General features: G+C 43.7%; 1 protein-coding gene and 1 non-coding gene across 2 annotated transcripts; one reads left to right on the top strand and one right to left on the bottom strand.

The window, feature by feature from the left end:
- Positions 1–223: 223 nt before the first annotated feature.
- Positions 224–30570, bottom strand: NAGPA (N-acetylglucosamine-1-phosphodiester alpha-N-acetylglucosaminidase). The gene is made up of 9 exons (XM_063449912.1): positions 30421–30570; positions 27874–28359; positions 25313–25452; positions 23319–23427; positions 21126–21254; positions 18288–18493; positions 11922–11969; positions 3864–3948; positions 224–2729 (listed from the first exon to the last, which is right to left on the bottom strand). Exons 1-9 carry the CDS (start codon positions 30567–30569, stop codon positions 2492–2494), a joined length of 1590 nt encoding a protein of 529 aa, XP_063305982.1. The 5' UTR covers position 30570; the 3' UTR covers positions 224–2491.
- Positions 30571–57831: 27261 nt separating this feature from the next.
- On the top strand, positions 57832–57937 carry LOC134576568 (U6 spliceosomal RNA). Its single transcript, XR_010085854.1, has one exon. It is a non-coding gene; the product is annotated as a U6 spliceosomal RNA (small nuclear RNA).
- The last annotated feature ends 216 nt before the right edge of the window (positions 57938–58153 follow it).

Genomic DNA, 58153 nt, shown 5'->3' with positions numbered 1-58153 from the left:
AGAATATTTGTTCTACCAGGAATATCAAAAGAGCTGCTCTTGACATTAATATATTCAATGGCTGAACAGAAAAAGTGGAAATTTAAGATCTCAGGCAGTGTAAAACACTTTACATGTTGTGTACCCTGTAAAACGTTAAAGGGACACTATAGTCACCAGAACAACTACAGCTTAATGTAGTTGTTCTGGTGAGTATAATCGTTCCCTTCAGGCTTTTTTCATGCAAATATTACATTGCCTCTAAGGACACCTCCAAGTGGCAACTCCTGAGATTGCCACTGGAGGTGCTTCCTGGGTCAGTGCTGCCGAAATAGCAGCCCTGCCATTCAGCGTCCCCACGCTCTGCATGGAGACGCTGAATTTTCCCCATAGAGATGCATTGATTCAATGCATCTCTATGAGGAGGTCCTGATTGGCCAAAACAGCATTTGGCCCCACCCACATGCCGATTTTAGCCAATCCAATGCTTTCCCATAGGGATTGGCTAAAAATCGGCCATTTTGATGGTCACAAAGGGGACAGAACCAGCGCTGGCAGACCCGCACGTGCTGAAAATAAGGCGAGTTTTAAACATTTATAGGGGGGCAAGCCACCTAAATGGTCAGTTAAACACTATAGAGTCAGGAATACATGTTTGTGTTCCTGACACTATAGTGTTCCTTTAACATTCACCTTTATAAAAAATAAAAAAAAAGCCTCAAAGCAAAAAAAATAAACACAAAAAAATTGGCTACATAAAAATCCAGTGTTAATACAAAGCAAGAAAAACAAAAAAAATAATCCTTCATGAATCCTGTTAGACAGAAAGTGGACAGCTCCAAAAAGGTTTGGTTTCCTTGTGCTAAAGTTGCCACATCTGTGCTATCCATAAGAAATTCAATTATAGGTGAAATTATGCAGGACACTATGTACCTTAACGACAACAGCTCATTGTATTGGTTACAGTGCTCAATGAGCTATGGGTCGGGTCTCACCATCTCAGCATTTGCACGGATAAATCCAGAAATGACACGTCATGTGCATGATCAAATGCACATCTGTCCACTACAGGATAGCAATAATATTGTGAAAGCACTGGGCTAACCCAGATCTCAATGGAGAGGCTGAAATCAATGTCTGGATTTGCTCTAACTCGCAGTTCTGGATTGGCATGTGAGTGAGGTCTGTCTGATGTGCGGCTATACAGGTTATTGTCAATTAGTCAAAATCAGATGTGATAACTACTATTTACCCCCGGACTCAACAAATCCCAAGTGCCAGGTCATTAAGGCGACTAGAAATTTTGTCCTGGTGTCTGGGTTTTTGTCAGCCCAATAAGCGCGCACCCCAGCGTCGGCTGGCTGGTGAGGGAGTTGTAAGCTTCCTGCTCTGCTACCTTGCGCGGCCTGTAGTGATGCCGGGATATAATGTCACCCTGGCATCACTAAACGACGCACGAGGGAGCAAAGCAGGAAAGGATTGAAGACTTCAGCACAGCCCCACACTGGACCCCAGGGAAAGGATCCACTCCAGCTCTCCCAAAATGTGTGAGAGAATATGTGTCCATTAGTATCATTGTGTGTATCTGTCATTGTATCAAATCAGTGAGTGTGTGTGTGTATTTAGGTGAAAGGCCTCCCTCTGATCGAATCGGAAAGGTGTTTTTAACTCACCTTTTTTCCCCACTCCATGCCTCCATGAGTGAGATAATCAATCCTGATGATCTCAGCCAATTCAATGCTACCCATAGGAAATGGAAATGCATCATAGAGATGCATTAAATTCAGCGTCGAGCCGCTGAATATAGGTGCTTCACACTGTGCATCACTAGACTAAGAAGCACCTCTAGTGGCCATCTGAGTGACAACCACTAGAGGTGTTACTAGGCAGTAATGTAAACCCTGCCTTTTCTCTGAAAGGCAGTGTTTGCATAGAAAAGCCTGCAGGGACAGGCTATACACACCAGAACAACTATATTAATCTGTAGTGGTTCTGGTGACTAATGTGTCCATTTAAGAATTGTATTTTTGTCATTGAAAATAAAGCTTTGTTAGTTAAAAAAAAAAAAGCGGTTAGTAACTTTTTTTTAGCTGGCACCTAGATTCTAAGCAAATTTGTTGAGCCCTGATTTACCCTACAACAATGTTAACATTTTAAACAAAATATTTTATGCAGTTTAGCAGCATCTCAATAGAAAACGTATGTACCACTTAAACGGGACATTATCTTACTTGAAATTAGAAAAATAGCATTTATCTTACTGTAAAAGTCTGGACATTTTGCAGCATTCAAGGACTGAATATCCCAATCCCTGTTCAAGAAGACCTTACACCATTACCAATCTCCCGAATATTGCACATAGTAAAACAAAAACAAATGAGTGGCATTATACCAAGTCTTTACATTTCCTCCCCTAATAACAGGGTGGCATTAAGGCACTGGTTTGCTGCAGAATGCAGCTTGTATGGCAAAAAGTAAACTTTCATTTTAAGTATTTAAGCATAAACAATTCTCATCTCCCAGCTTCGGAACTGTGCATCTCCACATCATATTCTTTTAAGTCCCAGGGTTCATATATTTCAACAGCATCCATATCCCCATTAAGTTGCTGGTATGAGTACTTCCATTCTGTTCGCTTCTCTTTCCATTCTGTACATCTCTCTTTGCACCACGATGCCTGCTTGATATTGAATCCAACGCTGACCACAAGTAGAGCAGCGAGTATGCATGATAATATTGCAAATGCAATTCTGTAACAAGGATTGGGCAAGGAATTTAGAAACAGAAACATGTTGACATGTCTGTACGCATGTGAATAATGCGGTCTGTAATGTATTTTAATCCGCGAGTATAGTAAGTGTACGCACTGTGTAAATGCATGCAGGGTCGAATAATATTAGGAGCGGTTAGGGCAAAGGGAGGTTTAAGGTTTGAGAGGGGCTAACTTCAGAGTTATATCACATAGGCAATGAAGAAGATTAAAAGTTTGAGATGGGTTATAGTCGTGTTATAAGTTATTTTGGGTTAGAGTGGATTAACAGTTATTATTGGATACATAGGGTTTTTAGTTTTTAAGACGAGTTAAATCAAGGAATAAGGTAAAAAAAATTTAGGTTTAGACTTTTGAGTGCTTAAAATGTGGGAATGAGGACATGGGGTACTGGCCAAAGCTCCTACCTAGTGATCTCACAAACCCATTTCAAGGGACACTACACTATCCAAATACAAAAATTAATAAAAAAAAATAAAAAAAATCACTGTCAGGTAGATATACCCTCAATGAAAACATGCATGCATTTAATTACGCAATTTATTCCCTGGGGGTATATTTAAAAACAGCTTGCAAAAGGTGCAGATCTAATCTATTGCAATCCTTCCCCTTCTAACACAGCCAAGACTTTATTTGGATGTACAATAACAGACTTTCCAATGCAGCTTAATGAGAAGTTTTTGCAAGGCATGTGCCCTGAGCAATTCCCCTCCTCGTGAGTTTAGTTCACAAAGCTAAACAAACCAGGAAGTAAGTGGACCAGTTGTTTGACAGCCAGGGGGGCATAACAAGGTTCATTTCTAAAAGTGCCAATTTCTATTGAAATCTGCATGTTTTGTAAAATGAAAAAGGAGGACACACTCTGCACAGATAGCTTTAGGGATCTGGAGTGTCCCTTTCAGCTCCAAAAAGGTAAATTTCAAGTGCTGAAAACACATGCAGGGAAAGTTCTTGCCAAGGTGCAATCCACATGCAAATACAATCTTAAAATAATTGATACTGAAATGTTTATGTGTGAGAGAGAGAGATTATATATACATAAACAAGATTTTTTTTCATATTTAAGCTAGTAATATTGTTCCTTAAGTGTCAATTTGAAATGACATGGACTTACTCTGTAAAAACAAACTCTGCAGCAGGCGGGAAGACTTCTTTTTGAGTTGTATTCGTCACAGATTCAAAACCATGGTCAGCTGAAACTAGAAGAATTGAAAAAACAATTACCTATCTGTATGTGTAATAAAATTACAAACAATTATGAGAGCCACCCGGGTGGAAAACTTCATTCTTGATCTGCTGTCAGCCAGTTCTTCCAGCATGTGGTTGTTAAAGGGACACTCCACATACATAAAGCAATTCAGTTTGCCAAAGTACGTTATGCATAAGGAGCATCTCCTCTTAATTGCCATTTGTGAAGATGCGGATTACTATTTAAAAATTGGCACTTTTATTATCAATTTCAGAAACAACTCCCTGGTTGCCCCCACCTATTTCTGACAAGTAGGGATGTCAATTGGGCAGGCAGGAAATTTTAGCTGTCTTATATCAATTCCTGTTGGACATTTATCATATTTTGACAATCTTTGATGTATTGTGTGCACATCAAGTACAGGCAATAGAAATGGCTGTCTCTCTCATGGACCAGAATGTGGCATTCCAGTCTAGACAGCCAACAGAGGTGCGTTAACCCTGCAATGAAAACACTCCAGTTTATAAAAAAAACGTCAATGTTTTACATTGCAGGGTTAAATCTACAGGGCCACGGGGGGCGTGGCCGGCAGAGCACTGAACCAGACGTCTATCTGTGGAGCTCCGACAGGAATCCACAATAAAAGAGAAAAAAAGCCGTAAAAACAAAGCCTAATTCACAGAACAAGAACCACGAACCCCCAGAGAGCGAAATGGGCCGCAAGAACAGACAAAGACAACGTCCCGAGCCCCCTCATATGCCAGATATCAGGCTCTCATTTAGCAGGCCTGAACCGCGGCCGCAGCCCAAGATGGCGCCCGAGGCCCACACAGACCCAGAAGCCTCTGAAGACTCTCAGGAAGGAGAGGAATCGATTCCCTCCTCCGCACAAGGGGAGACCCCCCACACCTCGGAGTCGGAAGAAGACTCATCCCCATCCACTAAAGGGGACATCAAGAGGCTGCTAACGGACCTAAGGAAAGTCTGGAAGGCGGATTTGGCAGAGGCCCAAAATGAAATGGGGATTATACACCAAAAGGTGAGAGAGGTAGAGGAGAGAGAATCCGCTAGGGACAGCCACATACAAGGCAACAGCAGCCAAATAGCGGACCTTACCGCACAAGTACGCCAGATGCAGCGGGCAGTGACTTTACTCGAAACGAGACACAGACAAAGGAACATCCGCATTAGGGGTATCCCAGAGTCTGTAGAGGGGGAGCAACTGTTGGAGTTCGTCAGGAACATGATTGCAGCTTTGGGAATCAACAGCTGTGCAGACTCCCCCGCCATAAAAGCAGCATTCAGGGTGAAAAAGTCAGCTGCAGCACCCAGCGACGCCCCGAGAGATACAATTGCTCTCACAAGAGACATAGCGGTGCGAGCCGCAATCATGGCCAGATCCAGGGAACTACAAACCATACAATACGAAAACAACATACTGGCGATATACAGCGATCTCCCTTTCGCAGTGCTAGCAGAAAAGAGGAAGCTAGCACCCATAGCAAAGAGACTGAGAGACAATTCCGTGAAATACAGATGGGGAGCGGATGGATCACTCCTAGCATGGTCGGGAGAAGGACAAGTCACCCTCACCTCCTCTGAGGACCCAGAACCTTTCCTCCGAAGCCTCAACGCACTAGCAGACAGAAGACAGCAAACGCCACCAGAGCCTATACCCAAGAAACGAGCTGACCCCAAGGGGCACGACAAACCGACCCCAATGGCTCAGGGCTACACTGCACCACGATGGAGACTAGATTCCGCGGCTATTAAGACCATCCCGCTGCAAAAGCCACGGAGCTCGGGAAACACCACCTGAATTGATCCAGCAAGGATATATCTCATGAGGACGGCAAATCAAGCCCCCCATCAGAGCCAAGAGACCGCAGACACAACTAAAAGTCTAGAGACACTCTACTAGAACCTTAGATATTACGAGTTAAATTCTCAGAATCTACATAGCTCTCATGTATCATTAATGTTTATCATGTATCCTTAACGTTTCTCAGAGGTTAGAAAGAATTGAGATAAGGACCCATACACAGCATTATATGATGTTTATATTTTACTTTACTCTTTCCATATATTGGTCATGTTGTAAGATTTATATGCAAAAGCAAATAAAATGCAAATTAAAAAAAAAAAAAAAAAAAATCTACAGGGCCACTGCACTGAGGTGAAGTGGTCTGCGTGCATTAAGTGGTCCTTTAAGGCAAAAATATGGTACAGATCATATTCCATGATGCTTTGCCATATATACACTAACAGCCCCTGTTGTAAGGAATCATTGTGTTTTGCTGCCTAAAGTGATCACAGAACAATTTTTCACTAAAGTTAAAAAAAAAAAAAGATGTATATTTTTTTGCAGTTAAATAATCAGCAAAGCATGTCTGTTTGATTTATTTTATAAAGAGATGACTAAAAAATGTAATAAGGCAAACAACTGACAGGAAGAAGAAACCATTTGATGAAGCCTTGTTTAGTTTAGGCTCATGAGTAATACTGCAGTTTCTGTCACATGGTGACATTATGACTTGTTGGCACTCTGATCTAAATTCAAGAGGACACACTGCAAGAAAAATCAGAATAAAAACTAAAATGGAATATTATATTATAATACACACACACACACAAAATTACAATTTACGATTTTTCAGATCTATAAAGTAAGAATGGTCAGGAATCTGAAACAAATTTCAAAGTTAAGGCCAAAATAGCTACATTGGACAAATTTTCTAATTCAGCTATGCTTTCAGTTTAGCCATTTTGGTCTAAAATTTTAAATTGTGTTTGAATTCTCTTGCAATTCTTGACAATGCACACTTTAGTAAATAATCCTGTAAATATTTAGGAACACATAACGCAAAGCTGAAACAGCCAGGTTATCAATCCATATGACTTCGAAAAACACTGAGGACAATTGGCACAAGCACGTCAATTGCGGAGATCCACCAATCCAATGCTCATCATTAAGAAGCATTGAACACACACAGCGCCCTTTGTCAGTATATTTTGCATGCCGACACAGGATGTCAAATAGATTAGATTATACTGAATTTAATTGTTTCAGAAGCCCCTAGTTCTTCTCTGAATGACACTGCAAAACGTAAACAATGCGATTTCTCAGAAAACACACTTCATTTTCATGTGATTTTTTAAAAAAAAATAACATTTGCCAAATTAAAATGTATCTGCTATTTTAAACTCATTGTCCAACACTAGTGATGTCGCGAACATAACATTTTCCATTCGCGAATGGCGAACGCAAACTTCCGCAAATGTTTGCGAACGGGGCGAACCGCCATAGACTTCAATAGGCAGGCAATTATTATTATTTTTTTTTAATTCTTTATTTGTAATCGACATGAGTAATGCGTATACGGTCATCCAGGGTTACAAACGTGTTATGATACAGATAATAGGTTGTATACATTAGCAAAGAACAGTTTTTGTGTCAATCAACATGGTACCACTTGTCACCTGCGTCTGTTGAATCTACTGATCGGTAGGTTCAAGCTATCGGTGGTTCCCATGTTCATTTGTTTTCCTTGTGAACTGTTCCCAGCGATTATGCTCAGTGACCCCCCGTGGGGGCAGTTTGGGTGTGGTATCTTAGTGGATTTGTGTGGCGTGTGGATTGATCGCCCTGTGAGATCGTCCTAGGATATAGGCAGGCGAATTTTAAAACCCACAGGGACTCTTTCTGGCCACAATAGTGATGGAAAAGTTGTTTCAAGGGGACTAACACCTGGACTGTGGCATGCCGGAGGAGGATCCATGGCAAAACTCCCATGGAAAATTACACAGTTGATGCAGAGTCTGGTTTTAATCCATAAAGGGCATAAATCACCTAACATTCCTAAATTGTTTGGAATAACGTGCTTTAAAACATCAGGTATGATGTTGTATCGATCTGGTAATGTAAGGGTTACGCCCGCTTCACAGTGACAGACCAAACTCCCCGTTTAACGCACTGCAAACAACCGCAAACAGTCCATTTGCACAACCGCAAACTCCCCATTTGCACAAGGTTGGATACCAAGCTAGCCATGTCCCGTTCCTTGTCCTCACTAATGTCATTGAAGGTCTCTTCCTCCACCCAGCCACGTACAACACCAAGGGTCTCCAAAAGGTGACAACAAGCCCCCTGATGTTCAGACTGATGTTCTAGCCCTAAAAAGGGCTTTTTGGGGTGCTGTCCTTACAGCAGAGTTCAGATGAGTCCTTCAGGACTGTAGTGGACACTGAATACACTAGCCTAGCTATCGATTTCCCTATTAAATCAGCAGCAGCTACACTGTCCCTCCTCTCACTAAGAATGCAGCTTCCGGGGGGCGGGGCCTAGCTGTCATGGAGGAAAGACGCACTTCGTGTGAGCTCCCTCAATATCTCACTTTAAGCAGCTATCAACAAGCGAATTTCACCCCAGAAGGGGATGACCCAGCAATGTTGCTCCTACCTGACCGACCAGACATGCTTAATAGCGGTCAGCAACTCGACAGAGTCTTACTTACCTCCGCGTGGCAAGTGTGGCCTGGTGCTCACTGGGCGGGAGAGGCGGCCGATCTCCCGATCCTGGGATGCCCAGGAGCAGCTACTTCCCGGCAGGAGCTCCTTCTGCTGACTGTGAGGTACAGGGTCAAAGTTTACTCAATGATGACGAATAGGGGGCGGACCGAACATCGCATATGTTCGCTGTCCGCGGCGAACGCGAACAAGCTATGTTCGCCGGGAACTATTTGGGACATCTCTAGTCAGGATAGATGCCTCTGGAATGGGAGGTACGGGTTGAGATGGTACGCATACCAGTGTCTCAGGGGCCAAATAAGCATTTCTGGACAAAAATGTCTGATGGGCCTGGGCAGTCGGGTCTATACGGTGATCCTGTTCTTAAAATCTTGCCTCATAGGAGGCCATTTGCTGTCCTAAACCTGCAGGGCCCACGGTCCTATCATAATGTCATGATGTAATACCCCAACACGCAGAGTTTAGGATAGCAAGGGACAAGACTAGGATTTAACTTATTACCTGGACTTAGAATGGCCAGACTAAACGTCAGACAGAGATAAAGCGTAATCAGAAACGAGACGAGGTCATGGTAACAGAGAGACTACGAAAACGAGAACAAGCCAGAGTCAGGTAGATGGTAATCAGTCACACGGGCAAACAAGACAGGAAAGGGTTAAAGATAAATTCAGAGTCAAGAACAAAGCCATGGTCAATACCAAAATAAATCAAGAAACGCTCTAAAGGGTACTGACACAGAAACCACGATAGGACAAAGTGGATAGGGCTATGGAAGTTTAAATATCCTTTACATTTGATTGGCCCACGTCATGCCTATGCCCCCAAAACGTTCGTGTGTGGGGGTGCTGGAATGACGTGGGCCAATGAGAGCCTGAATCAACTTTTGGCTCCCACTGCCCCTTTAAGAGTGAGCTCGTGACTCGAGCCGTGCTCCTAGTGCCAGGCGGGCCACGTGACCGATCACTGAGGTCAGTGCACGCGGCTAAGTCAGAAGAGGAGATCAAGCCACATCCGGCTCGTGTGGAGGCAGGAGTGATCCAGCCACGCGCGGCTCAAGCTTAGGAGCCAGGTCGGTGCCAGGATAAAAGGTAAATACAGCCACAACCACTTATCCCAATCACACACCTTTCCTAACGTCCTATCCCATTAAAAGCATATTACCGCATATTTAATAAAACAGATAGACCCCCTACTTCATCCAGGTTACCGATCGATGGTTCGATATTCTGAGCCCTCTCTGATTTACTGTACACGACTATTTGATATTCCCACAAATTTTATATAGCATTTTATGATTGTTTGAGACCACCTTAAAAATATTGGATATCGCTAAAAATCATGATCACTATATACTTTCTCTACAAACCTCTAAAACGAACCAAACTACTCATCCATCCGCTATACCACTTTATCCCACCTAGAACTAGTGCCCAGTTAAAATACTTGACTCTTAATTACCCACACTCAGACATGCCACACACATTTCACCACTACTCTCACTGAATCCCTCTGACTACGGCTAAATTCATCTTCTACATCAGAACACTACTACTAAGATTGGGTTGTATCCATGTCTCGGGTCTTTCATTTAGAATAGGGGCAGCTTCGGTCTCCTTCAACACTGACACTCCAGTGCATATTATTAAAAGATTGGGCAGATGGAAATCCTCAGTCTACAACCGATATATTCCTCATCCCGAGAAAGAAATGAGGAAAGCTTTTAAAAGTTTGGCTTTGTAAATTTGATGCAATAAGTGTGTTTTTCTTTAATACCTTTTCACCCTCTTTGCATGAACCTGATTTACATATATTACTAATATGTTTCTGAACATATATATTATATTATATTATTCACTCACTCACTCTCTGGGCCAGCCTAAGACATCATGCTGCCTAGGTCCAATGATAAATGGGGGATAATGTATAATAAACACAGGTTACGGGCTATGGGAGGGATAATGTATAATAAACACAGGTTACTGGCTATGGGGGGATAATGTATAATAAACACAGGTTACTGGCTATGGGGGATACTGTATAATAAACACAGGTTACTGGCTGTGGAGGATAATGTAGAATAAACAAAAAAAATAAAATAATAAAAAAAAAAAGAATGCAGCTTCAGAATTAATCTAAATTGTATGCTGTCTAGGAGGTGGGAGGGTCTGCTGCTGATTTGCTGGAATGTGTCTGCTGACTGTGAGGTACAGGGTCAAAGTTTACTCAATGATGACGAATAGGGGGCGGACCGAACATCGCATATGTTCGCCGTCCGCGGCGAACAAGCTATGTTCGCCAGGAACTATTCGCCAGCGAACCGTTCGGGACATCACTGATAAGGTTGTAGATGCGTACACCAGTCAGCAAACCTAGGCATCTGTTAAGTTTTACCCACATCCTTATATAGGGCAGTTGGATCCTACATGAGCCAAGTGTTCCAGGTGACTGCGTAGCATTTAGCTGTATCTTACCCCCGCCCATATAAGAAACCCTAGCGTAAGATAATAGCTCGCAGCCAATTAAATGAGCACTTAGCTCAGGGAAACTAATGGAAGTACCCGCTTAATTACTCCTGTCTCTCTGTAATTAGAAGTAGAGGCCATGCGTGGGAGACCACAGGTACAATGTCACACAGTTAAAAAAATCATTTGAATACTAGCTATTGGGTGGGCACAAGGACCCTTCTGGTATCAAAACAGCTACAGGGAGCTGTAGTGGTTATGGTGCTTGAAGTGTTCCTTTAAATTGTTGATGCCCTGTCATACTAAGTTAGTATGGCATGGCAGCTATATGCACCATTCTAAAAACTTAAAAGTTAATAGCTGTATGGGGTTAAAATTCTAAATTGGATATTTTTAACATCTGTGGAAAAAATGTATATGATGCCAGCTAAGTGCAGTTACATGGAGTGGATTAATTGACTTGTCATTTAAAAACATTTCTCAATGCTTTCCTATGGAAGTTCTGGGTGCTCAATGCCTCTAGCGGCTGTCAAGAAGACAGCAACTAAAGGCTGGATTAACCCTGCAATGTAAACATAACAGTTTCTCTGAAACTACTATGTTTAACCCCTTAAGGACCAAACTTCTGGAATAAAAGGGAATCATGACATGTCATGTGTCCTTAAGGGGTTAAAGCTGCAGGGTTAAAACCTGGGGGACCTGGCACCCAGACCACTTCATTGAGCTGAAGTGGTCTGGGTGACTATAGTGGTCCTTTAAAGTCTTCAGTGTTGATCACTTCATCAAAAGTCAATCAGGATGTGCCAAGGAGACTGTTCTGGTGTTGGAATTAAAGTAAATTTCATAGTGATTTTTTGAATGTTTCAAAGGGGTTCAAAGTAGTAATCTAAGGGCAAATAGGAATGCATAGTTATTAAATATACTTTTTTGAATTTTCATTGAATGATAATACATCCAAAGTCTTCCACAGCAATTGATTACAGAGATGAATTACCATTATTGCAGTCACTGCCAGTCCAACCAGCATCACATATGCATCTTCCTGAAAAACAGTTTTTAGATTAGGGAAAACAATTATAAAATTGTGGATTAATATACATTTGACATGAAAATGATTAAATGATTACATATTTCAACACCACAAATGAAGGACTTAATGTAGATTTTGGTTTTCTGACACACTACCTATACTTTATATAAATATACATCGTATACAACCACTCACCACTCCACATCTCCAGATTGGAAACTCTCCTTTAGATTCCAGGGGTTGACAATTGACCCACAGCAGATTATAGGCATGTCAACCAACTACTGAGGAATGTACATTTTGATGAGACCTGAATTCTAAGAGAGACACCCATTTTTTTCCCCTAACAAAGTGTGATACTAAGTAATAAAAACATAGGGAGTCAACCCGACTTATCACAATTTCTCCAGCAATACAAAGGTAGTGGTCAACTCTATTTGCCCATCTAGGAAAATAGACCCCTAAACAACCGTTGAGGGCACCAGCTCATGTCTCATCAAAATGTACATTCCTCAGTAGTTGGTTGACATGCCTATAATCTATCAGGTTTCTTATTGGTATCAAATTAAGGTGCATGTACGGTAATTTCTCACTTGTTACACATTCTTTTCTGTAAAAAGTGCCTCGCATAATTCTATTATACATTCACTATTCCTTTGGAGTCTATTCTGTTCTTACTGGATTATCTGTTTATATGATAAAACGTGTAAATAAAGATTTTTTTTTTTTTTAAAAATCGATGTATTTTTTTTTCTACTCCCCCTATACGTATATTTGAGCAGTTGATATATACACATATTATGCAACTGAATATTTTTATGCCATTCTATGCTGTTTATGTGCTTACTGCCTCTCCCTTGTTTATTTTCTTGTTCTGGCTATTCTCACTCACTCACTCTGCACCTTTCATGTCCATCTTCTGATACTTATTACACCCAACTTCCCCCTCCAACAACATCAGTGGTTTTAAGTGTTAAAGGGCACTTGTCATGCCCAAAACAACACGTGCTCATTAGATTAAGAATACAAATTTTATCTATACATTGTGCTAGCGGTTTTAGCAGCAAATGTATAGATTAGGAGAACAACCTATTTAAACAATTTTGTTACTCCCAGCTGTCGTCAGTCAATGCCTTGGCATTTACTGACAATGGAGAGCAGAAAAGACCTCTCACAGGAGGTGGTTCTTCACTCCACCCATAGCAACCACAGCGCATGCGGCAGGGGAAGTTTTGATGACTATAGTGTCCCTTTAAACCCTTAAGAACGGAGCCAATTGTGCAAGTTGTGATCAAAACAAAATGTAAACAAAACCATAATTCACCTCTTTCATATTAAGTGCACCCACACTTATTATATATCATGTTGTTCGGGAGAATCAGAGCTTTCATGTCATATCAAATATTTATATATGAATTAAATTTAACATGAATAAAATCTAAAAAGGTGTAAGAAATTAAAAATTTTTATTTTTAAGTTCTGCATGACATTTTAACTGAGAATATCATAATGCGGTTTGATTTTACTGCAATAAAATAGACATATTTGTATTCAGAAATGTCTCACAAGTACAACAGTACCCCCCTATGTACAGGTTTTTGGAAACTTACAGGGGTCAAATATAAGGCTTTCCCCTTTTCCATGTTTGCACATTGGAATTTGCCAGATTGGTTTGCTGGGCCTATGTTGCCTTTGAGACCGTATGGCAGCCCAGGAATAAAAATTAACCCCATCATGGCATACCATTTGTAAAAATAGACAACCGAACGTATTCAAAATGGGGTATGTCCAGTCTTTTTAAGAAGCCACTTAGTCATAAATGCTAGCCAAAGTTAGCGTTCATATTTGTTTTTTGCATTATTTACAGGAAAACTGCATTTTCATTGATGATATCGACGTCATAATACATTTTATGGTTTTAAACACTCATGTTTGTATTCAGCAAATTCTCCCAAGTAAAACAGTACCCCATGAAAAGGTTTTATGGTGTTTTGGAAAGTTACAGGGTTAAATATAGGGCTTGCAATTAAATTCTCTGGACTGTCTGCCTGGGTTGTCAGGCACATCCCTAAAATTATAATTAATAAAATCAAATAATTATGTAAAATTAATAGTTAAATTATATATATATATATATATATATATATATATATATATATATATATATATATATCTCTTGTGTCTCGCACTCAAATGCTCCCAGTCTTGTCCATGCCTCGGTGCAACCTCCAGCTAATCATATAAAAATACCTTGGTAGAGAGCACTCGTAGGACTTGTCGTGGTAAAAAAGATGCTTTTATTCAACAATCGAAAATCACAGTATGTCAGTGTCGATGTTTCAGTCCATCTGGACTTGATAAAAGTCCAGATGGACTGAAACGTCGACACTGACAAACTGTGATTTTTATTTTATGTATACACACACACAGTTATACGTACATAGGTATTCAGATGTTTTATACAATGGACCTAAAAAAAAAAATAACAAAATAATTGTGCAATACAGTAGATAAGTATAGGCATAGTATTGTAAAAAATAGGGATGGAATCAAAGAAGATATATGACAGAATGGAATTTAAAGATTTGAAAAAAAATAAAAAATAAAAAATATATAAAAATGCAATAAAAAAAAAAAAAAAAAAAATATATATATATATATATGTATGTATATATATATAAACATTTACATATATGTATAAAAAATATAAGTAGGGGGGCGGAGCCGAGCAAGCAAGCTGGCTGGTCGCACATCGCATGGGCTCCAGCTTTCTGGGCTCCATAACATTGCCAAATCGAGACACAGCGACAAGAGAGGCGAGCAACCAAGTCAATTGGACTCACACCGAGCTTGTGCACACAACGATACCGATATCGAACCCCGGCATGCCCGGGAACCGCTACAGCTGGCTTAGGCCTACTGGAGGAGGTGAGGGGGAAGGACGGCCGCCTTCCCGCCCTACTCAAAGGCCCCCAAGCGTTCGAAAATCACTTCCCCCCCCCCCTATGGACCGGTGGGGGTCATCCCGGTCCCCGCCTGAAGGGAGACCCCACACGCCGCACCGAACAACGGTTCCCGCCAGCCCGCCAAGCAACGCGGTAGTGAGGGCCCCCAAGATGGCGGCCCTGCTAGAACCAGATAAGCGAGGTCAGCGACGACCAGAACCAACCCCAGGCACCACTGCCACTGCTGATGACCCCATCGATGTGCTGTTTGACCGCTTCTGGGCAAAGTGGCTGAAGCGTTTACAAGCAGGGACAGCCCAACCCACGCCGTCTTCACAGGCGAAAGGCTATGGCGGGGGGAAAATAGAGCCTCCACCTCAGGGCACGAAGAGAAGGCCAAAAGCGATCCCCCACAAAAGAGACCCTCCCGGGCTGGGAGCAACCAGGGGTATACCCCGCAAGCGTCGACCACACCAGCGGAAAGATGCCACCCGAAGACACACGCAAAGATCTGAAACTCTCCGCCAGTTCCCGACAGGGACGACCATGGGCCATTACGGATCCCAGGTCAGTGGCAAGAAGGCGCTAGCTCCAATGCAGCCCCGGGGCAGAGGGGAACATCCACCACCACAACGCCATACGACCCCCACCAAGCATCGACACCCGTACAGGATAAGAGGTACAGGGGTCCGCCACGAACACCGACTCCATGCAAGCACAACGCCAGGGCCACAACAGGAGGGGAGCGACACTGCTGCTTCTCAGGGCCCCAGGGACCGAGCTCACCTACCAAGCCTGTACCCAAGCAGTGGAAAAGAGGCAGAAGCTCCTAACAGGGACTGCGGAACACTAACCCGTCCGGCACATGGCTCAGACCTTCCCAGCAGAGGTATTGGCTGATAGATGGCCTGTAAGCCCGCAGCCCCACCACTGGCCGCCCGCAGTTATGGACTCTTGGTGGACAATACAGCAGGCAAATAGTTGTAAGGACATAACTGCTCTGATCCGGCTGTCCTGAGCACTTACTGTTTATGTCTGTTTGCTTATAATATGAATCGGCTGACTTAAGGCACTCACTTTAAATAGTATGTACATAGATGTGACACTACAGAATAGCATGTTTGTTTTTGTGTTTTTTTTTTTTTTTTCCTTTCTTTTTTGTTGTTAGGCACAGCTTTTCGGTTGGATGTACAGCGTAGACCTGTACCCCCAGCTACCACGCTTACTCCTCATTACGGGTGTACAAACAAGTGCAGTCTAAGCAATATGTTAATATATGTTAATATACGTACTAATACGCTACAGCTGAACCTAGCATGTATGACAATGTTTAAATAATATAAAAAAGCAAACTGTGCCTTAACCTTATGGCTAGTACCTAACGACTACTAAGCTACAGAAATACTCCTAGATCGACATATTACAAGCTTTCTCCTATGTGGACGTTATTGCCAGACTAATCAATATGTATATGCTGTGCTTACTGACATCTCCACCTCTGACACGACTTGCTTAGGCAGGTTAACTACTCTAACACACACGACTTACCCTTTGACTCCACATGAGTTCACTTTAACTCTTGTAAGCGGAACATAGTTCAGTCTGGTTATGCTTATTGTTTAATACTCAACTTATTTCATATTCTGTTTCTCAAAAACAAAAAATGTGCAAAGTTTCTAACTGCCATACCAATGTTAAACTAAGACTGCATGATTGTTTGCACCGGCTGTCGTGGCAGTGCAAACGTGTTTGTTCTCTTTATGCACAAATAAAATAAAGACTGACAAAAAAAAAAAATATAAGTATAAAATAATGTGAGATGGAAAAAGGATAAAATTGCTAAAAAAAAAAAAAAAAAGAAAAAAAATACAGGGGTCGAAACGTCGATTATATTACAGATGTAACTAAATTATTTTTTGTTCCATTAACAGCTGCTACAGGGGGACTGCTGGTCTCTCTGGCAGTCCCCCCAGATTGGGATCGCTGCTGATGGCTGGCCCATGGAGCCAGGAAGGCGAGAGGATGACTGGGCATGCTATGCCCTCAGGCGTTTAGGCCCACCCATTTAAGGACAGCATAGCACGCCCACCGTCCTTAAGGGGTTATGGTAGGATAGTGGCTGTGACCTTCTGGCACCATAGCAACTTAATTGAGAAATTGAAAATTCATGACAATTCACACTATAGAGATTAACATTTTTTTTTTTTTTTTTTTAAATGTCGTCTTGCTGTACTTTATCGACATCCTTTAAAAGCTTATGATTCACAATTGTCCACAAAGCCGTCTGGGAAGAAAGAATGAGTCAAACCACACAATTTTTGTTCATCAAAGATTATGAGCCCAGTGGAGGAGATACATCTACAGGTCTCAAACGGACAGATGATTTCCTTACTCTCAGTAGTGAGCATATCGGTCTTTGATGAGAGGGCTTGTTGAGTTTTAAACAGTCCTGCAATTCAATTCTTTGAACGTTTAATAAAGAGATCCTACATGCAAAAAAAAACTAAGGAAAAAAAAAAAAAAAACTAAAATAAATAAATAATTACAAATAAAAAAAAAACAGCCACAGATATATTGGCATAATGTCTCACACACCCCTTGTGCTCATATTTGCAGGTATGTAATACATTATAAAGCATTTGTTTCAAAGAATATGCAGTTAATTGGTTATTTGCCACTCACAGACGTTTCTACAGGATAAACAATAGTGCAGCAATCTCCATGTATCTTTTTAAAGGAACAATGCAAGCACCATAATTACTACAGTGCACTGTAGCGGTTATGGTGCACTGTAGTAGTTATGGTGTTTGGAGTGTTCCATTAATCTGACTTTATATGTAAACAAAATAATATGTAAAAGCAAATACAATTATTAAAATTAAAATCAGCAATACATCCAGCAAACAGTACAGTTCAATAAGCAGCTATACACACACACACACACACACCTCCCCAAGTTCCAAAAAACATAAATTACTAAAATAGAGGTGGCTTAGTGGATATACCCCATCTATTTAAAATAAGAGGGGTGCCACAAACATGCATCAATATAGGAAATGTAAAGAGTTCTATATTCAAGTTCTTAGATACCACTAAAATATATAACTATATATTGATGTAGGTTTGTGGCACCCCTGTGATTTGCAATACATGGGGTATATCCACTAAGCACTGACACTGCTATTTGAGTAATTTATATGTAAACCACCATGCATCATATGGCAAAGATAAGGGTTACCCAACCATAGCCACGTAAGCATTTGCCTGCTGTAGGCTCTATATCATCTAATAATAGCTGTATGGAGGAAGGGGTGGATAAAGGTTAGACAACACTGGATAAGAGGATGTCTAAACATACTTATGTCACTAAATAAACATTGCTTACCCTCTGTGCAGTTCCCATGTGCACTGCAATTTGATAGCCCACAGTTGAGGATGCTGCAGGAGGGACCAGTCCAGAAACCAGTACACTGGCACTCTCCTGACACACAATGCCCGTGTCCTCCACAGTCTGGTGGATCACAGTAAGGCTCGTGAGCACATAAAACTGTAGAGATACTCCTTGGGCAGCGCCACATTGGCTCATGTGCACTGAGGACAAAAAAGGGACAATGCAGTAAAGAGTGGGGAAAAACAGCAGACCTTCTTATACCATTAATAACGGGGATACAGAACAGTGCTTGCTTGAGTGTTAAAAGGCTCTGGTTCTAAATTGTGTTATATGCTAGTGGTAATATTCCTAAAAAGTGAATTCAGGATTATCACATGCAATGCTTGTTAAATGAAATTTGTCACTGGAATTAATGTATATCTATATTAAATGGACATCGAAGGCAACCAGAACACTTAATCTTAATGAAGTGGTCTGAGTGAAGTACCCATACTCTTTTTGCAATGTAAAACTTAGCATTGGAGGGGACATAGTTGCAACCTGGCACCGATTTGGGGAGGGAACTCTGAGCCCCCAGAAGATTCCAGCAATTCCCATTTAAAAACTAGTATATTATAATAGCCTGCACCTGCTGGCTGCATGGCAGGTGGGGGAATAGGGAGGTTTAAAACCTTCCTTACAGTAATATGGGAGTCTTATTGACTCTCAGAAGCTTTTTATTTACTTAGATTTTGGCCAGTCGACAGTAATATGGGAGTGTTTTTTTATGTCTCAGAGGGTTTGCCCAGTGCAGCAGGCAAATAATTCAGATATTTTTAGTCCAGGGCTGGATTTGAAGCTTTAATTCAGGGTTTAATTAATTCAGTCCAGATTTAAGCCATTAGGTGGCATTTGTTCTGACTGCAATACAATATCTTTACAATGTTAAATATTGTGAACAATGTCTGGATTTTGCAGTCCGAAGGGGTCTGTAGCCGAATAGTTTTGCTCCATTCGGTAAAGGGCTAGTCAGACTTTGGTGAATAACCATTTCAATGTTGTGTCAGGTATACATATAGGATATTAAAGAAAATCCGTGTCATTTAAAGGGCCACACTAGACATCATAACGGTTTCATCTCATTGAAGTGGTTATAGTGTAAGGAGCCCCCTAGCACAGTCCTTTCAGTCAGTGTTAAACGGCTTTAATAACAAGAGACCCAGCAAGCCATCCTCTCTGTGCTGCTTAAACTAACGAGAAAGCATTAGCCTATGCAGCAACAGACAGCTGTGATTATCTGAGTGTCAAATGACCAGATTAAAGGGACACTATAGTCACCCAAACAATTCTCAGCCATTTAGGAGTTATATCATTTTGTTTATGGAGCCCTGTCACACCTCCCTGCATGTGACTTGCACAGCCTTCCTACACACTTCCTGTAAGAATTAATCTAAGGTTTACACTTCCTTTATAGCAAATTCTATGTAAATTTAGAATTTCTTATCCGCTATTAACAGAGCAAGAGATAAGACCTTGCAGGAGCCTCATGTATGTAATTAAAGTTCTATTTACAGAGCAAGAAATAAAAATAAGTTACATGCAGGCTGTGCCAGTCTCAGCCAGGGAAGGTGTGGCTAGAGCTGCGTAAACAGAAACAAAAGTGATTTAACGCCTAAATGGCAGAGATTTGAGCAGTGAGACTTCAGAGGCATGTTCTATACACCAAAACTGCTTAATTATGGTTAAGTTGTTTTGGTGGCTATACTGTCCCTTTAACCCCTTAAGGACCAAACTTCTGGAATAAAATGGAATAATGACGTGTCACACACGTCATGTGTCCTTAAGGGGTTAAGCTGTGCTCATTGCAGGTATGAATCGGTATGGCTTCAAGGAAGTGTGTAATCTCTATCTTAGCCAATACTTCATTGGGAGCACAGCCGTGAGAAGCCAGTCATCCTCATTCTGTAATAAACTGCTCGAAAATGGTTTAACACTGAATGGAAGGACAGTGCCAGGGAACTCCAGGGCCTACACCCAATACAATTAGATAATATGGTTATAGTGCCAATAATGTGCCTTTAAAAACCAAACATAATATTTATGGGGGCAATTAAAGAGAACCATTTAACATTATGGTTGAACAAAAACAGTTAATGGGTGAGGTTTTTTTGAACCATTTAGCATTATGGTTGAACAAAAACAGTTAATGGGTGAGGTTTTTTTTTTTTTTTGATGGATGGATGATTTCAGTAACAGGTTGGTTGGTTGGTTGGTTTTTTTTGGGATCTGTGACCTTTGTTGCAGAGTACATCCGGCTAGCTGAAAACTGTATGTATATTGTAACTGGACAGAATATGACTCTGTAACTCTTGATTTTTCCCCCTTATCAGAAGTGTAGTCAACACTCAGAATACCATCATATTTGTGCATTACTGAAACTAGAATTTTAATTTTTTTTTTTTAAACCCCATTAGACGTCCAAACGTAATGGGGTCCTTTTGCTTATGTATAGCAGGTTCTTATAGGAAGGTATTGCCTATGACATTGACCACCAACAGTGACTAGTGGCGAACACAATTTTTATTGAGATTTCACAGACATATTTAATGTTTAAATGTCCCTACTGTTTAAGTAAAACGTTTGAATATGTTGACATTTTAAAGAAAGTCCAATGCAATTAATATGCCAATTAAAAAAAATCATCATATTTATTCTAAAGTGCGCTAGAAATGGATATATCTGAGCTGAATAATTAAAATAAAATAACATTTGTTTGAATTTAGTTTGTTTGAGATAAAGAAAGGGAAAACAACTTACACTTTTCACAAAGTTTACATTAACTTTAATACATACCAGTGATCAGATGGATAATTAGCGATTGTTCCATTTATAACCAGGGTAGCTGATCCACCACCATCTAGGTTGATAGCATTAATAACACCTTGTTCTTTTAAGAATGTGGCCACTTCATGAAGGCTCAGGCTAAACAGAAATGACAACATAATGTTAATCCTGAAGCATTTGTTTGCACCTATTAAGAACATTTAATGTGTTTCTGCTTTTGTAACTCACAATGTGGTAACATTTACGATTGCAGTGAAAACGGTCAAGATTCGAAAACATTCTAAAAATCATTATTATGAGAATGTAAGTTTGAGACACAAGTTAAAACTTCCAAGCAAGTAAAATCCAAGAAACTGCCATCGGAAATTGCAGATAATTCTTTTTCACACAGAACCTAAAAAAACACGTAATAGATGCACCCTGCATTTGTGTTCTCAAATTAGTCTGTTCTTATGAGAAGACGAGATGAAGTTTGAAATGGGCAAAATATTTATTCCACGGATTCCCCCCAACCCCCTTTTTGATCTACCTTCTCTTAGTTCAGATATAGGTATTCCTCTAAGCATTATTCCAAGTTTTGATACACCGTGCTGTTGTAGATTCTTGCATCTTGTTAAAAAATAAATGAATAAATGTTATTTAGGATGCTTATGCCAATCTTGGAGGGGAAAGAAAACTTCTTTCTTGCAGTTCCCTTATTATCAAATTAAGGGTGGTAGTGACATGTTCCATTTCTTTTTAAATGTTTATTTCTCTTAGACATTTTTATGATATCAACAACATATTACTGCATATGAAACAGTTTGCAGTTAGGTAATGCAAGTTTTTATATTGAGCAAAAAACGGGTCGCAAGAGTATTCTGAGAACAGACAGCAACTGAAATAGCCTGCCCTTCAGTGGGTCCCCGCTCAGAACTCAAGCTGGTTTTAGCTCATCTTGTGCCATTACAGAGAGAACATATCTGAAGCATATCAGACTGGTCCCACCCATACGGGCAGTCCAGATCCGAAATGCCAGCAAGTTCTCTCTGCACGAGAGATACAGCAACCCCAGACGATCGTTTCAGCCTTGTTAGGCATCATCAGTGAGGCATAGCTGATATCTCTCTAGGCACCGTGAGCAAGGGGTTTGACAAATCTATTAGCTCAGCTAGGGTTTTTTGTACACTCACTGTGGAGTAGTACTTACTTGGGGAGCGTGAACATGAACGCTTATTCTATAGAATCATTTTCACATTTATGAAAATGCTACAAAAAAAAAAAAAAAAAAAATCTTACCTGCCTACTGACCCATATGCCACATTGCAAGATTTATTAAATTCTCTACAACAATAAGCATACTGTCATGTTTTGAATATATGTGTTTCCCAAACCGTCATCATGGGAATGTAATGGATTGTTGGTCTGTTTAGGTATCTCCAAGATCGAGAGGAACAGAATCTCTTGGCATCTTCAGAGAGCGCATGGCAGCTGACATCACAACAAGTCAGACGTAACACCCACCTGGAAGGATTCTGCTCATTTGCTATCACACTGCTCAACAGTTAGAATTCTGCCCACAGAAACAAATTTAAAAGACAAGGAGCTCAGACACATTTTCGTGTGTTAGACATGGCAGTTCAAGAGACTTTACCCAACACCCTTTGTTGTGTATAGCTGAAGATTGGAATGTTCTGCACACGGAATTTTCCACTTTCTTATTCATTTGGATCTTTCTAGCTGGCTGAGTCCCTTATATGGGTAATACTTTTATGTTCCAGATGAGTAACAGGAACATCCACCTTCAGTAACTAATCCAATTGGGATTTTTCCATTCCCTTTGGGTGACCTTAAAGAAAACGAACAGCCTTTGTTCTTTTAGATCTTCTCTATGTCTTTCCTGAATGAAGTGAATTATTTTAAGCAATCAAATCTTCCAAAGGCTGATATATGAAAAGGCGAAAATATGCAGAGGTGCCCTGAAAGGTAACCCATGCTTCCCTGCCCAAAAGGGAAAGGGGACAAAATATAATTTGAATTATATTTAATTAAGCCGAGCAAAGAAAACTATATTATAGAGTAAAGGGAGGAAATATATATTAAAAATTCACCCCTGGGATTTTCATTAGTGAAGTGAGAAAGATTTTACTTCAATTTGTTTTTCTGATCTTGTTCTCCAAGAAGCTTAATTTGCACAATAGGAATTATTGAAAACAGCCTTACCCTCTAGCATTTGTCTGCCCGTCTACATGAAACAAAACAAGTCGACCATCCTTATCGTGTCCCACTGCAGTTCTTGCCGACACGACATCAACAAAGTAATCAAAGCTACCTGCAAAAGAAAAATTAGAAATCAAATATTTTTCAGATTAAATAGGGAGATGATTTGGAGACAGAATTTCTTCTGAAATCATTCATGTCAGGTACATGGATCAATTGAGGAGAAGGAAGGAGTTTGTAGGGACTATTAGCTGCTCTAAACTTGCTGGTGTGACCAACTTGATTGACACTAGTAATCGTTTGGGATTGCGTTAATAGAAAAAAAAAAAAAAGTCTGTGATGTTGACACTTTCCACTCATATTAGGAATTATTTTTCCTACCTGTTAATTGTCTCAATGTTGTGGAATTTGGCATATTTACTGACTCCAGGTACTATAATCACTTCAATGAGATTATGTGATTCTAGAGCCTAAAGCATCCCTTTTATCTACACTGTGCATCATATAACCAGATATAAAATTACCAATTCATGTAAACAGGGGAGATTCACGGCTTTCAGGTCTAACGTGCAAAATGCACCGTCGATACCCAGTGTTTCATAGTAATTCACACAAGACAGCCCCAAACATTCTGTAAGAGGGGGGAAGGGTCAGAAGGGAACCTATAGTACGATTGTTATTTTTGGTACTATATGTTTCCATTAAGAATAGATGATGCCTAATAATTCTTTTTTCAGATGTAATAGGACTAGAGTACCCTTCTACAGGTATGCTCCAATATTCTGGGTGCAGTGGTTCTGTCATTTTGAATTTCTTTTTGTAGAAACTACAATATCACATTGCAGGTTAAATACACCTCTAGTGATTGTTTTCCTGAGCCATTAGAGGAGCTTCCTACTCCAGAACAAAGTGAATCTTGATTCTGATCGTTTTCAGTGTCTCATTAAAAGGAAGAGCTGGAGGCTTCAGCAGAGGAGTCCAAGCACCAGAAATGATGTGAGTAATCATTCTTTAACTTTAATATTGCAATTAGGAATCTACCAATTATTATTTTTAGCTGATATTATCGCTGATATTCCAGTTTTTTGTAAATATCGGTATCAGCCGATAATCACTGGTAATACCGATAATGAGGTGGGCCGGCGCGTCCATAAGGCGGGGGGAGGGAAAAGAACACTAGGGGGGGAGAAAGGAACATTAAGGAAGGGCACTAAGGTACAGGGGAGGGAAGGGAAAAGGAAAAATGTGGTAGAGGCGGGGATCACTAAAAGAGAAGGTAGAGGAATATTAAGGTGAATGGGGGGTCACTATAGACAGGTAAGTGGTGGTGCATCCACTACACACAAACATTCTTGAAAACACAAAACAAATCTGACTGGCATGTATATTTTGTGCATTTACCACTTAATAAAAATAAAAAAAATGAAATAATAATCATGTTCAGTTAACAGTAGATTTGTGTAGATATTTTCTTTTTTTCAAAACAGTAAATGTACAGAATATCAGTAAGCTATCGGCCTGAAGGTTCCCAGATTATCGGTATCGGCTCTGAATAACCAATATCGGTCGATCCCTAATTGCAATGCTGAAGGGGGTAGACAGAAGAGAACCTATAGTCAAGCAATTACAATTGTTATTTTCTATGAGGAAGTGAAAACTACCAATAGAAGATCCAACAAGTAGTGTATGGAGCAAATGAACACCATATCCATTCATTTGATGTGCTGCCTTTGAAATGCTTTTTATGTACCATTTGCAAATGAAGATCCTCTATTAGGGTATTGAATTGAACTCTGGATCTAGCTAGTTCTATTAGAGTGTACAAAGAAAACATTGAAATTATCACCAGGGGCACACAATATTGTTTTTTTTTCTGGTCAATATTTTCAGATATAGAAAAACTATTGGTTTTGCAATGAGGAATAAAAAAATAAAAAAGGGTACCACTTAAGATTTAAGTGTCTATTTGGAAATTAAAATGTAATGTTTGTCCTTACCAGTATTCTGAGTTTTATCACACTCTGCAACTTTGCTTTCCTCAATGTAAATCTCTCCATTTCGTAGCAGCCACACTACTCCACTTAGCAGCTGCACAAAGGGATTTTTTTCATCTAAGACTTGCTCTTCTGAAAGATAGCTAGAAAAAAAAAGAAAGAAATCATATTTCTATTAGGATTGTATAAAAAAAAAATACATAAAAAGTTTTTTCCTGCACAATGTAAAAAAGTGTCAAGAAGAAAAAAAAGTGTGTATATATATATATATATATATATATATATACACATACATACATACATACATACATACATACACACACACATAAATGAAGACAGGAGCACTCTTGGATTTCCAAAATGTCTTTCAAAAAAATCACCACGTCTACATCAACATTTCGACCCTTCTGGGTCTTTATCAAGATGATAAAGACCCAGAAGGGTCGAAACGTTGATGTAGAGGTGGTGATTTTTTGAAATACATTTTGGAAATCCAAGAGAGTGCTCCTGTCTTCATTTTTGTTTATACTATTGCTGGGAAGCACCCGGGGTGTATAAATTTGTTTTAGGTTGAGTGCCAGAGGTTGGATATTATATATATATATATATATATATACACACATATATATATATATATATACACACACACACACACACACACACACACACACAAATATTTTAAGAAATTAAAGCCATCAATATGCACGGAGACACTTCCTGCACGGCAACATCCAAAATGTAAACGGTTTTACCACAGTATAGCGATAGCTAATAATGGCACACACAAATGTCACATGATTTGCATTGAGAAAGGGGAGAATCCGAAATGCTTGTACTTTCTGTCCTTCAATAAACTTGTATGTAGCACTTGGTGTGCACATCTGCAATTGGTATCAATGCCCTCATTTTTTATTTTGTCAGAGGTTACCCTGTTTGGAGCTGCTGAGTGAGGTGTCAGCAGCACAATAGGAACTGCTTTTTGCATACTGCAGTAACCCTTACTTCATATCTATAGTTGCTTATAATGTCACTGTTAGTAAGTTACGATTTTTTATCTGCAATATTTTTTATTTGCTATTAGACATTCTAAATACCTGTAAAAAAATACATATACACTGATCAGCCACAACATTGAAATCACCTGCCTAATATCGTCTAGATCCTCTCGTGTTGCCAAAACAGCTCTAAAGTGTTGAGGCATGTACTCCACAAAACCTATGAACGTGTCCTGTGGTATCTAGCACCGAGACATTTGCAGCAGATCCTTTAAGTCCTGCAAGGGGGGCCTCGATGAATCAGACTTATTTTTCCAGCACATCCCACAAACACTCAATCAGATTGAGATCTGGGGAAATCAGAAGGCCAATGCAACACCTTGAACAATTTGTCATGTTCCTCAAACCATTCATTAACAATTTTTGCAGGGTGGAAGGGTGCATTATTTTGCTGAAGGAGGCCACTGCCATCAGAGAACACCATTGCCATGAAGGGGTGTGCGTGGTCTGCAATAATCTCTAGGTAGGTGGTATGTATCAAAGTAGCATCCATATAAATACCAGGATCCAAGGATTTCCAGAAGAACATTGCCCAGTGCATGACACTGCTTCCGCTTCATTCTGCTGTCATCATCCGATCAGGCAATCTTCTTTTATTGCTCCATGGTCCAGTTCTAACGCTCACGTTCCCATTGAAGCCGCTTTTGGTGATGGACAGAGGCCATTTTTAACACTCTGATCGGTCTGCGGCTACTTCGCCCCATGGTGACACCTTTCTATCATGACCAGCATTACATTCTTCAGCAATTTGTGCTGCAGTAGCTCTTCTGTGTAATCTTTTGCTCCCCACGTGCATCAATGGGCCTTGGGTGCTTATGACCCTGATGCCGGTTCATTAGTTGTCCTTCCTTGCACCACATTTGGTAGGTACTAACCATTGCATACTAGGAACACCCCACAAGTCTTGTAGTTTTTGAGATGCTCTGACCCAGTTGTCTAGCCATCACTATTTGTCCCTTGTCAAAGTCACTCAGATGTTTTCACTTGCCCATTTTTCCTGCTTCTAATACCTGAAGTTCAAGAATGGACTGCTCACTTACTGCCAAATATATGCCACCCCTTGACAGGTGCCACTGTAACGATATAATCAATGTTATTCACTTCACCGGTCAGTGGTTTTCATGTTGTGGTTGAACAGTGTAAAAGTAACAAATATATTGTTTTTATTTATTGTTTTGCTTTAGCATTTAGCAGAAGTTCTACACTGGTTTTCTTGGTCTGTTATAAGTTACGTAGTTTTCTTTCTAGTCCTGATCATTGTAATCATAATGTCTTTGTATTTGCACAGTGTTCTCTAATACTCCAATTCATCATGAATATCATGGCTAATTTGGCATATAGGAGTACGAGTGTCTGATTCCCCTAAATATCTGTTTAAAAGTTGGTTATGTGGATTTTTTTTAACCCCTTAAGGACACATGACGTGTGACATGTCATGATTCCCTTTTATTCCAGAAGTTTGGTCCTTAAGGGGTTAAAGAGCTACAAATGCTTTGGTAACATGCTTACCCAAACACCATGGTCCCATCTGCTCTGATACCAAACTGAGCATTTTGGATTCCTCCTGAATCTTGAATCAGTTTTCCATTACTCACGATATTGCCAAGACATCTTCCTGTATCAGTATTAAAGAAACCACCATTCTGGGCCACAATGCATTTTGTCGACTTAACAGTTTCCTCAACAGTTTCTGTAGCATTTTTACTGCAGCCACCCTCTCCACCAGGTTCTAGCACTGAAACAGTTCTCAAAGGATTGTTTATAAAAGTAAAATGGCCAAGAACAGTTTTGGTTTGGTTGCCAACACGAAAGTTTGATGCATATGTTTTAGTTGAAGCCACTGGAAGCATGGAACGATTATGACTGGGCGACACTTCATAAGTTGTATTCCCATGAGCAACAGGTAGACAGTCTCTGACTTCACGATGACTGTGACTTGGGCCATGTTTAGAAAGTAAAGGATATGGTGATAACAAATCATCAACTAAGGAATTTCTAAACAAAAACAAAAAATAAATGTTAGTAGTGTAATTTTCAGACTGTGGTAAAAAAAACAAAAATTAAATGCAAAAAAGTAGTGTATGTAGTGATTATAGTGGTGCCTTTTTAGATTTATGCCCCCCTCCCCCTATAAACTTGAATAAAAAAGTGGTAGCTTTAGTCCAACACCACACTAGTCTTGTGCTTAGGGATGGATACATGTAAACACAGCCTTTCCATAGAAAAGGCAGTGTTAACATTTGTCAGCATACATGGACAAGCCCTTATCACCAAAACTACTACATTGAGTTTTAGTGATTCTGATGCTAAGAATGTTCCTTTAATATTACTTTAGGTTTTTCTCACTTCTATGTATTGCATTTGGAGATACAGTTGCAAGAAAATGTATGTGAACCCTTTGGAATGATATGGATTTCTGCACAAATTGGTCATAAAATGTGATCTGATCATCTTCTAAGTCACAACAATAGACAATCATAGTCTGCCTAACCCCTTAAGGACCAAACTTCTGGAATAAAAGGGAATCATGACATGTCACACATGTCATGTGTCCTTAAGGGGTTAAGCTAATAACACACAAAGAATGAAATGTTGCCATGTTTTATTGAACACACCATGTAAACATTCACAGTGCATGGGGAAAAAGTATGTGAACCCTTGGATTTAATAACTGGTTGAACCTCCTTTGGCAGCAATAACTTCAACCAAACGTTTCCTGTAGTTGCAGATCAGACATGCACAACGTTCAGGAGTAATTCTTGACCATTCCTCTTTACAGAACTGTTTCAGTTCAGCAATATTCTTGGGATGTCAGGTGTGAATCGCTTTCTTGAGGTCAGGCCACAGCATCTCAATCGGGTTGAGGTCAGGACTCTGACTGGGCCACTTCAGAAGGCATATTTTCTTCTGTTTAAGCCATTCTGTTGTTGATTTACTTCTATGCTTTGGGTCATTGTCCTGTCGCAACACCCATCTTTTGTTGAGCTTCAGCTGGTAGACAGATGGCCTTAAGTTCTCCTGCAAAGTCCCCCCCCCCCCCCCACCAAACAATAAAATGAAATACCTGGGAATAATTTTTTTTTTGTCATTTAGGATCCCCACCCGCTCATAAGTGGGGGCTGGTGGGGACGACGACAAGAGGTCCCCCCCATTGTCATTTAGAGCAACCTCCCGTCGCTCATGGGTGGGGGCTAGGAGGGGACAATAGGTCCCTCTATTGTCTTTTAGGGCCTCCACCGCTGCTCATGGGTGGGGGCGAGGAAAATAGGTCTCTCCCCCATTGTCATGTAGGGCCACCACCCGCCGCTCATGGATGGAGGCCAGGAGCCATTGTCTTTTAGGGCTCCAACATGCTGCTCATTGGTGGGGGGCCGGGGTGGACAATAGGTCCCCCCCATTGTAATTTAAGGTTCCCACACGCAGGTCATGGGTGGAGGCAACGGGGCCCTATGTCCCCCGTTTAGTTTAATAGCCCCCACTCGCGGGGAACGGGTTGGGGCTCGGGAGGGACACTAGTTAATAGATGCCCCACCATAGGGCCATTTAATAAAAGGGTAGGGCTTTTTTTTTTTTTTTTTTTAACAACAGTGAGAAGCCACAGACTGCTCACTATTTAGTAGACATGCCCCTACTTGCAGCATAGCGATTTCAATCTCCCTTATGCTAATATGTGGGTCATATTGACACCCATACAGAGAGGGCTTAGGAAGTGGCGGGGAGATGTAGTGGAGTCGGGACTCGGGAAAGGGGGTTAAAAAAAAAAAAAAACACATGTGCCCGTGACTGTGTCGCTTTAATCAACAGTTGGAATGACAAAGGACTGAACATCAAAAGTGATTTTTAAAACTGACTGAAAAAAACAAAAACTCTCTAGTCTTACGGTGTTTGTGACTATAAATCAAAGGCTATACTTATATTAAAGAGAAAGTGTAAAAACATGTACTAAATCCTGTGAGCCCGATTTAGAGGACGTAATGTTTAGCAATCAGTCAGCTGAGTCAAGGAACAGGTGTAGGCGCACGGGAGGACAGGAACAGTTATAACCCCCCTGTTTACCTGGCACTAACACAGATCCAAGACTGCACAATCCACAGGATCCTTAATATATTCTTCTGACCAACACGTCTTGCATCGTAACCTGATGAGCCGGCACGACTATTATAATGAGCTGTACAGGCAGCCTGATCAGTCCTGGGCGCCGCCATGTTGAGCTCTGATCAGTCACATGACAAGTTCCTGGTTTGAGCGCACAAGGCACTGACGAGCTTCAGGGTGGGCAAGGGAACTAAAACTTTTTTTAAATGAGGACGAACGGGTTTTGTCAGTTAAACTAGAAGGGGAACAAGTCTGTGTAGTTGGGTATGTTTATTGGCTTGTAGTAATCTTCTACACGAGGGGTAAAAGTCCAATTAGAAATTATTAGAATGCCAAAAACAAACAGAAATGGGTATAGTGTGCTAAATTACTTGTAAAAAGACTTGATCTTTATAAGTTAGATCTATGCTTATGGTTGGATTGTACATGTGAACACTTGTTCACAAAATTATTTGTTTTAAAGTGCGCATGTAATTAAGGTTTACATAGCCACTATGTTTTCGTGGACATCATTTTATCATGTGTTTGGGCAGCACATGAAATGCATACCCCCAAATTGACATCTCTTGAACCAGGAAACTGATGAGTTGCGTAAAAGGGAAAAGGGCTGTAACATGAACTAAATCACTGGTGCTGCCCAAAGAGGCGGACCCCCCCAGAAATGGTGCAAGAGTAGGCATGCATGCCAGGCTAACTGCTATTGGCACAGGTCAGCCCCATGAAGGTCAAACTATGCAGAGAGTACAGCCACAGCAGTCCTGGTGCCCTTAGCGTAGTGCAAGCATGTCTAATGCTATGGGTTTCTGGGGATAATTCCCTGGTGCCCCGCTTTTGGGACAGGATCCTGAAATGAGAACTGTCTCACCAAAATCTGTCACTTAGAAAAGTATTTAGTATAAATGTACGTGACGTTGTGAATAAGTCTACCATCAGATCCATGTGGGCGTACCCCGTGCATGAGGATTGTCATGTAAGGCCAAGTCTGGCTCCCATTAAACTGAGATTCGTTTACCCCTTCATGTTTGGGGGATTGGAGAACTATATTCACAATACTCCCCCGAGTATAATCAGAGGCGGCTCTCTAATTAGGCGGCCGCCTAAGGCCTCGCACTGGCTGGGGCCTCGCGGCTGCCTAAACCGCCTGTGGGCAGACTGTGTCGGGTCCTCAGTCAGTGACCGAGGACCCGAAACCAGGAGGGGGCACGGCGGCTTGCCCGGTATGCCGCCGGGTGCGAGGCCCCTCCTGGCTGCCCGGCCACCATCGCAGACATCAGTCTGCAGCTCCGCAGTGAGCAGAGTTGCAGACCATGTGTCTTGTGAAAACTGGCCAATCAGAGCGTTGCCGCATGTTACCACGGCAACGCTCTGATGGTCTCGCAAGATTACATGGTCTGCAGCTCTGCGGCCACCGGACCACCAGGGAGCCCACTGGACCACAAGGCAATAAATCAAGGTAGGCCATCAGATCCCCCCTCTCTCTCCCATCTCGCCCCTCCCTCAGCATTACCCCCCCCCCCACCACCCTCAGCATCAACCCCCCCACCCCACATCAGCATCATCACCCTCAGCATCACCCCCCACCACCCTCAGCCTCACCCCCTCATCACTCTCAGCCTCACCACCCTCAGCATCACCCCCCACCACCCTCAGCATCACCCCCTCACCACCCTCAGCATCACCCCCCACCACCCTCAGCATCACCCCCCTCACCACCCTCAGCATCACCCCCCACCACCCTCAGCATCACCACGCTCACCACCATAAGCATCACCCCCCACCACCCTCAGCACCATCACCCCCCACCACCCTCAGCATCACCCACCTCACCCCCCCTTAGCATCACCACCCTCACCACCATCAGCATCACCATCTTCACCCCCCTCAGCATCACCCCCACCACCCTAAGCATCACCCCCCACCACCCTAAGCATCACCCCTCTCACCACCCTCAGCATCACCCCCTCACCCCCTCAGCATCACCCCCCACCACCCTCAGCATCACCCCCCACCACCCTCAGCACCATCACCCCTCACCACCCTCAGCATCACCCCCTCAGCACCATCACCCCCCACCACCCTCAGCATCACCCCCTTCACCATCACCCCCCCCACCACCCTCAGCATCACCTTCCCCACCACCCTAAGCATCACTCCCCCACCACCCTAAGCATCACCCCTCTCACCACCCTCCGCATCACCACCCCACACCACCCTCACCACCCTCAGCATCACCCCCCTCACCACCCTCAGCATCATCCCCCTCACCACCCTCAGCATCACCCCCCACCACTCTCAGCATCATCCCCCTCACCACCCTCAGCATCACCCCCCAACCACCCTCAGCATCATCCCCCTCACCACCCTCAGCATCACCCCCCACCACCCTCAGCATCACCCCCACCACCCTCAGCATCATCACCCTCAGCATCAACCCCCCACCACCCTCAGCATCATCCCCCACCACCGTCAGCACCATCCCCCCACCACCCTCAGCATCACCTCCTCACCATCCTCAGCATCACCCCCCACCACCCTCAGCATCACCCTCCCCACCACCCTCAGCATCACCCCCCCACCACCCTCAGCATCACCCCCCTCCCTCAGCATCAACCACCCTCACCATCACCCCCCCTCCTTCAGCATCACCTGCCTCTCCCTCTCACCATCACCTGCCTCTCCCTCTCACCATCACCTGCCTCTCCCTCTCCCTCTCACCATCACCTGCCTCTCCCTCTCACCATCACTCGCCTCTCCTTCTCACCATCACCCGCCTCTCCCTCTCACCATCACCCGCCTCTCCCTCTCATCATCACCCCCCTCTCCCTCTCATCATCACCCCCTCTCCCTCTCATCATCACCCCCCTCTCCCTCTCATCATAACCCCCCTCTCCCTCTCACCATCACCCCCTCTCCCTCTCACCATCACCCCCTCTCCCTCTCACCATCACCCCCCCTCTCTCTCACCATCACCCCCTCACCATCACTCCCCTCTCCCTCTCACCATCACCCCCCCCCCTATACACACAACACACTTCAAGCAGCTACCCCATACACATAGGGTCTCAGACAAAAACGCAAACATGCTCACAGAGACATACAGTCACACACACACAAGGATACTCTCTGTCAGACACACCCTCAGGCACATACACAGGTAGACTGTGCATCAATGTGTATATGTGACACTTTTTTGTTAGTGGGGCCTCATGTTTGAGTTTCCCCTTAGGCCTCATAAAGTCTAGAGCCGCCTCTGAGTATAATCACTAACTCTTATAAGAGCTGTTCCTGCTACGCTGTCTGGACTAGAAGAGGTCTACCCACTGTAAGCTGGGAAAGGGGGAGGAGTGGTGGAACAGACTAGCCATTTGTTGCACAAGCAAATATTGTTGCATAAGCTTTCCAGTTGATGTAATATTTTGTGTTAAACATCTAAAATTAGTTTTTCAACATTAAAATACCCAAAAATGGGGGCGGGGCCTAACTACTGAGCGGACAAGATGTGTAAAGAGAGAGCTCCCGAGTCTGGAGCCAAGATTCAGGGCATACCGCCCGACCACCTGAGCACATCGACTGCTAACCGCGATCACCGAAACCAGGAGACTGAACTGCACCCGGGGATCCCCGACACTTGGTTCCCCGGTGCTAAGCGGACGGCATCACAACCTGCGGCCTGTGCTGGTGGGAGAAACAGCCGCTCTCCCGGTTCTCTGGCCGATGAGGGGGTGCTGCCATATCACCTCCCCCCCCGTGGACCGGTGGGGGTTATCCCGGTCCCCAGGGACCTGTGCTGATTCTGGCCCGCACGAGCTCTACAAAGCTTCCAAACCACACGGACCCGGAGACACACAAAATGGCGGACGCACCAAGCGCGGCAACAGCAAGCCAGCTACTGACACCCATCCCACAGCAACCCGATAAATGTGCAGCGACTCAAGCCGAGTAAACTGCCGTACCGGCTGAGAAAGCGAGCAGCAGACAGACATCCAGCCCTCCAGAAATGAGCCCTCAAACACCACAGCCCGACCCATACTGCCGGGGAAGACCTCTGTGGCCACTTCTGGGCTGCCCTGCGGATCACCTGAAACTGGAAAGACAGGCAACAAGCGAGAGAACTGCCGCCCGGCGGGCCACTACAGCAGCAGACAATATGGGCATGCCGACAGCTATGCAGAAGCGGGGCAGACGGCACAACACGACCCGCAACACTGAAGCCCCCCAGGATGTAGGTGGAGAGGCCGGGTCCTTACAGATCACAGGAGTTGGCTAAACGTTGCTACCTCACTGAGAGCTGGCCTGCTGCCACAACATTGCGTCCATGCGGTCACCCTGGACTCTAGCCCACACTTCTGTGATTTTGCCTCCACCTCACGGAACTCAGATAAGGAAAGTGTGATAAATAGACTGTGGGCATTGTTTGAACCCAGCGACTACCTGTTGGCTCAACAACCAGTTAACCTTAACAAAGCAGTTAATACTTATGTATAGTTTATGTGGTAACGCTACCTTGAATATTAGCCAGGATATAGCAATGCTTTTCGTTCTTTAGTACCTTGCAGCCTATGTATACACGACACAACATGTCCAGGCACCACACACAGACCAACTGCTGCTACACTGTAAATCAGGCTATCACGTTCCAACCACACAAATTTACATAATCTAGCATTGTTGAGCATTATCCATCTTATTTTACTTAACCTTTTTTTTTTTACTTTTTTTTTTATTTATTTTTTAATTCTTTATTTTTGTGGTGGGAAAATGCCCACCGGTTTTGATGGTAGATTACAAACGTTTGTTACAGGAAGAGAAAAGTAATCAAAGGGAATGCAAATCAATCAACACAGTAGATAATAATAAACATAAGTCACTCTGAGCTAGACATGCTAGCCTCTCTGGTGTCTTCAGTGGCATGTACGGAAAGTAAACAGTGTTAACACTAATCTTGTATAATACACCAGGCGCTAGTGCGGATTAGGGGTGTGCCATGCGCTGTAGCACTTTGTCTTTCTTTTTGGGTTATAGGGTATCAGTATGGCTCCCCAGTGTAACGGCTCTATCGGGCTTATGGTATATATTTCCCTTTAGCTTACTTCCTGCTCTTGTGTCAGGATCGGGTCAGGGATCCAACACGCAGAGTACAAAGAGTAGCTGATACGTATACCGGTCCTTAGAATGGCCGGACTAACGTAGAACTACAATAGAATGGTCAGAGACAAGCCGAGGTCGAGGATAACAGAGGACGGGTAAGCGAGAGACAAGCCGGGTCAAGGATAACAGAAAGGCAGGAGAGTAAACAACAAAGCCGGGTCAGAACCAAAAGACAAGTGAATCATAAAGCACTGTGTGACTAGGCGGACTAGAACCACGACAGGGCAATGAGTGAATGAGAGAACCACCATTAAGTATCCTGGCTAGGGAGAGGGGACACGCCTCCGGCGAGTCCTGATTCGTCTCCCGAGATTTGAGTGGCAGGATGTTTCGGGTTAGCGTCATGACGTCTACCTCCGGTCCTTCTGTTATAAAAGGAAGTGACTCCCTCGCGGCCGGCGTTAGCAAGACCGAGTGAACCGCGGGAGACCGAGGAGACATGGCGTCCGGACGGATAACCTTCTAAGTCTCTACCTCTCTCAAAGGTAGAGACTCCAGGTACCCTGACAGTACCCCCCCCCTCAGATACGCCCACCGGGCGGAAGGAGCCGGGGCGAGATGGAAAGCGGGAGTGAAATGCCCTGCGAAGACGAGGAGCATGAACATCCTCTTGTGGTACCCAACTCCTCTCCTCAGGACCATATCCCTTCCAGTCAACTAAATATTGTACTCGTCCCCGGGAGACACGAGAATCAATAATGGAGTTAACCTCATACTCCTCCTGACCCTCCACCTGAACAGGGCGCGGAGGGGCGATTGTGGAGGAGAATCTGTTACAGATTAGAGGTTTCAACAATGACACGTGAAAGGAGTTCGGGATGCGTAAAGTAGCTGGAAGAGCTAGACGATATGCCACTGGGTTAATTCGAGTCAAGATCCTGTAGGGACCAATATAACGAGGAGCGAATTTCATGGAAGGAACTTTAAGACGAATATTCCTAGTGCTCAACCACACTCTATCGCCCGGAACAAAATTCGGAGCCGCCCTTCTACGTTTGTCAGCATGTTTCTTTACCAGTACAGAATTGTGTAGAAGAATCTGTCGAGTCTGATCCCACAACTTCCTCAAATTGGCCACATGGACATCAACCGACGGCACTCCTTGGGAAGGAGAAACCGGGGGAAGAATGGATGGATGAAAGCCATAGTTCATGAAGAAGGGACTTGAATGCGTGGAGTCACAAACAAGATTGTTGTGCGCAAACTCTGCCCAAGGAATCAAACCGACCCAATCGTCCTGGTGTTCGGAAACAAAACAACGTAAGTATTGCTCAATCTTCTGGTTAGTTCGTTCAGCAGCTCCGTTAGACTGAGGATGATAGGCGGACGAAAAATTCAATTTGATGCCTAATTGAGAACAGAACGACCTCCAAAAACGTGAAACAAATTGGGAGCCTCTATCAGAAGTGATCTCCGAAGGAATCCCATGCAAACGAAAAATCTCTTTAGCAAAGACCTCCGCCAATTCAGGAGAAGTCGGGAGTTTAGGCAAAGGTACGAAATGTGCCATCTTGGTAAACCTATCGACTACGGTGAGGATAACAGTGTGCTTTTTAGAAACCGGCAGATCCACAATAAAGTCCATTGCCACACAGGACCAAGGTTTGTCAGGAATTTCCAGCGGTTGTAGCAGACCACAAGGAAGCGTATGCGGTAGTTTGGTTTTGGTACAGACCACACAAACCCCGATAAAATCCTTAATGTCCTTCCGTAACGACGGCCACCAGAAATCCTTGGAGATCAAAGAATACGTCTTGCGGACACCCGGATGACCAGCTACCTTACTCTCGTGAAGACACTGTAAGAGCTCCAATTGAAGTTCAGGGGGAACGAAAAGTCTGGAAGCCGGAGTCAGTCTAGGTGCCAGATGCTGCAAGTTCCTTATCTGATCAAGTAGCGGGGAATGAACTTTGAGAGTAGTGTTAGCGATAATGTTACACTTGGGTACTATAGAGGACAAAACCGGCTCAGATACGGCAGCAGGTTCATATTGGCGAGATAAGGCGTCGGCTTTAGAATTCTTAGAACCTGGCCTATATGTGAGCACGTAGTTGAAGTGAGTGAGAAATATGGACCAACGAACCTGTCTAGATGATAGTCGTTTAGCCTCCCCAATATAGGATAAGTTTTTATGATCTGTCAAAATAGTAACAGGATGCAAAGTACCCTCCAATAAATGTCTCCACTCCTTCAAGGCCATTATAACCGCTAGTAGTTCCCTGTCACCAATGTCATATCTGCTTTCAGTACCGGACAATTTTTTGGAAAAGTATCCACAAGGATGTAATGGTTTATCTACACCCAACCTTTGGGACAGAACAGCACCTATACCTGTCTCAGAAGCGTCTACTTCGAGTAGGAAAGGTAGAGTAGTATCAGGGTGAACTAAAATTGGTGCGGAAGCAAACAGCTCTTTGAGTGTCTCAAAAGCCCGAAGAGCTTCAGTAGACCAATTCTTAGTCTCAGCCCCTTGTTTGGTCATGTTGGTGATGGGAGCAATGATAGAGGAGTATCCCTTAATGAAACGTCTGTAGTAATTAGAGAAACCAATGAATCTCTGGATAGCCTTGAGACCCTGAGGTAAAGGCCACTCTAATATGGATTGGAGCTTCTCCGGATCCATCTCAAACCCTTCCCCAGAAATCACATAACCAAGAAACGTAGTTTGGGATTGGTCAAAGCTGCATTTCTCTAGTTTGCAGTACAAGCCATGCTGAAGAAGTTTGTGTAAAACCCTCCTGACTTGTCTGTGGTGAGTCTCAATATCCCTGGAATGTATAAGAATATCATCAAGGTATACAATTACACAGTCATCTTGAAACTCCCTAAGAACCTCATTAATAAGGTCCTGAAATACTGCCGGAGCATTGCAGAGACCAAAAGGCATTACAGTATACTCATAGTGCCCATATCGAGTATTGAATGCAGTTTTCCACTCGTCACCGTCGTGGATTCTCACCAAATTATAAGCACCTCTAAGGTCTAACTTGGTGAAAATTTTAGAACTTTTTAATCGGTCAAAAAGCTCGGTGATCAAGGGAATCGGATAAACATTTCTGATGGTTATCTTGTTAAGACCTCGGTAGTCAATGCAAGGTCTTAAAGAACCATCCTTCTTTTTAACAAAAAAGAATCCAGCCCCAGCAGGAGAGGAGGATCTTCTAATGAACCCCTTGTCTAGGTTTTCACGAATATACTCTTCTAGAACTAAGTTTTCATTCGTGGACAAAGGGTATACATGACCCCTGGGGGGCATGGTACCAGAAAGTAAATTAATTTTGCAATCAAAAGGCCTATGTGGTGGTAAGGTATCAGCCTTTCTTTTGTCAAATACTGCCTTTAAATCTTGATACAAGGACGGTATCTGTACTTTGGTAGAGTCAGTAGCGTCATTAATTGAGTTGACACTACAAAGCGGTGACACTTTCTTTAAACAATTCTCTTGACAATTCTGGCCCCATGAAACTATTTCCCCTGATCTCCAATCTATAACGGGGTTATGTTTCTTAAGCCAGGAGTATCCCAGGACTATGGGAACAGAAGGGGATGAAATGAGTAGTAGGGATATTTCCTCCTTATGTAGAATACCAGTAGTTAAGTAAAGAGGTGTGGTCTCCCGGGAAATCACAGGCTCAACTAAAGGTCTACCATCAATGGCTTCAACAGCCAAGGGTGTCTTCCTTAACTGGGATGGGATAGTGTGTTTGGTGAGAAACTTTTGGTCGATAAAACTCTCAGCAGCGCCGGAGTCTATCAATGCCATAGTTTCTAAAGTTCCCTTCTCCCAAGTTAAAGAGACCGGTAATAGGAGTCTATGTTCTTTGTAGTTATGAGTAGAGGACAAAATCGAAACACCCAAGGTCTGTCCTCTAGAGAAACTTAGGTGCGAGCGTTTCCCGGACGGCTGGGACAGCTCAAACGTACATGACCTCTGAACCCACAATACATACACAGTCCCTCTCTTCTCCTGTACTGTCTTTCCTCCTCTGAGAGACGAGTAAGGCCTAACTGCATAGGTTCTGAAACCTGTGGATCTTTGGTTTCAGAAACTTGAAATGATGGTACTAGTCTAGAGAAAGATTTAGCGGTTCTATCTCGAGTATTCTGTCTCTCCCTTAGACGTTCGTCAATACGAGAGATAAAGGAAATTAAGTCCTCCAGATTCTCGGGAAGTTCTCTTGTCGCTACCTCATCAAGTATTACATCAGATAATCCATTTAAGAATACGTCTATATAGGCCTGTTCATTCCATTTTACCTCTGCCGCCAAAGACCTGAACTCTAGTGCATAATCCACAAGTGTTTGGTTGTCTTGTCTAAGGCGCAACAGTAATTTGGCTGCATTGGCCTTCCTGCCAGGAGGGTCAAAAGTTCTTTTAAAAGCAGCTACAAAGGAATTATAGTTATAGACTAATGGATTATCATTCTCCCACAATGGATTCGCCCATCTCAGAGCTTTCTCAATGAGTAAGGTAATAATAAATCCCACCTTTGCCCTATCAGTAGGGTATGAACGGGGCTGTAGCTCGAAATGAATACTGATCTGGTTCAAAAAGCCACGACACCTCTCAGGAGAACCAGCATAACGTACAGGTGGGGTAACTTGGGAAGAAGCACCTACAGTAGCTACCTCTAACCCCGAACCCACAGAAGAAGCAGAAGTGTTACGCCTCTCCTCAGGTGGATTAATAGGGCGAGACAGCAGCGCCTGTAGTGCTAGAGCCATCTGATCCATCCTATGATCCATGGCGTCAAACCTAGGATCAGGAGAACCAAGCTGACAATTTGTACCTGCAGGATCCATGGCCCTGTCGTAATGTCAGGATCGGGTCAGGGATCCAACACGCAGAGTACAAAGAGTAGCTGATACGTATACCGGTCCTTAGAATGGCCGGACTAACGTAGAACTACAATAGAATGGTCAGAGACAAGCCGAGGTCGAGGATAACAGAGGACGGGTAAGCGAGAGACAAGCCGGGTCAAGGATAACAGAAAGGCAGGAGAGTAAACAACAAAGCCGGGTCAGAACCAAAAGACAAGTGAATCATAAAGCACTGTGTGACTAGGCGGACTAGAACCACGACAGGGCAATGAGTGAATGAGAGAACCACCATTAAGTATCCTGGCTAGGGAGAGGGGACACGCCTCCGGCGAGTCCTGATTCGTCTCCCGAGATTTGAGTGGCAGGATGTTTCGGGTTAGCGTCATGACGTCTACCTCCGGTCCTTCTGTTATAAAAGGAAGTGACTCCCTCGCGGCCGGCGTTAGCAAGACCGAGTGAACCGCGGGAGACCGAGGAGACATGGCGTCCGGACGGATAACCTTCTAAGTCTCTACCTCTCTCAAAGGTAGAGACTCCAGGTACCCTGACATCTTGAGGGCGTAGGGTTAATTCAGGTTCTGTGTCTTGCTCGCTGGTAAGCTGGGCTTAGGATGAGCAGTTTGGTGTGTTAGGTTATCAGACCCTTGTAGTTTCGGTTATTAGGGTTAACTCGCCAGGAACTTAAGCGGACCTAAAGCGGCCCATATGGAGCTGTGCGCAATTTAACAAGAAGAGGGAAAGTACACATGTTTTCGTATCAGCTAAAGTTGAAACACAGAATAATATACATGCTTAGTAAACGTTGCTTTGACATGGTGCATGCAATAAGTACACGATTAGAGGCCTAATTCGAGTTAAACAGTAGCCAGAATGGGCCATACGTTCAAGTGGGCTCATGTGGTTGGTTGACGTAATGGTGAGCCCTATCTTCCCGAGCCAATGTATTATCTGAGGCCAATGCATAACTACACAAAGGTGAGAAACGATAAGCATTAGGTATGCTCGCGGTAATTGGCTCCGACATGTACAGCCTCTCAGGGATTTTTGGTATTCCAAAATTAAAAAGTTTTAAGCGATAATATCTAAATGGACCACACATTCTATTGCTAACAGTTCCCCAAAACATGTAAGAGAGGAGAACAATAGATGTCAGAGGCATAAGCCGCTGTAGCCTAACCCTGGCCTATGGGTGGACATTGACGGATACTTGTGGCTATCTGAAGGGGGCCCTTGGTCTGCTTCCACATGGGGATCCCAAATAAATCGCTATGGACATAGTTGCCGGCAGCACCTCGATCTCCGAGTTTATCCTGCGAAGCAAGCATGTCCACAGCAAGGCAAAACGAACAGCAAGAAGTGGCCAGCAGATCTCATCTAAAGCAGTGAAACCTATAGTTTACTGGCCGTCCGTGCCTTGATTAAGCACTGCCCCGCGGGTCTACATGGGCTGTGTCGTGCCCGGCCTGTGCGAACAGCATTAAACTCACATTGCAGTGAAGCATGACTTTAACCGCTGTGCTCTATACTACATGTGTCACATGTTATACAACAAAAGTAAATATCATAACGTGAACTCTTCAGAGCCTGCACATAATATATAAACATGTAGAAGCCGAAATAATAGCCATAAAGGTACAAATTAAAAAGTCCTTAAACGTTCACCCAAGCTCAGCACTAACAGGTCAGTCTCGATGCAAAGTTTAGAAGTGTGAAATTCTCACAGTGGGGGAAACTTGTACAACTTAGCTGTGATGTTGGTGAGTGATGTGAAATTATAAGAGCCGAGGGGCTAAGCTGTAGAGTAAATGGGAGCAGACTGTAATTATTCGTTGCAGTTCATGCAAGTGTTCATCGGTAGCTTGGTTATGTGTGGAGGGTAGCTTGGGTTAGCTGTTGCTAGGTCAATGGGAGTTCTGTTCCCTGGTTTGAGTCTTAACAGCCACTATGAAGGCAGGCAAAAGTACTGATCATGTTCTGTGTAGGACTCAGGTCTTCCCCTGTGGGGCTCACTGGTTATCAATTGTCCTATGGAGGATTCTCTGTGCGAGGTGGTTGCTGGCCTCCCTTGGGTTTGGATTGTTGTTCGCGTGTCCTTGGGGTTACCCCCTCTGTTGGAGTCCCCTGTGTGTCCGGGGCGCCCAGGTGTGTGTCCGGGAGCCTCAGTGCAGCCAAGAATCTTGTGGGGTCCTCTCCCGCCGATACGGTGAGCACTTCATCTCCGCGGGTCACCACCAGGGTTCCGGATACTCCCCACCTGTATCTTACACCATTTTCTCTTAGTTGCCTGGTAATGGCCTGCAGCTTGCGTCGCTCTAATAAAACCGAGAAAGGTAAGTCATCAAAAATCCTAATACGGTGGTTTTCTACTTGGACAGTGGGTTGTTTCCTGGCTTGGGTTAGTATCGCCCCTTTGGTGATTGCAATTATGTCCCTGGGTGCATCTACAGACGCCGTTGGGGCCTTCCGGATTCTGAACGCTGAGACCAGTGATTTTTCTCCTGAAATGCCTAGCGCTTCTGCCGCTTTATTTACGTAGTTTAGCAAGGCCTCCGGGCCCACCGTCTCTGGTGCACCGCGAATGCGTATATTCCGTTTGCGGTGTCGCGCCTCCAGGGAGCCGACAGTGCGTGTAAGCCTCTGCACCTGTTGCGAGAGGGCTTCGACTTGGGAGCTTGTGGCTTCGATCCGCCCATCCCTGTCTTCTTCTCGTGTTTCCACCTCCTCGATTCGCCTTGTGATGCTTCCCATCTCGGCTTGCACAGCCGCGAGATCTGCCTTCCAGACTGCCCGCAGGTCCAGTAGGAGCCTTTTGATGTCTCCTTTAGTGGAAGGCGAGGTGTCTGAGTCTGAGTCGGCCTTTCGGTGTATCCCACTCGTGGTCTGCGACCCCCCAGATCTCCCTTCATCGTGGAATTCCTCGGACTCGCTGGAACTTTGTGTTTCTTCCAGCGCCATCTTGGGTCGGGCCTGTTGTTGCGGCCTGTCAAATGACCGTCGGATGTCCGGTAAATTAGAGTACTATGCATGCGCTGTTTTTCAGTTTTTTCGTCCCATAGCTGACCCGGGAGGGTTAGGGTAGCAGTGGGTGTAGTTTTATGTTCGTTTTTCTCTTTTTTCGTGGTCTTTTAGTCGATTTAGAGTGGTGGAGGTCGGAGCTCTCCACTAGCACGTCTGTTCAGGTTCACAGCTGGCCACCTTTTTACTTTTATTTTAATGCGCTACAGTGACATACATTTAAAAACTAGCCCGATGCATATCTTAAGCGCAACTAGCACTGTTCTAAACATGTATAGCTTAGCATGTTATAACATAACAACGATGTTTAATATCTTGATATCTTCATGTAATATAAAAAATGTGCCGTCTAAACTATCACGATGTGAAATGTTAAAGAAATGCATGTAGATGCTGTCGTGGCTCTGCACGCCTGTTGTCAACCTATGCACAAGAAAAATAAAGAATTAAAAAAAAATAATATATATATATTGTAACGGATCACCTGGCACCCCTACTGGGTACCTCTGTTGAAGGATGCTCCTAGCGCTTCCTGAGGACTCCAAGCAATGCAGCAGACACCATAACCACTGTAGACTCCTCCAGAGAGCAAGGCAGGAACAAGCTCTTACAAGAGCTTAGTAGTGATTTAGCAAGGGAGTATGACAAGCATAGCAATCCCTTGTAGCAGATTCCCCCAATAAGAGACGGCACTCCAAATTGAGGGTGAAGTAGAACAGACAGAGCTGTGGGTTTATTGTTCTTATATACACATTCTTACACATTAGTACCACCCAGAGGGTTTTGGAAAACAACCAATAAACACGTACAATACACTCAGACACTCCCACACAAAATCCTCCCCTCTGCCTGTGATACAATTACCTTACACAATGGGTAATGTAATTAACACAGGCAGAGAAATACAGTTTTTCCACATTATTCATAACTTTAAAAGTATGCATCACATTCACATAAATCAGAATCAGCATACTCCAACTACAAACATATGTCAAAATCATCCAAATTTGTTCACAAGATAGATCGAAGTCCTTTGTGACTAAATGAAGCATGGCTTTTCTGCCCAAAACCAGTTCCACAGAGTCTTTTATCCTGGAGATAATTGAGAAGTAATCCAATTATCTCCAAGGACAGAGGCAAAACTCCATTAGCCACATGGTAGCAAAATACAGTAAAATACTCAAGGTTACATTTATTACATAAAATACAGACATGCAACATATCCCCAGATAGCTTAGGTCTGAGCGCACATTATTACTGAATGGCGCTCAGACCACACACATACAGTTCAATTGCCATGGAGCCTTTTATTACACGAATAGGCTCCATGGCATAGCTATCTGGGTTAAATGAGTTCATTCAGTAAATCCGAGAATCTACCGAACGCCAGGGCAGAAATAGTCTTTTAGAAGCCAATAAGCCCCAAATAGTCTTTTTAAATAGCAATACACCCCAGGGCCATAGTCATGAGGCTGGCAATCAGGCTCCTCCAACATCCAGGGGCAAAGGGCAGTTGGTCATATAAAAATCCAGTGACAAAAGGCATTTTGTCACATATATATAGTATATAAAACATATATTTGTATTTTAAAGGGATCCTATAGCGCCAGGAAAACAAAGCCGTTTTCCTGGCACTATAGGTTTAAAAGGTGCCCCCCCTCCCGCGGTGCTAAAGGGGATAAAATCCCTTCAGTTTTTTACCTGGAACCACCGCCGATGTCCCTCCCCGCTCCTCCCCGCAATCAGCCGGCGGGGGAGACCTAATGTGCATGCGCGGCAATAGCCACGCTCGCATTACCATTTCCCCATAGGAAAGCATGAATCAATGCTTTCCTATGGGGAAAATCTGAAGCTTTAGGTCCTCATGCAGAGCGTAAAGGATGTCCAGTGTCAGATAACGGACCAAAAGTCTTGTTTGGATTCCGGAAGCCCTCTATTGTCTGTTAGACAGCCACTGAGGGCAGACTTAGAGCTGTCAATGTAAACATTGCAGTTCTCTGGAACTGCAATGTTTAACATTGCAGCACTAAGTGCAAAAGTGACACAACACCCAGACCACTTCAATGAGCTGAAGTGGTCTGGGTGCCTACAGTGTCCCTTTAAAAAAATTGAATATTACAAGATTTTTGTATTTTTTATAATAATGATTCATTTTAAAAGTTTCTCTTTTTTTTATTTCAGACATGTACCTGCCTTATATGTTTGTTAGGGTTTCCATAGTTCAGGCCGTGGTACTTAATGCATCATGAATATTTCTTGCGTTCTTAAATGTGCTCCCTGTATTATATGTCACGTTTGGTATCTTTGAATTTCTAAGTTCATTGTGGACCATAGAAGCTAAATGGTGATAGATCTAAGATCCTGATAAATAATACAATATGCATTTAGAAAATTAAACAGACCTGACAGACCTTCTATTAAACTTATAAGTTTGGGGGTGCGCGTGCAGAAATGCACACAACATCCGCTCTTATTTGAAATTACCATCAACAGCAGAGTGACTGTTAACAATATAATTTGCCACTCCACTCACTTGGTAGTGGAGGAATGTGTTTATAGTTGTAGCCATGTAGCAAAAATATGTATGGTGTGCTATAAAGCGACACTGTTACTTTGCAGATAGTGTTTTTAAATTACTGTATTTTTCCATGTATAAGACACCCCCATGTATAAGACGACCCCTATTTTCTGAGCCTGAAATTAAGAAATAAATATTTTAAACAACAAATAGAACAACTTTCATATTTTAGAGGTGAATTATGAGGAGAACAACACAATTCTGATTCGCATGCCTCCTCTGTGCTACGGTACTCTGTGAAGTTAATGGCTCTATAGTGCATGCTGGGAGACTACAACGCCATGCGTTGGGCATGCTGGGACAACAGGGCATGCTGGGACAACACAGTAGTATTCCCTCTGCTCCCTGATCCCAATTTTCTCCCCCATAAATATAAATCAGAAAGCAAGACCTACCTGAGGTGGAGCAAACCTTAATATGGCTGCTCCTTTTATCATGTGGCATGTCTCTGGAGCTCTGTTGGTGGTAAGTGCTGATGTCTGTTGCAGCTCCTACGCATATAGGGACCTCTTCCTCTTTGCCACAGCATTCAGAAGTGGATCGGTGGGAGGAAGGCCAGGTATGTGTGTGGGCCGTGGCGCACTGAAATGCGGCAGGCGCCATCTTAACTGAGGCCCCGCGCACAGGTGTTTTTTTAACCCCTGCAGAGACATTCAGTGTATAAGATTTGCCCAAATTTTAGACTAATTTTTTTTCCAAAAAAACGTAGTCTTATACATGGAAAAATACGGTCATTTTTTTTGTCCCTTTATTTTTGCTTGTTTTTATTTATTTATTTTTTAAAATTCACCTAGATTTTAAGTTGTTAGCATACCCCCCAGCATCTATAGTCAGCAGGATGCAGGTGGGCAGGCCTGAAGGCGTAGGCCAGTGACATGACCTTCATCACTGGCACTGCACAAAAGGGGTGGACACTCCCAGAACAAGGAAGGGCCAGCCCAAAGAAGGAGCATGTCAGCTTGCCATAAATACATCCTAGGCTGATTGCCAATCAATCTGTCCGGCTCCATTAATGGCAGACCCGGCAAAGAATAATGTTACAGCTTTGTCTGCATGGTCCGAGTGTTTTTCATGTACCTCTCTCTGGAAACAATTTCCTGTTGCCCCCTAAAGTGAAACACTAGGGAACAAATGCAGGAAAGTGGGAAAGGAGCCTGAAATTGGTTCTGTCCCTCCAGATTCTGGACAGTTTATTTATTTATTTATAAAATATTTTACCAGTAAAGATACATTGAGATTTCTCTCATTTTCAAATATGTCCTGGGTTTTTCAAGTATGTCCTGGGTTTTGGATCACATGTATAAATACATTTGGATCACAGTTGGATCACATGTATAAATAAGAAATTACAGGGACTATGTTTTTTTATTTTTTTATTTTTTATTATGGGGAGTGTGATTTTTGGTAATCTTTGACAATGAACGGTGCCTCTAATCCATCAGTCAAAAGAATCCCACAGAGGACAAAATGCAGATATGAACAGAGGAGAACAAAGTGGTGGCACCAGACTATTTAGAAAGAAAAAAATATAAATTTAACTAAAGTCACTTGGGAAATGGGGGTCGTGTGAGGGGGGTAGGAGGGAGGGTGGTTAATCAGTAAAATAAAATTGACATACGGTAATAAAAGTAAAACCAAAAGGGAAACATTAGAATACTGCTTTTATTGTTGGAAAATTAGATAGTTAAAGTTGGAGTTAAAGGCATACTGTAAACATCAAAACAACTTTAGCTTAATGAAGTAGACTGTGTGCATAGATCATGCCCTCTACAACCTCACTGCTCAATTATCTGTCAACAGCGCTACGGAATCTGATGGCGCCATATAAATAATAAAAAAATAATAATAATAATTTAGGAGTTAAATTATATATTTTTTCTGTTTTTTTTTGTTTTGTTTTTGTCAATCTTTATTTTATTTGCGCATATAGTACAATACGAGCATGAGATGCCACAACAGCAATATCAGGCATAACAATAACAGATATTATAATTGAAGCGCTATAATGGGATGCAATTGAGCTGCACATTTTTTTTTCACAACAGGCGAATCTTACATGTCTGGTTCACTGAAGAAGTAACATGTACGGATAGACATGGTACAAGTAGAGAACAGTAAGGTGTACCACCCAGACAGCTCTAGCAGCAAGTCAGAAAAATCCCAACCAAGTAACAGCATATAATCTATACTTTATATACTTTTTGTTTGCTATAGGGTTGCACATATAGCTCAGATATGACACAATTCTACTTTAATTGCACTAGGTTCTATAGAAGGGCTATATATTCCATGAAATTAGCAAAGTGGATGCAAATTAGCAAAACAAACACCAGAAAAAACTTTTCCTGAACTGATACAGTTTGCAAGCACCCAGTGGCGTACACATGACCCATGGGGCCCCGGTGCGAAAATTGATCCGTGCCCCCCCTCGCGCTTACTCTGCGCGGGCCGGGGCAGCAACACGTTGCGGCGGGCACCTGGTCGCAGGGGTTGCAGGGCTGCGACTGCGGTATGTACGCCAGTGCATGCAGATGCACACACACTTAAAGGACCACTACAGACACCCAGATCACATCAGCTCAATTAAGTGGTCTGGGTGTCAGGTCCCTCTAGTTTTAACCCTGCAGCTGAAAGAATAGCAGTTTCAGAGAAACTGTTATGTTTCACTGAGGGTTAATCCAGCCTCTAATGGCTGTCTCACTGACAGCCGCTAGAGGCGCTTCCGCCATTTTAAGACACTGAACGTCCATAGGAAAGCATTAAGTAATGCTTTCCTATGGGCGGTTTGAATGCGTGCGCGGCTCTTCCCGTGCATGCGCATTCGGAGCTGAGAGGCGGAGGGATCCCCAGTGCCATGGGAGTCCGGCGCTGGAGAAAGGTAAGTGCTGAAGACACACACACACTCTCACGAACAAATGCATACACACTAGCTAACAGACACACACATTTACTGGCAGAGGCACACTCAGCGGCAGACATACATACACACTAACTTACAAAACATACACTCTCACTGACAAACACACACTCACTAACAGACATCAAACAGACTCACTAACACACACACACAAACACACTCAGTAACAGACACACACAGTAACACACTCACTGACACTCACTAGCAGACACACACACTCTAACACAAACACCAACACACACACTCACACTAACACACTCACACTAACACACTCACACTAACACTCACACTAACACACACACTAACACTCACACACTTACACTCACACACACTAACACTCACACACTCACACACACACACACTTACACTCTGTCAGGGTACCTGAGGCCTCTACCTCTAAGGGAGGTAGAGACTTGGTGGTTTGCCCGTCCAGGCGAGCTGTTTCCTTCGTTCCTCGCGGTTCATCCAGTCACTTAAACACCGGCCGCGAGGAATCCACGTCCTTTTCTAGCAGGACGCTCAATACGTGACGTCATGACGCTATCACGAGCGACCTGTCACTCAAGTGTCCGATATCCAATCGGTACTTCTCAGAGGCGTGCTTACCATCCGGAGCCAGGGTATTTAAGCTTACTTCTCTCTTCAGCTCATTGCCCTGTCGTGGTTCTAGCTTGTCTAGTCACTCAGTGCTCTGGTATTCTAGTTTGCTCTCTTTGGTTTTGACTCGGCTTGTTGTACTACCCTGCTTCTCTGTTATCCCTTGACCCGGCTTGTCTCTCGCTTATCTGTCTTCTCGTTCCCTCGACCTCGGCTTGTCTCTGACTATTCTCTATTTCTCTCGGTACGTTAGTCCGGCCATTCTAAGGCCCGGTATACGTACCTTTCCACTCTTTGTACTCTGCGTGTTGGATCCCTGTCCCGATCCTGACATTACGACAGGGCCAATGGATCCTGCAGGTACAAACAGTCAGCTTGGTTCTTCGGATCCCAGGTTTGACGCCATGGAGCATAGGATGGATCAGATGGCTTTGGCACTACAGGCACTTTTGTCTCGTGCTAGTAATCCACCTGAGGAGACACGTACTCCTTCTATTTCTCCTGCAGTCTCAGGTCTAGAGGTAGCCACTGTAGACGCTTCTTCCCGTATCACCCCACCAGTACGTTATGGCGGGTCACCGGAGAGGTGTCGTGGCTTTCTGAACCAGATTAGCATCCATTTCGAATTACAACCCCGCTCTTATCCTACAGATAGAGCGAAGGTTGGATTTGTTATTACTTTACTCATTGAAAAAGCTCTGAGATGGGCCAATCCTTTATGGGAGAATGATAATCCACTAGTCTATAATTATAATGCCTTTGTAGCTGCGTTTAGAAGAACTTTTGACCCTCCTGGTAGAAAGGTCAATGCAGCTAGATTACTGTTGCGCCTTAGACAGGACAATCGAACACTTGTGGATTATGCACTAGAGTTCAGGTCCTTGGCGGCAGAAGTTAAGTGGAACGAACAGGCTTATATAGATGTGTTTCTGAATGGGTTATCAGATGTAATTCTTGACGAGGTCGCTACTAGAGAACTCCCTGAAAATTTGGAGGATTTAATTTCTTTTATATCTCGTATTGATGAACGCTTAAGAGAGAGGCAGAACACTCGAGATAGGACCCGTAGACCCTCCTTTAAACTAGCGCCTACCTTTCAAAATTCTGAGTTCGAGGACTTACGTATTCCTGAACCTATGCAGATAGGCAGTACTCATCTCACAGAGAGGGAGAGACAGTACAGGAGAAGGGAGGGTTTATGTATGTATTGTGGAGTCAGGGGTCATTTACGCCTAAATTGTCCCAATCGTTCGGGAAACGCTCGCACCTAAGTTCCTCTAGAGGACAGGCCTTGGGTGTTTCTACTTTGTCCTCTATTCACAACTACAAAGAGCTCAGGCTTCTGTTACCCGTTTCTTTAAAGTGGGAAAAGGGAGTAGTTAAGACTATGGCACTAATCGATTCTGGAGCTGCTGAGAGCTTTATAGATCAGGGTTTTGCTGCCAAGCATGCTATTCCATCCCAGTTAAAAGAGACACCACTGGCTGTTGAGGCCATCGATGGTAGACCGTTACTTGAGCCTGTTATTTTTCATGAGACCATACCGATTAACTTAACTGTTGGCATCCTACATAGAGAGGACATATCCTTACTGCTCATTTCTTCTCCGTCTATTCCCATAGTCCTGGGGTACTCCTGGTTGAGGAGACATAACCCTATTATTAATTGGGAGTCAGGGGAGATAGTTTCGTGGGGACAGAATTGTCAAGAGAAATGCTTGCGGAAGGTCTCACCTCTCGGCTTAACCAACACATCGGCTAACTCTGACAATCCTACAGAGACACAAATTCCGTCTCAGTATCTAGATTTAAAGGCTGTATTTGACAAAAAGAAAGCCGATACCTTACCCCCACACAGGTCCTTTGATTGCAAAATTAACCTACTCCCTGGTACCATGCCGCCCAGAGGTCATGTATACCCGTTATCTACGAAAGAGAACTCAGTTCTAGAGGAGTATATTCACGAAAATTTAGACAAGGGATTCATTAGGAGGTCCTCCTCCCCTGCCGGGGCTGGATTTTTTTTTGTTAAAAAGAAGGATGGTTCTTTGAGACCTTGTATTGATTATCGAGGCCTAAATAAGATAACCATTAAAAATGCCTACCCGATTCCCTTGATCACCGAACTCTTCGATCGTTTGAAGGGCTCTACAATTTTCACCAAGTTAGACCTCAGAGGGGCATATAACTTGGTGAGAATCCAGCAGGGACATGAGTGGATGACGGCATTCAATACTCGATATGGCCACTATGAATATACTGTTATGCCTTTTGGGTTATGCAATGCACCAGCTGTATTCCAGGATCTGATAAATTAGGTTCTTAGGGAATTTCAGCAAGATTGCGTCATTGTATACCTAGATGATATACTCATTCATTCTAGTGAGATTGAGACTCATCACAAGCAAGTCAGGAGGGTTTTGCACAAGCTTCTCCAGCATGGCTTGTACTGCAAGTTGGAGAAATGTAGCTTTGATCAAACCCAGGTAACCTTTCTCGGCTATGTGATCTCTGGGGAGGGATTTAAGATGGATCCGGATAAGCTCCAGTCCATTCTAGAGTGGCCTTTACCCAAAGGTCTTAAAGCTGTACAGAGATTTATTGGTTTTTCTAATTATTATAGGCGCTTTATTAAGGGCTATTCTTCCATTATCGCACCTATCACTAATATGACCAAACAGGGGGCTGATACTAAGAATTGGACTACTGAAGCTCTCCTTGCGTTCAAAACTCTCAAGGAGCTTTTCGCTTCCGCTCCAATTTTAGTTCACCCCGACACTTCTCTGCCTTTTCTACTTGAGGTAGACGCATCAGAGACTGGTTTAGGTGCTGTCCTATCTCAAAGGTTGGGTGTTGATAAACCATTACATCCATGTGGATTTTTCTCTAAAAAATTGACCGGTACTGAAAGCAGATATGACATTGGTGACAGAGAATTACTAGCGGTTATCAAGGCTTTGAAAGAGTGGAGACATTTATTGGAAGGTACATTACATCCTGTTACCATTCTAACAGACCACAAAAATTTGTCTTATATCGGAGAGGCCAAGCGTTTGTCCTCCAGGCAGGCTCGTTGGTCGTTGTTTCTTACCCATTTCAATTACGTTCTGACTTACAGACCTGGGTCAAAGAATTCTAAAGCCGATGCGCTATCTCGCCAATATGAGCCTTCTGCTTCAGTTGAACCACTTTTGTCCTCCATTGTACCCAAATGCAATATTATTGCTAATACCAGTCTCAAAATTCATTCTCCGCTACTTGACCAGATCTTGAAGTCACAACATCTAGCTCCCGAAAACACTCCTGAGGGAAGAAACTTTGTTCCTCCTGAACTTCAACTGGAGCTCTTACAATGTTTTCACGAAAGTAAAATAGCTGGTCACCCTGGTATTCGCAAGACATACTCTCTGATATCCAAGGATTTCTGGTGGCCTTCACTTCGAAAAGATATTGAGGAGTTCGTCGCAGCTTGTGAGACTTGTGCCAAGACTAAACTACCTCATGCATCTCCATGTGGCCTGTTACACCCCTTGGACATTCCTGAGAAACCTTGGTCCTGTTTGTCCATAGACTTTATCGTTGATTTGCCTGCTTCCAAGAGACAGACTGTTATTCTCACGGTGGTGGATAGATTTACTAAGATGGCCCATTTCGTGCCATTACCTAAACTTCCGACTTCTCCTGAATTGGCGGAGATTTTTGCGAGAGAGGTTTTTCGCCTACATGGGATTCCTTCGGAGATTGTTTCTGATAGAGGCTCTCAATTTGTCTCACGTTTCTGGAGATCCTTTTGTTCTCAAATGGGTATCAAATTGAACTTCTCCTCTGCCTATCACCCTCAGTCTAACGGAGCTGCTGAACGTACCAATCAAAAGATCGAACAGTATCTGCGTTGCTTTGTTTCCGAACACCAGGACGATTGGGTCGGTCTGATTCCTTGGGCGGAGTTCGCACACAATAACCTTGTTTGCGATTCAACTCGCTCTAGCCCTTTCTTCATGAACTATGGCTTTCATCCTTCGATTTTTCCTTCGGTTTCCTCTTCTCAGGGGATACCGTCGGTTGATGATCATGTCGCCAACCTGAAGAAATTATGGGATCAGACTCGGCAAATTCTGTTACATAGTTCCTCGTTGTTCAAGAAACACGCTGACAAGCATAGAAGAGCGGCTCCTGTTTTTGTTCCTGGGGATAGGGTATGGTTGAGTACTAAGAATATTCGCCTAAAAGTTCCATCTATGAAATTTGCTCCTCGCTACATAGGTCCTTACAGGGTTCTCACTCGTATCAATCCGGTTGCGTATCGCCTTGCTCTGCCACCTGCCTTACGCATTCCTAACTCTTTTCATGTCTCCTTGTTGAAACCTCTTATTTGCAACAAATTCTCCTCTAAGGCCTCCTCGCCTCGTCCTGTTCAGGTGGAGGGTCGGGAGGAGTACGAGGTCAGCTCCATCATTGATTCCAGAATTTCAAGGGGAAAATTGCAATATCTGGTCAACTGGAGGGGATATGGTCCTGAGGAGAGGAGTTGGGTACCTCAGGAGGACGTTCATGCTTCTCGCCTTCGCAGAGCATTTCATCTCCGCTTCCCATCTCGCCCCGGTTCCTTCCGCCCGGTGGGCGTATCTGAGAGGGGGGGTACTGTCAGGGTACCTGAGGCCTCTACCTCTAAGGGAGGTAGAGACTTGGTGGTTTGCCCGTCCAGGCGAGCTGTTTCCTTCGTTCCTCGCGGTTCATCCAGTCACTTAAACACCGGCCGCGAGGAATCCACGTCCTTTTCTAGCAGGACGCTCAATACGTGACGTCATGACGCTATCACGAGCGACCTGTCACTCAAGTGTCCGATATCCAATCGGTACTTCTCAGAGGCGTGCTTACCATCCGGAGCCAGGGTATTTAAGCTTACTTCTCTCTTCAGCTCATTGCCCTGTCGTGGTTCTAGCTTGTCTAGTCACTCAGTGCTCTGGTATTCTAGTTTGCTCTCTTTGGTTTTGACTCGGCTTGTTGTACTACCCTGCTTCTCTGTTATCCCTTGACCCGGCTTGTCTCTCGCTTATCTGTCTTCTCGTTCCCTCGACCTCGGCTTGTCTCTGACTATTCTCTATTTCTCTCGGTACGTTAGTCCGGCCATTCTAAGGCCCGGTATACGTACCTTTCCACTCTTTGTACTCTGCGTGTTGGATCCCTGTCCCGATCCTGACACACTCACACACTTACACTCACACACACACACACACACACTAACACTCACTCATACACACACACTAACACTCACTCACACACACTCACTCATACACACACACATACTTACACTCACACACACACAAGCTTACACTCACACACACACACTTACACACACACACTAACACTCACACACACACACTAACACTCACTCATACACACTAACACTCACACTCACTCACACTCACACACACACACACTCACACACTTACACTTACACTCACACACTTACACTCACACACTTACACTTACACTCACACTCACTCACACACACTAACACGTTTTTTTTATTTATTTAATCCCCCCAGCCTCCCTTCCTTTTGGAGTGCTGAGGGGATTCCCTGGGGTCCAGTGGTGCTGCTGGGCTCCTAGGTGGGCAGTCAGGCTGGCCGGTGCGCGAGGGAGCACTCTCCCCTGACGTCATCTTCCGGCTCCGGTATCAGTGCGGTGCGCGAGGGAGCTGAAGAGGAAGCACTCAGGGGAGAGTGCTCCCTCGCGCACCGGCCAGCCTGACTGCCCGCCGGGTGTAAGCAGGGCCAGCCTCGGGGGGCCCGGAGGTGGCCGGCTCCTGGGCCCCCCAGGAGAAGAGGCTGGCCCAGTGGGTACATACAGGGTCGCAGGGGCGGCCGGGCCCCCTGGTGGGCCGGGCCCGGTCGCAGCCGCGACCCCTGCGACCCTGGTATGTACGCCACTGCAAGCACCGTTACCAAACGTACACTGCATTTAAATTAGTTAGTTGCTTATAGTTACTTACAAAGTTGTCTTTGTAAGTTGTCGAATTGAATTTCAAGACACGGAGGCTCATATTGTGCATATCTCTTTCTTTACTTAACATACAGCAGCAGAGAGAAACCAATGAGAAAAAGGATGCTAACATGTGACCTCCTAAACGTCACCCTTCATGAGCAGGCATCCCTATAATCCAGGATTACACCCTTCAACTTCCTCTTACTTTGCTGCTCTGGATGCAAGCTAAGTATTTTTCAGACCTCCTTTTAACACTTGATAATTGCTGTATATGATGTCTGTTTCCTATTAAACACACAGCCTGCTGACTATCTGATGTATGCAGTTATCTGTTTGTGCTTTTACTGCTTGTCAGCACATGCATTTGTGATTGTTTTATGCTTGATCTGTTACTTGCCTACCTGTTTCCTCTGGCTCTCTAGCCCCCTCACTCCTCCCTTGTGTGTTCCAAGCCTCCTTTTCACCCGGCGCCCATCTTGGATTTTCGGCCTTGCTGTTCTTCGCGTTTTTGCCGCTGAACACTTGTTTTGGGGTCCCAATTGGTATCTACTGGTACCCATAGGCCCTGGCTCACCTTCTAACCACATTTTCCCCCATTGATTTGTGGCCCGACACCCATTTTTCACGGTATCGGGCCACGCGCGTGACATCAAGCCACGCCCCTTCGCTTCTGGTCCTACTCGGCCGGCTTCTCTGCTCCTATGTGTGCTCTTTGGTGGCTGTACCTCCTGTGAGTTACCATCTGTGCTCTCCTTGCCTGCCTCTGACCCATTATATACCATGTCTCAGTCTAAGCAGCCCCCTCCTCACCTAGCAGGGAGCTAAGTTCAGGTCCTTCCCCTGATCATGAGACCTATGGCCTCTGAGCCCAGGGGGAATACCCCTATTGTCCCAGGGGATGTTACTATGGCATTTCAGCGTTCCCTGTCTGATGCCATCCTATCTGCCATGGGGAATATGTCATCCTCTCTCTCACAGTCCATTGCCCAGTCACTGATGCAGACTCAACCTGTCACCACCAGGGACCTGTCCCCTCCATCTATAGCGGACCCCTACAGGGAATCGGCCCAGGTCCCCTAAAGCTATGGGCAAAAAGGCGATTGTAGAATCATGCCACTTGCCGGCGCCAGCATCCAGAACCTCTGTTATTGATGGTCATAAAGCCATCCCAGATAGCGTTGAATTAACTTCACTCCCTCTGCTGTTCTATGTTCATTCACACCCGCTACATTGGAAGAGGTTTCTGCTCTGCTCCAGTCCTCCCGCGCCCCACCACCTGCTCCCTAGATCCAATTCCCTTGCATCTCAAGTCTTCTTCTCTTTCTCCACCTCTCACTAAAATTCTCAATCTCTCTCTCTCCTTTGGTATATTTCCATCGCACTTCAAACATGCAACTGTAACCCCAATTCTAAAGAAGCCCAATCTTGACCCTAACTCCCCATCCAACTATCGTCCTATCTCGCTACTGCCTTTTGCATCCAAGATCCTTGAACGAATTGGGTATGCAAGATTGACAGACTTCCTCGAGTCCAACTCTCTGCTAGACCCGCTTCAGTCTGGTTTCCGCGCTAAGCACTCTGTGGAAACGGCACTGACCAAAGTATCCAATGATCTACTTGCTGCAAAATCTCGTGGTCACTACTCTATCCTAATTCTCCTTGACCTGTCTGCGGCTTTTGACACTGTTGATCATCAACAGCTTCTTCTTATCCTCCGCAATATCGGTCTACAAGATATTGCTCTCTCCTGGTGCTCCTCCTACCTCTCCCAGCGCTCTTTCAGTGTTTCTTTCTCTGGCTCTGCTTCTTATCCCAAGCTCCCTCTGTTGGTGTCCCCCAAGATTTGGCATGGCATGCCGAGCTCTGCCCGGAGATAGTCGTACCAATGAATGGAAAAGATAGCAAGGAGACAAGGCTTATCCTGGATGCTCGTCGAACGACTGCAAAGCAGTCGGGTAAAAACGCACCCGTTCTCACACCTTAACAACCTCAGGAGATTTTTTTCAACATCCAATATGGAGCTCATTTAACTAACAAGTGCTCTGAAGAGCATGGACATGATCCTATGGCTTTCTAAGCTGTCCCAAAACAGAATTTTTATTTACATTAGCCCAAGTTCTGTCAAGGCTTGGAACATTTTACATGTACAAATTTTACCAGGTGCTCTTTCTCCTAAGTGAAAAGTACATTCAAGCTGTGAAATTTCATCTCCAGAAAGAGCCCTTTATGTTCCCAGCAGCACCAACAGATGATCAGCTGATTAGCATATGCAAATTTCAGGACATATGTATTTTGAGGAAAAGAACGCTTTCCACAATAATGCCGTGGAAATATAAAATTGGAACGATACAGAGAAGATTAGCATGGCCCCTGCGCAAGGATGACACACAAATTTGTGAAGCGTTCCATATTTTTAGCTTGCCTCTTGCGGCAGAAAGCTTAATTTGTTGCTTGCCTGCTGCAGCTAATCTTCCTTGGGATCTGGCAAAAAGAATGATTTGGCATGGCATGTCCGAGCTCTGCCCAGAGATAGTCGTACCGATGAATGGAAAAGATAGCAAGGAAGCAAGGCTTATCCTGGATGCTCGTCGAACGACGGCAAAGCAGTCGGGTAAAAACGCCCCCGTTCTC

This window comes from Pelobates fuscus, chromosome 1 (genome assembly GCF_036172605.1).
Source record: "Pelobates fuscus isolate aPelFus1 chromosome 1, aPelFus1.pri, whole genome shotgun sequence".
Lineage (NCBI taxonomy): Eukaryota > Metazoa > Chordata > Amphibia > Anura > Pelobatidae > Pelobates > Pelobates fuscus.
Note: the sequence above shows the minus strand (reverse complement) of the source record. Positions and strands in the feature narration are given on the sequence as shown.

Excerpts from the sequence above, each read along its gene's own strand:
- NAGPA (XM_063449912.1), bottom strand. The coding sequence starts at position 30,569 with ATGGCGGCGCCCAGGACTGATCAGGCTGCCTGTACAGCTCATTATAAT. Across the intron at positions 28,360-30,420 it reads TGGATCTGTGTTAGTGCCAG|AAATTCCTTAGTTGATGATT; the intron begins GTAAACAGGGGG and ends GTTTTTGTTTAG. Across the intron at positions 3,949-11,921 it reads TGGCAGTGACTGCAATAATG|TTTCAGCTGACCATGGTTTT; the intron begins GTAATTCATCTC and ends CAATTCTTCTAG.